Here is a 72089-nt window from a genome sequence, read left to right as displayed (position 1 = left end):
AACATGTCCTAAGCAATAAAGAGATGTTGGAACTGGAAAATGTACCCCACCCGCACAACCCAAAACTAGACGGCTACCAAAACAAGTAGCTAGCTCTACCAAAAAAAAAATAACCCAAATACAACTTCCAGATCTGTGTCATTAACAACAGTTCCGTATAAATACTATAGCAAATAATAACTAGTTTATGCACTAGAAAATATAACAACAGATTAGAACACCTTCTGCAGAAATATAAAACTTAATACAGAGAAAATCGGAAGAAAACCAAAACTAACCTACCCGTGAAAAATTATAGAAGAATAAAGTAAGAGAAAGGGGAAAAAAAGGTAAGAAGGAAAAAAATGAAGAGGAAGAGGAAAATTATAAATTCAAGACGAGTATTTATCAACCATTTACAGAGAAGGGAGAAAGAAATTCAGAAATTAGAAAAAAGGGGTGAAGAAAAGAAAAAGATAAAATAAATAAATATTTAAAACAAAGGAAAAATAAATCAACAGTTGAACTGTGAACCGACAAACAGGGAGGCCTTCACTAAAGACTTCGAACCTCCAAAACAATTTAGAGTTAGTTGTAGAACTCTGTAGGTAAAGTTATACAAAAATAAAAATAGATTACACACACACCAAATCCCGGGAGCGATTGTCAACAGCCCTTAAAGTTTCAATGAATAATGTCTGAGTGATTCAAGTGAATTCCGAGTCCACAGAAAGTAATTTTACTACGAGGAGTACTTATCCACCATTTTAGGAGGTCCGATCAGATTCCGAAGATGACTGGATAGCCGGAAGACTTGCCACAAACGCTTCAGCTTCCTTCGCTGATTTGAACAACTTGTATTTCCCGGTATTAAGCTTGATTCATAGGTCGGCATGGTTGCGAAGGGAAGGTTTGAAACCACGATCAAAAAGCACTTTCATTGCGCCTTTAAACTCAGCGCGCATCTTTAAGGTCTGGGGTGCAACATCTTCCACAAAGCGAATGGTTGTATCCTTGAAAGGAAGCGACCCCTTGCGACGCGCCTCTACGATCAGACTGTGTTTTACCTGGTATTGATGGAAACACAAGATTACTGGTCGCGGGCGGGAGCCCAGAATTCCGGGGGGAACGTAAACTCTGTGTGCCCGTTCGAGCTCGGGCGGCTTCGGAAGCAAATCTTTCCCGAATAACTCACAGAGAAACTCGGCAAAAAACTTCACGGTTGACCCCTTTTCAGTCGCCTCTGGTAATCCCAGAATTCTGATATTGCAGCGTCTGCTGCGATTTTCGAGATCCACCATTTTGGAAAGAAGTTTGTTAGATTTTTCCTCTAAGCTGGAACAGAGAGTCTCCAAGTATCGAACACGACTTTCTAAATCTTCAGAAGTCGAATCGATGCGAGATAAGTGTTCAGCATGTTTGTCCACTTTGTCGTTGATCTGATCCAGTGTGTCTTCTAACTGATTGAAAGCGGTTTTAAATTCCTTTAAGATTTCGGTCTCGGAGCTTTCCAAGCGCAACCATCATCTCGTCCAACGGGGTCATAGCTTCTTTTCTCCCGGCAAGTAAGAGATACCGAAATAATTCCTAACTAAGGTTTAAAAAATGGAGACATTTAGAGCACAGATAGCGACAGTAACGGAACAAAAGTTCGGAGCAGCTAAACAATCGCCATCTTACCGGAAGTCCTGGAGATTCACTCTCTGTACGACCCCGGGAGTGTGTGATAGGACGGTATGGATGGAGATTCACTCTGTGTCTGACCCCGGGAGTGTGTGATGGGACGGTGTGGAGGGAGATTCACTCTGTTTCTGACCCCGGGAGTGTGTGATGGGACGGTGTGGAGGGAGATTCACTCTGTTTCTGACCCCGGGAGTGTGTGATGCGACGGTGTGGAGGGAGATTAACTCTCTGTCTGACCCCGGGGGATTGTGATGGGACAGTGTGGATGGAGACTCACTCTGTGTCTGACCCCGGGAGTGTGTGATGGGACGGTGTGGAGGGAGATTCACTCTGTGTCTGACCCCGGGAGTGTGTGATGCGACGGTGTGGAGGGAGATTCCCTCACTGTCTGACCCCGGGAGTTTGTGATAGGACGGTGTGGATGGAGATTAACTCTGTGTCTGACCCCGGGAGTGTGTGATGCGACGGTGTGGAGGGAGATTCACTCTCTGTCTGACCCCGAGGGAATGTGATGGGACGGTGTGGAGGGAGCTCCACGCAGTGTCTGACACCGGGAGTGTGTGATGGGATGGTGCAGAGGGATATTCTCTCTGTGTCTGACACCGGGAGTGTGTAATGCGACGGTGTGGAGGGAGATTCTGATTTCGCTATTCCTGATTTCCAGATCAACATTGTTCGAATGATTGGGTCAGATATGGAGACCGGTGTTATTTCATCTCCGCGATTGAAGCATCTTACGATGGAGCGAGGCAACAATGTTCAAGTTTTGATTCAAGGCTCCTCGAAATCAATTCAGAGGGTGAAGCGGTATGTGACACACGAGGGGGCGAAATATCCACAGATATGCAGAAATTGTGAAGGTCCCAGTGCACCGATCCATCACAGACCCAGAGTGAAAAACGATACACGCTGTCCCACCATACACTCCACGTGTCAAACAAAGTGTGAAGCTCCCAACACACCGTCCCGTTACGCATTCCCGTGGTTAGACACAGAGTGAATCTCCCGCCACACCGTCCCATCACACACTCCCGGGGTTAGACACAGAGTGAAGCTCACTCCACACCGTCCCATCACACACTCAGTAGTCAGGCACAGAGTGAATCTCCCTCCACACCGTCCCATCACACACTCCGTAGTCAGAGACAGAGTGAATATTCCTCCACAGCGTCCCATCACACACTTGCGGGGTCAGACACAGAATGGATCTCCCTCCGCACTCCCATCACACACTCCCGGGGTCAGACACAGAGTGAATCTTCCTCCACAGCGTCCCATCACACACACTCCCGGGGTCACACACAGAGTGAATCTTCCTCCACACCGTCCCATCACACACTCCCGGGGTCACACACAGAGTAAATCTCACTCCACACGCACTGTCTGAGTCTTACACGGATTGAAGTTCCCTCTGCACCGATTACACACACCCGAAAAAAGGCACAATGCGAAATTCGCTGCACACCGTCCCATCACACACTTCCGGGTTTAGACACAGAGTGAAGCTCGCTCCACACCGTCCCATTACACACCCTAGAATTAGACACAGAATGAAGCTTTCTCCAGACAGTCCGAACACAAACTCCTGTAGTGAGACACAGATTGAAACTCCCTCCACAATGTCACATCACACACTCGCAGTGTGAGGCACAGAGTGATGCTCCCTGCGCACAATTCCGGAAGGAGATAAAGAGTGAACCTTCCTCCACACACTCGCGAGAAGGCCACAGAGCGAAGCTCCCTTCACACCGCCACGTCTTGCACACCCTGTGTCATACACAGATTGAAGTTCCCTCTGCACCGTCCGATTACACACACCCGAAAACAGACACAGGCGAAATTCGCTCCACACCGTCCCATCACACACTTCCGTGTTCAGACACCGAGTGATTCTCCGTCCGGACGGTCGTATCACACTCTGTAGGGGTTAGAGACAGAGTGAAGCTCCCGTCTGCACCGTCCCACCATACACCCCTGTTGTAATAAACTGAGAGAGACTTCGTGAGTAGTCTTAGGTTCTCGACATTAATCAAAGGAATTTAATTTTACAGAGTTTTGTTATCGGCTCTCCTATCTCCCAAAACCTTACATACTGGATTGGAAAATGCGAGAACGGGTGAGATTTGGACCGATCTGTGGGGTGCGAGCTGGGAAATGAAATACCCCTCAGGGGAGAAAATGGGATTAGTTTACGGACTGAATTAGGCTTGTGGGAAGAGGTAGAGGGACCCGGATTTGTTTGAAGACCGACGTTGTCGGGAGAGGATGGTACAATTGGAATATTTTGGAAACCAATATCCGTCTGTCGGGCAGGACTGGCAGAGGGCTGACGGGACGGATCAGTACTCTGGGATTATTTTAGCGACTGACGCAGGGCTGTGGGGAGTGCGCGATGGACTGGAATTAGTTCGGAGTCTGACACGAAACTGTGGGGAGACGGAGGGAGAGTGGCAATAGTTTCGGGACTGTCATTGTTGACAGGGAGATTGTTGTAAGAGTTGTGTAGCGGTATTAGTTTGGGAACTGACAGATATCTGTGGGACAACTCGATTTTTTGGAAAGCGATATAGGTTCGAGGGCATAGAGTGGGTCAGCGAATACGCTTGCGGACTGAAGCAGGGCTGTGGGAGAGGATGTGTCAGGGGTGTGTTCGGCGGCGGACCCGTGGCTCTGGAGAGAGCGAGGTGCAGTGGGAAGAGTTTGGAGGCTGACACGAAGCTGTGGGATGAGAGATGGCCTGCGGGAATAATTTCGAGAGCAGTGGGATTTGTTTGGTGACTGAAACAGATCTGGCGGGTGGGGAAAGACTGTCAGTTGGATTCGTATGGGACTGATGCAGGACTGTGGAGGGACGGTCGGTCACTGGGATTAGTTTGCCGAAGTACCGGAGGCTATTGGGGAGGGGGTGTTGGCGGTGTAGTGCGATTAGTTTGGAGACTAATACAGTTCTGTGGGGACAGAGTGGGTCAGTGGGATTAGTTTGGACACTAACACAGTTCCATGGGGACAGAGCTGGCCAGTGGGATTAGTTTGGAGACAAACACTGTTCTGTGGGGACAGAGTGGGTCAGTGGGATTAGTTTGGAGACTAACACAGTTCTGTGGGGACAGAGTGGGTCAGTGGGATTAGTTTGGAGACGAACACAGTTCTGTGGGGACAGAGTGGGCCTGTGGGATTAGTTTGGAGACTAACACTGTTCTGTGGGGACAGAATGGATCAGTGGGATTAGTTTGGAGCCTAACACTGTTCTGTGGGGACAGAGTGGGCCAGTGGGATTAGTTTGGAGACTAACACTGCTCTGTGGGGACAGAGTGGGCCGGTGGGATTAGTTTGGAGACTAACACTGTTCTGTGGGGACAGAGTGGGTCTGTGGGATTAGTTTGGAGATTAACACTGTTCTCTGGGGACAGAGTGGGTCAGTGGGATTAGTTTGGAAACTAACACTGTTCTGTGGGGACAGAGTGGGCCGGTGGGATTAGTTTGGAGACAAACACTGTTCTGTGGGGACAGCGTGGGTCAGTGGGATTAGTTTGGAGACTAACACAGTTCTGTGGGGACAGAGTGGGCCGGTGGGATTAGTTTGGAGACAAACACTGTTCTGTGGGGACAGAGTGGGTCAGTGGGATTAGTTTGGAGATTAACACTGTTCTCTGGGGACAGAGTGGGTCAGTGGGATTAGTTTGGAAACTAACACTGTTCTGTGGGGACAGCGTGGGTCAGTGGGATTAGTTTGGAGACTAAAACAGTTCTGTGGGGACAGAGTGGGCCGGTGGGATTAGTTTGGAGACTATCACTGTTCTGTAGGGACAGAGTGGGCCAGTGGGATTAGTTTGGAGACTAACACTGCTCTGTGGGGACAGAGTGGGCCGGTGGGATTAGTTTGGAGACTAACTCTGTTCTGTGGGGACACAGTGGGCCTTTGGGATTAGTTTGGAGACTAACACTGTTCTGTAGGGACAGAGTGGGCCAGTGGGATTAGTTTGGAGACTAACCCTGTTCTGTGTGGACACAGTGGGCCGGTGGGATTAGTTTGGAGACTAACACAGTTCTGTGGGGACGGAGTGGGCCAGTGGGATTAGTTTGGAGTCTAACACAGTTCTGTGGGGACGGAGTGGGCCAGTGGGATTAGTTTGGAGACTAACACTGTTCTGTGGGGACAGAGTGGGCCAGTGGGATTAGTCTGTGGATGGTCTCGCGTCTGTGGATGAACGCTGTTTAATGGGATTAGTTTTACCACGGTCTCCTGTTGTCTGCTGAAGCTGTTCTGTCTGTAGAAATTGTTTACCCATCTTTGACAGAGGAGTGGGCTCTGAACTCCTGTACAAGCTGCTGTCTGGAACGACCGCCTGCAGACAGTGCGACCCGCAAGGAGGGAGCTTCCCTTGCGATCGTGATCACCTTTTCATCTGCGAGAAGTCGGCACCTTCGTTCCCGGATGTTCCTGAAAAGATCCAGCATCTCTGTCGACAGCCAGTCACTTGAATCAGGTTATTAACCCCTCATTTACCCCATTCTGTCGCGTTCGCTATCACTCCTCCATCCTCTCAAACACCCTCCTCACACACTCTGCCGCCCCCTCATACTCCATTTTCTTCCTCTTGTCGCAACTGGGGCTCTACTCTTTGGAGAGAAGGACGATGCGAGAAGACATAATAGAGGTATACAAGATATTAAGAGGAATAGATAAAATGGGCAGCCAGCGCCTCTTTCCAGGCCACTTCTGTTCAATACAAGAGTACTAGGCTTTAAGGTAAGGGGTGGGAAGTTCAAAGGGGATATTAGAGGAAGGTTTTTTCACTCAGAGAGCGGTTGGTGCGTGGAATGCACTGCCTGAGTCAGTGGTGTAGGCAGATACACTCGTGAAATTTAAGAGACTACTAGACAGCTATATCGATGAATTTACGGTGGCGGGGTTATATGGTTTAAGGTTCATGGCTCGGCGAAACATTGTGGCTGACGGGCCTGTACTGTTCTGTATTGTTCTATGTTCTATCTACTAACCCTAATCTCCGAACTGCACACCGACAAACTTCTCTCTCCATTCATCGTCTTGTTTCTCTCCATTTCAACCCACTCTCACCTCAATCCTGTGCCGTCTGGTTCTCGATAACCCATTTCCACCCCGTACCGCCCTACTCCACTCAATCTACCTCTCTCTCCACCAACTTTCCTCCCCATAATGCCTCGGGATTTCTCTGCCCGCTCTTTCTTCTCTTCCTCTGTCTACCTCTTTCCCCTCTCTTCCACTTTCTCCCCCAACACCTCTCTCTTCCTTCACTGAGAAACCTCTCTCTCCCTGATCTCTCTCTCTCTTACACATTTCCACCCACCTTCACCTCAATCCTGTGGCGTCTGGTTCTCGGTAACACAACCCTGGGTAAAAGTTTGTGCGTATTCTCCCTGTCTGTGCCCCTCTCGGGTTTTTGGAACTCTATAAGGTTATAACTACGCTCCAGGGAATAAAGTCCGAACCTTCCCTCCCTCACTCCTTAACTCAGTCCCTCGAGTTCCGGCAGTTTCCCCGTAGAACTGCCTGTACAATATATCCAGTCCACTGGCATTTGTTTTTCCTGAAGCAGGGCGGCCTCACCGACGTCTTGTACCACGGCAACGGGATCTCCCGACTCCTGTACTCAGTGTGACTGGTGAAGACCAGCGGGCCAAGTGTCCTGACCACCCTATCGGATGCTTTCCTCGAACGTTCTCCGCCCTCTCTTTCTCTTCTCCCTCTGCACCCCTCTTTCACCTCTCTCCCCTTCGCTCCCCCAGGCACACTCTCTCTCCACTCCCCGTTCTCTCTAAACCCTTCGTCTCCCTGATCTCTCTCTCTCTTTCTTCTTTCCACTCACTCTCCCTCAATCCTGTGTCGTCTGGTTCTCGACAACCCAACCCTGGGTGAAAGTCTGTGCGCATTCCCTCTGTCTGTGCCCCTCTCGGGTTTATGGAACTCTGTAAGGTTATAACTACGCTCCAGGGAATAAAGTCCCAACCTTCCCTCCCTCCCACCATAACTCAGTCCTCCGAGTTCCGGCAATATCCCCGTGGAACTCCCTGTACAATATATCCATTTCACTGACATTTTTCCTAAAGCAGGGCGGACTCACCGACGTCTTGTACCACTGCAACGTGACCTCCCGACCCCTGTACTCGGTGCCCTGATTGGTGAAGACCAGCGGGCCAAGTGTCCTGTCCACCCTATCGGACGTTTTCCTCAGGAATCGCTATTTGATTTATTGTCTGGATTTTGTTCTTGTGCAGCATCGATTCGGCGCAAACCAGTAGAATCAATGTAAATTACAAAAAAAAAGATAATAAAAATCTCAGAAATGTGGAGGTTGTGCACATGCGTTCGAAAACGTCGCGCTGCAGTGGTGGAAGGAGTTTGCGAATCGTTGAGATTTCAGGCTGCTGTACCTCTTCCCCGATGGTGGTATTGAGCAGGGAGCTTGTCCCGGGGTGAGGGGCCTCGCTGATGGATGCCCCCTTCTCGAGGCATCGCATCTTGAAGATGTCCTCGATGCTGGGGAAGGTGGTGCCTTTGACGCTGGTTGAGTCTACATCCATCTGCAGCCTCTGGTGACCCTGTCCCTTGCGGCGTCCACACCAGGCGGCGATGCTCCAAGTCAGAATGCTCCCAACGTCCATCGGTAGCCATTTTCTAGTCTTCAGCGAAAGGAATAATCTTTTCAGACTCCTGAGATAATAACCATATAACCATATAACAATTACAGCACGGAAACAGGCCATCTGGGCCATTGTACTCCGTGCCGAACGCTTACTCTCACCGAGTCCCACTGACCCACACTCAGCCCATAAGCCTCCATTCCTTTCCTGTCCATATACCTATCCAATTTTACTTTAAATGACAATAGCGAACCTGCCTCTACCACTTCTACTGGAAGCTCGGAAAACACAACTACCACTCTCTGAGTAAAGAAGTTCCCCCTCGTGTTTCCCCTAAACATCTGCGCTAAATAAGTTCCTTGTGATCCAGAAACTTGAATCCCTGCCCCCTGCTCCAATCCTTCAGCCACGCATTTATCCTCCACTTCATTCCATTTCTACTCTCACTGTCGCGTGGCACAGGCAGTAATCCCGAGATTACTACCTATGTGGTCATTCTTCTCAACTCCCTTCCTAACTCTCCATATTCCCATTTCAGGACCACTTCCTTTTTACTACCTATGTGATTGGTACCGATATGTACCGCTCCTCACCCTCCCACTTCAGGATATCCTGGACGCGATCAGAAACATCCCGGACCCTGGCACGAGGGAGGCAAACTAACATCCGGGTCTCCTGACTGCGTCCACAGAATCTCCTTGCTGAGCCCCTAACTATCGAGTCCCCTATTACTACTGTCTTCCTCTTCCTTTCCAACCCTTCTGAGTTACAATGCCGGATTCTGTACCGGTGGCACGGCCACTGCCGTTTCCCCCGGGTAGGTTGTCCCCACCCCCCCCCAACAGTACTCAAACAGGAATACCTATTGTCAAGGGGGTACAGCCACTGAGTTACTCTCTAGTACCTGACTCTTCCCCTTCCATCTCCTAACCGTGACCCACCTGTCTGCCTCCCGTGGCCCTGGTGTGACCACCGGCCGGTAACTCATCTCTATCATCACCTCACTCTCCCTGACCAGACGAACGTCATCGAACGACAGCTCCGCTTCTCTAACACGGTCCCTTAGGAGCTGCAGCTCAGCGCACCTGGCGCAGATATGGACGTCCGGGAGGCAAGGAGACTCTAGGAACTCCCATATCCGACACCGAGAACAACAATCTGCCCTCACACTCATAATCCCCCTTTCCTCAAATTACAGGAAAAATTAAAAACTAAATCTGCCTTGTCTCGCCCATTTCTGCCTGTGCCCGTTGAGCCAAAGCCCTTAAGCCTTCACTCTGCTCCCGGCTCACACCGCTGCCCGCAAAACGACGCTGCCTGCTGTATAAAGCTGTGTTACTTTAGAATTTTCCCCGCTTCACTGCCCAACGTCACAGCCTGCGCAGTCCCTCCTCTCTGTACTCCGATGAGATGTAGAAAAAATCAAAATGGCTCCCGCCGCACACCCGTTCTGATACTTAGACTTCCTTCTCCAAATGTGGGAACTGACTTGGGCTGTGGGAAGAGAGTGCGAAGTGGGAGTCTTTTGGTGGTTGACACAGGCCTTTAAGGAAAGGCTAGGCATTGGGAATATTTTTGGGACTCGCACGGGACATTGGGGTGAGAGTGGGAAGTGCAAGTATTTTGGGGACTAGCACGGGGCCGTGGGAAGAGAGTGGAGCTATGGAGCTCTTTTGGGATCTGACTCAGGTTGTGGGAGAGAGTGAGGCAGTGGGAGCTCTTTGGGGCCTGGCACATGTCTGTGGGGAGAGAATGAGGGAGGGGTGTACTTTGGGGACATACAAAGATCTGTGGGGAGAGAATGGTTCAGTGGGAGTATTCTGGGGACTGGGACACGTCCGTGGGGAGAGCATGGGAAGCGGGAGATGTTTTGGTGATTGACACAGGTCTCTAAGAAGAGGGTTGTGCAGTGGGATGATTTCGGGGACCAGCACGGGGCTCTGGGGAGAGAGTCAGGCAGTGGGTGTAGTTTGGACGGACGCTGATCTATGGGCTGGGAGTGGTGAGTGTGAGTACTTAGGCAGAAAGCACAGGCCTGTGGGGAGACAGTAAAGAAGTGGGAGCATTTTGAGGACTGACATGAGCCTTGGGAGACACCGGCGTTGTGGGAATGTTTTGGGAATTGACACGGGCCTGTGAGGAGAAGGTTGGGTACTGTTATTATTCTGTTCTCTGACACTGATCTGTGGGCAGAGAGTGGGGCAAGGGATTACTTTTGTGACTGACACAGGGCTGCAGGGAGAGAGTGGGTCAGTGGGAGTATTCTGGAGACTGACACAGGGCTCTGCTGGGAAAGTAGGATTGTAGGAGATGTTGGGGTGCTAAAGGTCAACGGCGAGGGAGCGTATCAGTGGGTTTTGGGACTGACTGCTGGATGTGCGTAGAAATTGTTTACCCCTCTTTGATAGGGAAGTGGCTTCGAATGTCTTGTGCCGGATTAACGGTGGAGACATCGAATGCGGTGAGAGTCGTACGCGCCTCGTCTGTGAGAAATCTGCACCTTAGTGCCCAGATAGTTCTGAAAAGATCCAGGATCTCTGTCAACCAGTGGGACCGACTTGAATATAATGATAAAATCCTCTTCCTCCCGCATTTCTCTTAGCCACTCACACTACCCCTTCCGCACCCCTGCCCCTCACCCTTATCCGATTCGCCCCTTTCCTTCTATTGCAATCTTACTCACCATCTTGCCCTCTCTGTATCCTTGTCCCGCTGAAGTCTCTATCTCAACCCTCTCCACTCCTGTCTCCTCTGTTTCTTCCCCATTTTCCTCACCATGCTTTCTTGCCTCCCTCTCCCCCAATTCCCCCTTCTGTTCCGGGTCTCTTCCTCGCTTCTCTACTCCGTCTCTACCCACTCTCCCCATCCGAATGGCTCCCTTTTATCTAACACAACTCGCTCCCCGCTTCTGTCTTTAGCTACTCTCTCCTCAATCATGTCCCGGCAGCAACCTCGGAAATCTCCCTCTGCAATCTTTCCAGTTCGTTGAGATTTTTCTTAGAGCAAGGCAAGCAGAACTGAACTCCATACTCCAAGTGCGGCCTGACCGACGTCATCTGCAACTGCAACGTGACCTCCGACCCCCGTACTCAGTGTCCTGACTGATGAAGGCCAGCGTGTCAAATGTCCTGTCCCCCTGTATCGCATCTTTTCTACCGGATTCACGGTCTGTTTTATTATCTGTGACTTAGACCACCTGAGATTTGTTCTTTTGAAGAATCTGTAGGACACAAATATGTAAAATTAACGTCAAATCCAAAAAGCTAATAAATGCCGCAAAAATGTGGAGGTGGTGCTGATGCTTTGAAGAATATACTGGCGGAGGGGAAGAAGGTATTCCTGGTGCATTGAGTTGTCAGTCTCCTGTTCGTCGTCAACCCTGCTTCCCAGCCGACCATCCTCGTCACCGCCGTTCACGACATCCCCAACAACCCTCCCCGTTTCCGCCACCGCCATCTTGTTCCACACCCTGTCTCCATGACCGCTCCGTCCCCTACATTCCGTGCTGTCTCCGTTATCTCCTCCTTCCCCAATTCGGCTCTCCTTCTCCCTGACCCACTCCATCCCCTGCAGATCCTCCACGATTCCATTAACCCTCTCCCTCCTCCACACGCCTCCCTCTCTCTCTGTTTATGTGGAATTATGGGGAGGAGGGGTGAGGTGACGTCTGTTGTTACACCACCCAGCCCCCTTCCACCGGCTATCTATCTCTTGTTTCTGAGACTCTGCCCTGTTCTATGTGAACAGGCCGATCGTTTGGTTCGACAACAGTTCATCCCAGTGACTGACATCTCACCTCGCGTCCGTGTTCCCACCAAAACCAACCCCTCGTCCAATTCTCTCCTGTACCCGGCAGTCCCTCTGAACACAAACACACGCACATTCTCCGAGACGAACTCACAATTCAAGACTACAGGAACGGCGGATTTCTGGGGATTGGTGAGAGGGAAGGAGCTTCTGAACATGGGAGTTTCTGAAGGGACTCGGGGGTGTAAGATTCAGCTTGTGTCTGAACCCGGGTGTGTGCGATAGGACGGTCCGGAGAAAGCGTCACCCAGTGTCTAACTTCAGGACTGTGTGATAGGACGGTGTGGAGGGAGCTTCAGTCTGTGTCTCAACTTGGGTGTGTTGGATTAGACGGTGTGGATTTTCACACTGTGTTTGAATGTGTGTGTGTGTGTGTGTGTGTGTGTGTGTGTGTGTGTGTGTGTGTGTGTGTGTGTGTGTGTGTGTGTGTGTGTGTAATGACCCGGCCTGGAGGGAAAGGTTGGCAGGAATTGGATTTGATTTTTCAAGCAGGAGACTTTTGGGTGAGAGAGGGCACAGAACTGTTGGTTGATTTGTTTCAGTTTAATTATTGTTTCTTTCTTCATAATCGCAAAGTCAGAGCTGTAGCAATGTCTGTCAGGAGAGTTGAATACTCCTCCTGCGAGATGTGGGAAGGCAGGGAGACCTCAAGAGTTCCTGACAACTTCACCTGTAATACGGTCATCCAACTGCAACTTCAACACTCCCTGCCCTGCACGCGTCCTGTCCCCCCTTTTCTCCTACCGTCCTGGCTCCCTTACCTCCCGAATCCCCGAAAACTATCCCCACCTACGTCGTCCCTCCACTCTCCTCTCTCTCTGTGTTCACAGGCAATTGTGGGAGTATGAGGGAGAGGTGACGTCTGGTGTTACACCACCACATCCCCACACCCTACACCCCATATCGATCTCCCCTACATTCGTGTTCATCACGCCGTCTTCATTTACATACCCAGTCTCCATCAACCCTTCTTCCACTACAATGCTTGCTATCTCCGTTATCTCCTCCTTCTCCATCTCCTCTTTCCGTCTCCCTGACCCGCTCCGTCCCCTACACGCTCCACTGTTCCATCAACCCTCTCGCGCCTTTATACCCCTCTGTTCATCTGGAATATGAACAGACAAACTCTGTTCATCTGGAATTCTAGGGAGAAAAGGGGAGACGTGACGGCTGGTATTACAACACCCAACCCCCTCCTCCGGATGTTGATCTCTCGGTTCTGATCCTGTTCACTGCTCTGTGTGGACAGGCCGGTATTGTGGTTCCACACCATTTTCTCCCAGTGACCACTATCTCAACACCACGTCCCTACTCCCTCCCCCTCAACCTCTCCCAGTTCTCCACTCTTCACTGCTCACCATCTGAACAGAAACACACGCACTGTCTCCGGGACAGACACACAATGAAGGACTACTGGAACGACGGAGTGCTGGGGGTGGGGAGAGGAAAGCAGCTTCTGAACCCGGAGTGTGTGAAGGGACCGGGGGGAGGGAGTTTCAATCTGTGCCTGACCCCGGGTCTGGGTGCTGAGATGGTGTGGGGTGAATTTCATTCATTGTTTGAATCTGTATCCGTGTGATGAACCGGAACAGAGGAGGCATACCGCGGAGTAAAGAGGTGGGCAATCGCAGCAGCCATTGTTAGAGTAAACAGTATTTGAGTGAAAGATGGAGGGCTTATCAATTTTATGCTATAAGGAGGAGAGTCTCGCGAGAGAGAAGGCACAAAACTGTTGGCAAATGTGTTTTTCAATTTATTTATTGTTTCGCTTATAACTGCAGTTAGAAAGAGCAGTAAGCATGCCTGACAGGAGAGTTGACTGCTTTCCTTGCGGGTTGTGGGAGGGCATGGAGACCTCCAGAGTCCCTGACAACTTCACCTGTAAGAAGGTCATCCAGCTGCACCTTCAAACACTCTGCGTTCCAGAGTGAAACTGGAACTGGATGTACTCGGGATCATTCGGGAAGCTGAGCGGGTAACAGGGAGGATATATAGAGATGCATTTAGAGCCAAGGTGTAGGATACTGGAAACTGGGTGACAGAGAGGAAGGTAAAGGGGTTAAACAGCCAGAGCCAGTGCAGAGACCCCTTGTGGCCAACCTGCTCAATAACAGGTAGACCACTTTGGATACTTCTGGATGGGAGGAGAGAGGTACAAATGACCAAGCAGGGGAAAGTCTCACCGGTCAGGTCCCTGGCACTGACTATGGTTCTGTGACTCAGAAAGGAATGGGGTGCGATGTGGTGAGCTGTATCGATATAGTGTTCATTGTTTGGGGAACAGAATAGAGGTACTGTGGACGAGAACGAGATTCCTCGGTGGTATGTGGTCCCCAGATTTACAACGATGTGGCCTGTATTGGGGAGCATGCCTTATGAGTTTGAGTGAACTCGACCTTTTCTCCTTGGAGAGACGGAGGATGAGTGGTGAGCTGATAGAGGTGTACAAGATAATGAAAGGCATTGCTCGTGTGGATAGACAGAGGCTTTTCCAAAGGCTGAAATGACGAGCAGAAAAGGACATTGTTTTATGGTGCTTGGAAGTAGGTACAGAGGAGGTGTCAGGGTCATTTTTTTATGCAGAGAGTGGCGAGTGCGTGGAAAGGACTGCCGGAGGCGGTGGTGGAGGCGGAAACGATAGGGTCTTTTGTGATACTCCTGGATAGGTACAAAGAGTTTGCATAATAGAGGTCTATGGGTAAAGCCCAGGTAGATCGAAGTTAAGGACATGTTCGGCACAGCTTTGTGGGCCGAAAGGCCTGTGTTGTGCTGTAGGTTTTCTATCTTTCTATGTTTCTGTGTTATGGGCACCGGTATATAGGAAAGAAGAGGGATCTGGTTCTGCAAACTTATGTATGTGCAGGCGTAACCAAAATTATAACGAACATTCAGTTGAACATGTGGCTAAAGAGTTAGGGTTGGAAAGAGGTCTTCATTTGTCTGAATCACTGTGCTGTCTTCCACGGAAGGTGCGACCTCTACCGACGAGGCGGTTTCATTTCAGTTCGTTTCAACTCAATTTGTTTTATTATAATTCTATCACACAGAAATGCCCATGAATACAGCCAGGATCAAGCAGCTAAGTACAATAGAAACAGTCACACACGGCACAAAGCACACAGTTGAAGTCAGAGGTTTACGTACACCTTAGCCAAATGCATTTTTACTCAGTTTTTCCCAATTCCTGACATTTAACCCTGGGAAACATCCCCTGTCTTAGTTCAGTTTGAATCACTACTTTAATTTAAGAATGCAGAATGTCAGAATAATGGTAGAGAGAGTGATTTATTTCAGCTTTTATTTCTTTCATCACATTCCCAGTGGGTTACAAGCTTATATACACTTCGGGTGAAGTCATTAAACCTTATTGTTTCAATACTCCACAGATTTCATATTCGCATACTACAGTTTAGGCAAGACGTTGAGATCATTTAATTTTTTGCATATAAACACATAAGAATTACAGCGCAAAAAAAAACAGAGAAGTTAACCATATAACAATTACAGCAAGGAAACAGGCCATCTCGGCCCTTCTAGTCTGTGCTGAACACTTACTCTCCCTTAGTCCCACTGGCCCGCACTCACCACATAACACTCCATTCTTTTCCGGTCCATATACCTATCCAATTTTACTTTAAATGACAATACCGAACCTGACTCTACCACTTCTACTTGCTCGTTCCACACAGCTACCACTCTCTGATTAAAGTAATTCCCCCTCGTGTTACCCTTAAACTTTTGCGCCCTAACGATCAACACATGTCCTCTTGGTTGAATCTCCCCTGCTTTCAATGGAAAAAGCCTATCCATGTGAATTCTATCTCTCCCCTTCATTAGTTTAAATAGCTCTATCAAGTTCCCCCTCAACCTCCAACGCTCCAAAAAAAAAAAAGACCCAACTTGTTCAATCCTTCCCTGTAACGTAGGTGCTGAAACCCAGGTAACATTCTAGTAAATCTCCTCTGTACTCTCTCTATTTTATTGACATCTTTCCTATAATTCAGTGACCAGAAATGTATGTAATACTCCACATTCGGTTTTACAAATGCCTTGTAAAATTTTAACATTACATCCCAACTCCTATACTCAATGCTCTGATTTATAAAGGCCAGCATACCAAAAGCCTTCTTCACCAGCCTACCCACATGAGATTCCACCTTCAGGAAATTATGCACCATTATTCCTAGATCACTGTTCTACTGCATTCTTCAATGCCCTACCATTTAACATGTATGTCCTATTTGGATTATTCCTACCAAAGTGAACTACCTCACTCTTATCAGCATTAAACTCCATCTGCCATCGTTCAGCCCACTCTTCTAACTGGCCTAAACCTGTCTGCAAGATTTTTAAAACTACTTCATTATCAACAACGCCACCTATCTTGGTATCATCTGCATACTTACTAATCCAATTTGCCACCCCACCATCCAGATCATTAATGTATATGACAAACAACATTGGACCCAGTACGGGTCCCGGAGGCACACCACCAGTCAACGGCCTGCAACCTGGCAAACAGTTATCCACCACTACTCTCTGGCATCTTCCTTCTATCCACTGTGGAATCCATTTTACTACTTCAATATTAATACCGAAAGATTGAACCTTCCTAACTAACCTTCCGTGCGGAACCTTGTCTAAGGCCTTACTGAAGTCTATATAGAAAACATCCACTGCTTTACCCTCGTCAACTTTCCTCGGAACCTCTTCAAATAATCCAATAAGATTTGTCTAACATGACCTTCCACGCACAAATCCATGCTGACTGTTCCAAATCAGACTCCGTCTATCCAGATAATTATATATACCATCTCTAAGAATACTTTCCATAAATTTACCCACCACTGATGTCAAAACGACAGGCCCATAATTGCCAGGTTTACTCGTAGAACCCTTTTTAAACAATGGAACCACATGAGCAACATGCCAATCCTTCGGCACTATCCCCGTTTCTGATGACATTTGAAATATTTCTGTCAGACCCGGATAATTATCCGCTTTTATATTCCTTAAAAGTGCCAGTACTTCCTCCTCTTTAATTGTCATAGTTTCCATAACTTCCCTACCTGTTTCCCTTGCATTACACAATCCAATATCCTTCTCCTTAGTGAATACCGATGAAAATATATTGTTCAGAATCTCCCCCCTCGCTTTCGGCTCCACAAATAACAGCCCACTGTAATTCTCTAAGGGACAAATTTATCCCTCACTATCCTTTTGTTGTTAATATAACTTTAGAAACCCTTCGGATTTATTTTCACCTTACTTGCCCATGCAACCTCGTATCTTCTGTTAGCTTTTCTAATTTCTTTCTTAAGATTCTTTGTTATATTCTTAATATTCCTCGAACACCTCATTTACTCCATCCTACCTATATTTATTGTAGCTCTCTCTCTTCTTCCGAACCAAGATTCTAATAGCCCTTGAAAAACATGCCGCTCTCAAACTTTTGACCTTTCCTTACAACCTGACAGGATCATAAAGGTTCTGTACGCTAGAAGTGTCTCCTTTAAGTGACCTCCATTTCTCTATAACATCCTTCCCATAAGACAAATTGTCCCATTCCACTCCTTCTAAATCCTTTCGCATCTCCTCAACGTTAGCCTTTCTCCGATCAAAAATCTCAATCCTGTCCCCAGTCCTGTGCTACTCCAAAATTTTATTGAAACTAATGGTATTGTGATCACTGAACCCGAAGTGTCCCCAGATCATACCTCCGTCACCTGACCTATCTCATTCCCTGACAGGAGATCCAACACTGTCCCTTCTCTAGTTGGCACCTCGATGTATTGCTGCAGAAAAACTATCCTGCACACATTTTACACGCTCCAAACCATCCAGCCCTTTTACAGAATGTGCCTTCCAGTCTACGTGTGGAAAATTAAAATTTCCCACAATAACAACCTTGTCCTTAGTACAAATATCTGCTATGTCCTGAAAAATGTGCTCCTCCCGTTCTCGGTCCCCATTAGGTGGTCTATAATACACCTCTATAAGTGTTAATATACCTTTTCCATTCTTTAATTCCACCCAAATAGGCTCCCTGCACGAGCCCTCTAATCTATCCTGCCAAAGCACCGCTGTAATATTTTTTCTGCGGAGCAACACCTCTCCCTCTTGCGCCCTAGATTCTATCACACATGAAGCAACGAAATCCAGGAATATTTAGTTGCCAATCACACCCCTCCTGCAACCATGTTTCACTAATAGCCACATCATATTTCCAGGTATCAATCCATGCTCTAAGCTCATCTACCTTTCTAACAAAGCTCCTTGCATTAAAATAGATGTATTTAAGAATCTCTTCACCTCTTGCTCTCTGTTTATCCCTAACGGTGCAAACAACTATATTATCTTTTTTCTTCCTTCTCCCCTAGATCTTCGGTCTGAGCACTCCACTTCTCCACTCCACTTCACCTGCCTATCCTCCCTCACATTCTGTCTACTAGCTTTCTCTATTTGTGAGCTAACCTCCTCTCTCCTAGTCTCTTCAATTTGATTCCCACCCCCCAACCATTCTAGTTTAAAGTCTCCTCAGTTTTTAAGAACTGGAGCATGTTTTTAAGAACTGAGGAAATGACTGTGCTGAACGCTGAGCTATGACCAATAAACCGCAGCGTGACGTAACTATTGCTGTTGTGCAATGGTCCAGGGCCCGGTGGAGAGAAAAGGAGATTGCACCCGTGGTGGACCTATCGTGGAGAGACACAATGTGCAGCTGGTCAACATTCTCGGCTCTCTATAGATCCTCTGAGATGTTAACATCCGGGATATTGAAATAATTCGACGGCTTGCCGGGTGACAGACAGGACTTATAGAGAGGCGGGTACACCCAAGGTGGAGGACACAGGAAACTGGGTGACAGCGTTGCAGAGGAAGGCGGTTAATGAGCCAGTGCAGAATACCCCTGTTGTCATCATCATTAGTAGAATGTAGAACAGTTTAGATACAGTCGCGCAAACGAGCTAACAGAGAGAGCCTGAAGAGCGGGTATGGGGTGTGGGCGAAGCCTCATTGAAACCTACCGAATGCTGAAAGGACAAGACAGGGTGGATACGGCAGGTCGATTCCTTTGGTGGGGTGTGCAGAACTACTGTAAACACCCTCAGAATTGAGGGGCACCCTCTCAGAACAGAGGTAGGGAGGAATTATTTCTTTAGCCAGGGAATCGTGATTCTGTGGAATGTTCTGCCACAGACCGGAGGAGGCCAAATTTCAGGGATTATTAAAGCCAGTTTTTGATCGTTGCTTTATCTTCTCCTAATCTGGAATTGAATGTGACGTTGTATTTGCCTTCCTCACCACCTACTCCACCTGTAACTTAATTTTGAGGGAATCCTACACGAGGACACCCAAATCCCTTTTCTGCGTAGACTGCTGAATTTTCTCTACATTTAGAAAATAGACTACACCTTTATTTCTGCTACCAAATTGCATGACAATGCCCCTCCAGACACGGTATCCCATCAGCCACTAGATTGACCATTTTCCTAATATGTATAAACCCCTCTGTAGCCTGTCTGCTATTTCAACACTGTTTGTTGATCGGAAATCTTATGGCCGATTTACACTGAGTGTGGTTTCCCGATGAGGAAGTAAAACATTCTGTTGCAGAGGGAGATGTACAACCCGGGATGTGGAGCTTGTTGATAAGAACTGAGGAAATGACTGTGCTGAACGCTGAGCTGTTCCCAGTAAACCGCAGCCTGACGTAGGTATTGCAATTGTCCAGATGGTCCAAGGCCTAGTGGGGAGACTGTCTGACCGTGTTCCAATTAGCTGCCAATGGCATGGGTAGGGTAAGTGAGGAGGGGATACAGGGAGTTAGGTTAAAGGGCAGGATCTCCAATATTGCTACCGTGCCACGTGCTAGTCAGGCAAGTACCAGGAGGATTATACAGTTTACACTCATGGGTTTCAGAAAGTTACAGAGAGATGGGAGACAGAGATCCAGAACAGTTATTGGAGAGGCTGTGGAGACGGATGGTGATAAGAACTCACACAAAGGTGGCAATCAGATGGTTGAGATCAGTGCAGATATTGTCCTGGTCTGCATACATTTCAATGCAGAAGGATCTGCATTGGTTGAAAATAGTGCTGAAGATGAGGTAACTTGTTTACAAACAGAGGTAATGTGTACTGAGGAGAGGCTGTTGAGGGGCAACATTGCAGTCAATTGGCTGAGTTGCAGCGTAAAATGTAGACCCCATCGAAGCGGATGAATAGAGGAGTGAAGGTGATGAATTTTAATGTGCGGAGTATAATGGACAAAGCGGTGTTTCAGTGACAGGAGGCAAAGAGTGGGAATGAACGGAGACTTTTTGTTTGGCTGCCGGTGGCTCATCACATTCCACAGGGGTCTGTGTTGGGACCAAAACGTTTTACCTTGTATGTCAATCATTTGGATGATCGAACTGATCGCGTTGTTGCGAAGTTCGCAGAGTATTTGAAGATAGGTGGAGGGGCAGGCTTTTTTCAGTAAACCGATAGCATAGGGCCTCTTCTTTAGATAGAGAGAAAATTCGGGAAAAAAATCTATGGCTGAATGGGATTCCATAAACGTCAATTTGTAGTTTAAAGAAGGTAAATGGAACATCAGAATTCATTTCAAGAGGGCTAGAATATAAAAGCAAGGATGTAATATTAAGACTTCACAAAGCATTGGTGAGAACTCACGTGGAGTATTGTGAACGGTTGTTGGCGCTTTATTTAGTAAAGGATGTGCTGAAGCTGAAGAGGGTTCTAAGTAGAGCAAGAGATTGATTCCATAAAAATCGTTTGATGACTCTGGGCCTACACCGGGATTAAGAAAATGCGTTGTGACTTCATCGAAAACTCTCGAGTGGTGAAAGGCTTTGCTCGAGAGGATGTGGAGAGGATTTTCCCGCTGGTGGGAGAGTGAAAGAACAGAGGATACATCTCAGAATAGGGAGGCACCCTCAAGGCATCCCTTATTCTCTGATTTCCAGTCCACACAGGCCCGGAGACGTGAGAGGTTCCCCGTATAACAGGTCTTTCAATTACCGAATGATTATTGTGCACCTCCAGTGAACCCTCTCCAATGTAAGCACATCCTTTCCTCGATCAGAGGCCCGAAAATGCTCACAGCACTTAAACTGGGCCTCACCTGTGCATCATCCAGTCTTAAAATTACGTCCTTGCTTATATAGTCCCGTCCTCCGAAGTACAACTAACATCACATTTTCCTTCCTCAGTGCCGACTGAACCTGCAAATAAATCCTAACGGAATCCTGCACGAGGTCCCTTTGCACCGTAGATATTTCTCCATTCAGAAAATAGTCAACTCTTATATTTTTTGCTATCAAAGTGCATGACCATACACTCTCCAACACAGTAATCTATCTGCTGTACATTTGTCCATTTTCCTAATGTGTCCTTCTGTAGACTCTCTGCTACTTCAAAATTGGTGATGTTATTACTGGTCTACACTGACTGTGGTTCCCCGATGAGAACGTCAAACATACTGTGGCAGACGGAGGTAACCCCTTAACCGTCCGTTGGTTTAGACGGGAAAAGTATCTATAGTGTGTCCAGGACGAATTCCTGTCACAGTATCTTCCCAGGCCGAAAAGCGGGAATGCCATGCTAGATTTTAGAATTAGGTAACGGACCAGGTCAGACCACAGATCTCTCAGTGGGTTAGCATCTGGGAGACAGTGACCACCTCTCTCTGGCATTTAGCATTATCATGGAAAAGGATAGAATCAGAGAGGACAGGATTTTTTTTTTAATTGGAGAAGGGCAAATTATGAGGCTATAAGGCTAGAACTTGGAGGTGTGAATTAGGGTGATGTTATTGCAGGGAAATATACAATGGACATGTGGTTGATGTTTAGGAATCAGGATAGTAGGGATAAATTCGTCCCGGTGAGGAAGATAAAGAATGATAAGGTGAAGGAACCACGGGTGACAAGTGAGGTGGAAAGTCTAGTCAGGTAGAACAAGGCTGTATAATGAGGTTTATTAAGCAAGGATCATATTGGGCTATTGAGGAATATAGGATAACAAGCAAAGAGCTTAAGAAGGGGCTGAGGAGAGTAGGAAATGGCTATGAGAAAGCCTTGCCGAGAAGGGTAAAGGAAAAATCCCAATCCATCCTTCAATTATGTAAAGAGCAAAAGTATGATAGGAGTGAAAGTAGGACCGATTTGAGAAAGTGCGAAGGTGTACTTGGAGGTTGTGGAAGTCAGCGAGATACTCAATAAATACTTCTCATCGGTATTTACCAATGAGAGATAACTTGATGACGGAGAGGAAAATATGAGTGAGGTTAATGTTCTGGAGCATGTTGGTTCTGGATCCCTACTTTTCGTGATTTTTATTAACCTCCTGGATATGGCGCTAGAAGGGTGGGTTGGCAAGTTAGCAGACGACGCAGAAGTTTGTGGTGCTGTGGATAGTGTGGAGGATTGTCGAAGATTGCAGAGAGACATTGATAGGATGCAGAAGTGGGCTGAGAGGTGGCAGATGGAGTTCAACCCGGAGAAGAGTGAAGTGGTACACTTTGGAAGGACAAACTCCAAAGCAGAGTACAAAGTAAATGGCAGGATACTTGGTAGTGTGGAGGAGCAGAGGGATCTGGGGGTACATATCCCCAGATCCCAGAAAGTTGCCTTAAAGGTAGATAGGGTCCTTAAGAAAGTTTATGGTGTGTTAGCTTTCATAAGCCGAGGGATAGAATTTAAGGTTTGCGAGGTAATGATGGAGCTCTATAAATCTCTGGTTAGGCCACACTTGGAGTACTGTGTCCAGTTCTGGTCGCCTCACTATAGGAAGGATGTGGAAGCATTTGAGATGGTAGAGAGGAGACTTGCAAGGATGCTGCCTGGTTTAGAGAATATGCATTATGATCAGAGAGTAAAGGAGATAGGGCTTTACTCTTTGGAGAGAAGGAGGATGAGAGGAGACATGATAGAGCTATACAAGATATAAAAGGAATAGATAGAGTGGACAGTCAGCACCTCTACCCCAGGGCACAACTGCTCAATACATGAGGACATGGCTTTAAGGTAATGGCAGCGAAGTTCAAGGGGGATATTGGAGGAAGGATTTTTTACTCAGAGCGTGGTTGGTGCGCGGAATGCACTGCCTGAGTCAGTGGTGGAGGCAGATACACTAGTGAAATTTAGGAGACTACGAGACAGGAATTTAATGTGGGGGTTGGTTATATGGAAAGCAGTGTTTAAGGGCCTGTACTGTGTATTCTATGTTCAATGTTATTTATACGGGCCCAATTTACACTGTGAATTTTGGGCAATAGCCAAAAGCCAAATATACACAGTGAGATATTTCAAGAATCACTTGTTAAATATCAGACAGTCTACGAATGCTTCCGGTCGGTGCACAAAATTAGAACAGCACGTCTGCAATCAGTTCCTCTTTTACCAAGACAGTGCCGGACAACGTTTACCAATACCTCATTCTCGGTATGAAATGCTGCTAGCTTTTGTTAGCTCCCACAAGCAAGGCAGTGTCTGCATCTTATCCTGTGACCTTCGTTAACTCAATCTTCAGCTAGTCAAGCTTGGCAACAACGTTTAGCTTTTCCACAATAAAACAAAGCAACTTATCATTAAAAACAGAATATTTAGGAGCAGAATTAGACCGTTTGGCCCATTGAATCTGCTCCAACATTTCATAACATAAGAACATAAGAGATTGGAGCAGGAGTAGGCCCATCGGCCCCTCAAGCCTGCTCCGCCATTCAACAAGATCATGGCTGATCCAATCTTAACTCTAGTTTTCACCGAATCCCACAAGGCAACAGTGCCAACCAACAGGGCACCATGCCGCCCATTTTATTTTATTATTCATCACGCCCAAACCCATGTGATCACCCGGGGGAAAAAAACTGAGTTGCCAATTGAGGAGAAAAAATCTGGAAAATTCCTCTCCGACCCATCCAGGCTATCGAAAACTGGTCCAGGAGATCACATGGCTGATCTAAACCTAGTCTCATGTCCACTTATCTGCTCGCTCACCATATCCTCTAATGCCATTTTTATCCAGGAAAATATCTATCTCCGTTTTGAATTTATTGAGTGTAGTAGCTTCCACTGCTCTCTGGGGTAGTAAATTCCACAGCCCCACTACCCTCTGAGTGAAGAAATTTCTCCGCATCTCAGTCCTGGAACGGCATCCCCTTATTTTAAGATTATGCCCCCTTGTCCTAGTTTCACCCATCGTGGCTGATCTAATCTACTTTTCAACTTCAATCCCCTGCCTTCTTCCTATATTCATTCAATCACTCACCAATCAAGAACCTCTGCCATAAATGTACGGGAAATTTAAATAAATAAATAAATAAATAAATAAATAAATAAATAAATAGATAAATAAATAAATAAATAAATAAATAAATAAATAAATAAATAAATAGATAGATAGATAGATAAATAAATAAATAGATAGATAGATAAATAAATAAATAAATAGATAGGTAGATAGGTAGATAGATAAACCCTGGCCTCCATGGCCGCCTCTAGCAATGATATCCACAGATTCACCACTCTCTGGCTAAAGAGAATTTTCCTCCTCTCCGTTCTAAAAAGACACTCTGCTCCTCTAAGTCCTTGTCCTTTGGTCTCCGACTCCCCAACCACAGAAACTTCCTCTGTATCCACTGGATCAAGTCTTTTGATTATTCGATAGATTTCAATGCGGTCGCCCCGTTGCTTCTAAATTCCAGTGAGTACTGGCCTGGAGATACCGAGAACTTCTCATGTGACACTTTTCAATCATGGACTAATTTTTGTGAAACTTCTTTGAACCCTCTCCAGTTTGAGCACAACCTTCCTAATATAACACATACAAACAAGCTGGATGAACTCAGCAGGTCGGGCAGCATCCGGTGAAATGAGCAGTCAACGTTTCGGGCCGAAACCCTTCGTCAGGACGAAAGAAGGAAGGGGTAGGGGCCACATAAAGAAGGTGGGGGGAGGGTGGAAAACCAATCAGAGGAATGATGAAGGTTTGGGGGAGGGGAAGCAGGGAGGGGATAGGCAGGACAGGTGAAGAAGAAATCTAAGGGGAAAGCACTATGTCTAGTAGAAGAAGGCAGAATCATAACAGAGGTGATAGGCAGCTTGAAGAGGAGACATAGTGAATGTGAGATGGGGGAAGGGAGAGGGAGAGAATATGGATATGTCCATGCCGATATGCCTATACATGGCCTCCTCTACTGCCATGATGAGGCCAAACTCAGGTTGGAGGAGCAACACCTCATATACCGACTGGGAAATCTCCAGCCCCTTGGTATGAACATCGAATTATCCAACTTTCGCTAATTCCCTTCTTCTCCCTTCCCCCCTTCCCACGTTCACTCTGTCTCCTCTTCTACCTGCCTATCACCTCTCTCACGATTCTGCCTTCTTCTACTACCTATAGTGCTTTCCCCTTAGATTTCCTCTTCACCTCTCCAGCCTATCCCCTCCCAGCTTCCCCTCCCCCACCCCTTGATCTTTCCTTTGATTGGTGTTCCACCCTCTCCGCACCTTCTCTATGGTGTCCCTGCCCCCTCCTCCTTCAGTTCTGACGAAGGGTCTCGGCCCGAAACGTTGACTGCTCATTTCAACGGATGCTGCCCGACCTACTGAGTTCATCCAGCTTGTCTTTTTGTGTTGATTTGACCACAGCATCTGCAGCATACGTTGTGTTTACTTTCTAATATAAGACGACCAAAACTGTTCACAATACTCCAGGTGAGGCTGAAGAGGGTTCTAAGGAGAGTCAAGAGATTGAATCCATAAAAATCGTTTGATAACTCTGGGCCTACACCTGATTAAGTAAATGAGTTGTGACTTCATCGAAACCTCGCTGAAAGTGATAGGCTTTGTTCGGGTGGATGTGGAGAGAATTTCCCCGCTGGTGGGAGAGTGAGAGAGGATACATCTCAGAATAGAAAACCGTCCCTTATGAACGCCCTGTTCTCTGAATTCCAGTGAGTGCAGGCCCAGAGCCGTGAAAGGTTCTCCGCGTGTCAGAACTTTCAATCGCCAAATAATTATTGTGCAACTTCTGTGAACCGTCTCCAATGTAAGGGCATCTGTTCCTCGATCAGGGGCACGAAAATGCTCACAGCACTGAAACGGAGCCTCACCTGTGCCTTATAACGTCTGAAAATTGCATCCTTGCTAATATATTCTAGTCCTCCGAAATGAAAACTAACATCACGTTTGCTTTCCTCACGGCCGACTGAACCTGAAAATTAACCCTCAAGGAGTCATGCTCGAGGTCCCTTTGCACGTAGGTATTTTTCCATTTAGAAAATAATCGACACTTATAGTTTTCTACCAACGTGTATATCCATACACTCTCCAACGCTGTAATCTATCTGCTGCACATTTGCACATTTCGCTGTTCTTTCTAAGTCCTTCTGTAGCCTCTTTGCTACTTCAAAACTGCCTCTAGATCGGTAATGTTATTACTGGTCTACACTGACTGTGGTTCCCCGATGAGAAAGTCAAACATACTGTTGCAGACGGAAGTAACCCCTTAACCGTCCGTTGGTTTAGACGGGGCAGAGTTTCTTTGCTGTTCCCAGGACGGATTCATGTCACAGTATGTTGACAGGCCGAGGAGGGGGAATGTTATTCTAGATCTAGTATTAGGTAACGGACCGGATCAGATGAGATCACAGATCTGTCAGTGGGTGAGGGTCTGGAGGACAGTAATCACCGCTCCCTGGCCTTTAGCATTAACATGGAAATGGATAGAATCAGAGAGGACAGGATTTTTTTTTTTAATTTGGGAAGGTCAAATTATGAGGCAATAAGGCTAGAACTTGCAGATGTGAATTGGAGTGATGTTATTACAGGGAAATATACTTTGGACATGTGGTCGATGTTTCAGGATATTAGGGATAAATTTGTCCCGGTGAGGAAGATAAAGAATGGTATGGTGAAGGAACCATGGGTGACAATTGAGGTGGAAAATCTAGTCAGGTAGAAGAAGGAGCATTCATGAGGTTTAGGACGCAAGGATCAGATGGGTCTATTGAGGAATATAGGGGAGCAAGCAAGGATATTAATAAGGGGCTGAGGAGAGCAGGAAGGGGGCATGAGATAACGGTGGGAAGATCTGCCTGTTTACTCTCACCTAGTCCCATCTACCTGCACTCAGCCCATAACCCTTCATCCTTTTCCTGTCCATATAACTGTCTATTTTTTTTAAAGAAAAAATCGAATCTGCCTCTACCACTTCTACTGGAAGCTCGTTCCACGCAGCTACTACTTTCTGAGTTTACCCTTGTGTTACAACTAAACATTTGCCCCTAAACTCTCAACTCATGTCCCCTTGAATGAATCTCCAGCACTATCAACAGAAAAAGCCTATGCACGTCAACTTTATCTGTCCCTCTCATAATTTTAAACATTTCTATCTAGTCCCCTCTCAACCTTCTACGCTCCAAAGAATAAAGACCTAACTTGTTCAACCATTCTCTTTAACTATGGTGCTGAAAAGCAGGTGGCATTTAGTAAATCTCCTCTGTGCTCTCTCTATTTTGTTGACATCTACCCTATAATTCGGTGACTAGAAATATACACAAAAGTCCAGATGTGGCCTCACAAATACTTTGTACAATTTCAACATTACATCCCTACTCCTATACCCAATGTTCTGATTTATAAAGGTCAGCATACCAAAAGCGTTCTTCACCACCCTATCCACATGAGATTCCACCCTCAGGGAACTATACACTATTATTCCTAGATCACTCTATTCTACTGCATTCCTCAATGCCCTACCATTTAGCATGTATGTCTTATTTTGATTAGTCCTACCAAAATGTAGCACCTCACACTTAACAGCATTAAATTCCATCTGCCACCTTTCAGCCCACTCTTCTAAATGGCCTAAATCTCTCTGCAAGCTTCCAAAACCTACTTCATTATTTACAACGCCACCTGTCTTAGTATCATCTGCATACTTACTAATCCAATTTAAAACCCCATCATCAAAATCATTAATGAATATCAGAAACAATATTCGATCCAGTACAGAGCTCAGAGGCCTCCAACTTGACAAACAGTTATCCACCAATCCATGGCTTCTCCCATCCAGCCACTGTTGAATCCATTTAACTACTTCAATATTAATACCTAATGATTGAACCTTCCTAACTATCCTTCCGTGTGGAATCTTGTCAAAGGCATTACTGAAGTCCATATAGACAACATCCACTGTTTTAATCTCGTCAACTTTCCTAGTAACCTCTTCAAAAAATTCACTATGATTTGTCAAACATGACCTTCCACACACAAATCCATCTTGACTGTTCTTATTCAGACCCTGTCTATCCAGATAATTATAGATACCATCTCTAAGAATTCTTTCCATTAATTTACCCACCACTGACGTCAAACTGACAGGCCGATAATTGCCAGGTTTACGCTCAGAAACCTTTTTAAACAATGGAACCGCATGCGCAATACGCCAATCCTCTGGAACCATCTCCGTTTCTCATGACATTTGAAATATTTCTGTCAGAGCCCCTGTTATTTCTACACTAACTTCCCTCAAGGTCCTAGAGAATATCCTGCAGGACCCGGAGACTTATCCACTTTTAATATCCTTAAAAGCGCCAGTACTTACTCCTCTTTACTCATCATAGTTTCCATAACTACCTTACTTTTTTTTCCCTTACCTTACACAATTCAATATATTTCTCCTTAGTGAATACCGAAGAAAAGGAAATTTTCAAAATCTCCCCCAACTCTTTTGGCTCCAGACATAGCAGTCCACTCTGATTCTCTAAGGGCCCAATTTTATCCCTCACTATCCTTTCACTATTAATTTAACTGCAGAGACACTTTGGATTTATTTTCACCTGACTTGCCAAAGCAAACCCATATCTTCTTTTAGGTTTTCTAAATTATTTCTTAAGATTCTTTTTACATTCTTTATATTTCTCCAGCACCTCATTTACTCAATGCTGCCTATATTTATTGTAGATATCTCTCTTTGTCTAACCAAGTTTCCAATATCCCTTGAAAACCATGATTCTCTCAACCTTTTAACCATTCTTTTGAACCCAACAGGAACATAAAGATTCTGTACCCTCAAAATTACACCTTTAAATGATCTCCACTTCTCTATTACATCCTTCCCATAAAACAAATTGTCCCACTGCACTGCTCCTCAATCCTTTCGCATCTCCTCAACGTTACCCTTTCTCCAATAAAATATCTCAGCCCTTGGGTCCAGTCCTATCCTTCTCCTTAATTATATTGAAACTAATGGCATTGTGATCACTGGACCCGAAGCGCTCCGCAACACGTATATCCTTCACCAGACCGATCTCATTCCCTAACAGGAGATCCAACACTGCCCCTTCTCTAGTTGGTACCTCTATGTATTGCTGCAGAAAAAAAAAACTATCCTGCACACATTTTACAAACTCTAAACCATCCAGCCCTTTTACAGAATGGGCTTCCCACTCTATTTGTGGAAAATTAAAATCTCCCTCAATCACAACCTTGTGCTTAGTACAGATTTCTGGTATGTCCTTCTAAATTTGTTCCTCCAATTCTCTCTCTCCAAGAGGTGGTCTATAATAAACCTCTATAAGTGTTACTAGATCCTTCCCATTCATCAATTCCACCCAAATAGCCGCTCTAGACGAGCCTTCTAATCTATCTTGCCAAAGCATCGCTGTAATATTTTCTCTGACAAGCAATGCAACCCTCCCCCCTCTTGCCCCTCCGATTCTAGCAAACCTGAAACAACAAAATCCAGGAATATTTAGTGGCCATTCACACCCCTCCTGCACACATGTTTCACTGTTAGCTAAAACATCATATTTCCAGGTAACAATCCATGCCCTAAGCTCATCCACCTTTGCTGAAATGCTCCTAGCATTAAAATAGATGTATTTAAGACACTCTCCACCTCTTACCCTCTGTTTATCCCAAACTGTGAAAACAACTTTATTATATTTTTCTTCCTTCTCCCCTACATTTTCGGTCAGAGCGCTCCCCTTCTCTCTCACCAGCCTATCCTCCCTCACACATTGTCTACTAGCTTTCTCTATTTGTGAACTAACCTCCTCTCTCCTAATCTGTTCAATTTGGTTCCCACCCCCAACCATTCTATTTTAGTCTCCCCAGTTTTTAAGACCTGAGGAAATGATTGTGCTGAACGCTGAGCTATGGACAGTAAACCGCAGCCTGACCTAACAATTGCTGTTGTGCAATGCCCGAAAGCACAGTGGAGAACAAATGAGATTGCACCCGTTGTGGACCTATCGTGGAGAGAGACAAAGTACAGGTCAACGTTCTGGGTCCTCTACAGAACCTTTGAGATGCTAACATATAATTAGAGGATTACACGGTGACAGATAGGACTTATGGAGAGGTAGTTAAAACCAAGGTAGAGGACACAGAAAACGGTGACAGTAAGGCAGGGGAAAACGGTTAATGAGCCAGTGCAGAGTACCCCTGTTGTCATCCTCAGTAGTAGAATATATAGCATTTTAGATATAGTCGCGCATACAGAGAGAGGTCACAGTGGTCGGCTGTTTGGCTGTGAGTCAGCCTCTTGACTCAGAAGGGAAGGGGGAAGAAGAGACACACTGTGGTGATAGGGGATTCGTTAGTTAGGGGAACAGACTGTTGGCTCGATGTGCCACAATCAGATTCCCGGATGGAATGATGACTCCCGCGTGCCAGTGTCCGGGATATCTCAAACCGAATCCTCAGCATTCGTAAGTGCGAGGGTCAAAAACCAGAAGTCTGTTTACTGAAGAGGTATCATTAAATTAATTCTGTAATTTGTGAGGGAGAAGCATAAGTCACATGTATCAGTATCTCAATGGAATAATGGGATTTACAGAGGCATAGGAGTGCATCACTTGTGCAAGACTCCCGAAAGTTTAATTTACAGGTTGCGTCTGGGGTAGGAAGGCAAATGCAATGGAGGCATTTATTTCAAGGGGAAATGATTAAAAAAAAGAACAAGGATATAACGCTGAGGGTTTATAAGGAAACATTAAGGCCGCACTTGCAGTATTGGCAACTGATCTGGCTCCATATCGCGTGAAGGATGTGTTGACATCGGAGAGAGTCCAGACGAGGTTCACGAGGATAATTCTGGAAATGAAGGGGTTAACCTATGGGGAGCGTTCGGCAAATTTAGGCCAGTACGCATTGGAAGTTAGAGGAATGTGTGATGATAGAAACATAGAACATTGCAGCACAGAAACAGGCCCTCTGGCCCTACTTGTCTGTGTCGAAACATTTTTCTGCCTGGTCCCATTGACCTGCACCTGGACCATATCCCTCCAAACCCCTCTCATCCATGTACCGGTCCAAGTTTTTCTTAAAAATTATAAGTGAGCCTGCATTTACCACTTCATCCGACAGCTCATTCCCTATTCCAACCCTACTCTGTGTGAAGAAACCACTCAACCCTCCATGTTTCCTTTAATCTGTCCTCCTTCACCCTTCACCCATGTCCTCTGCTTTTTTTTCTCTACCTTGGCCTCAGTGGAAAAAGCCTGTTTGCATTCACTCTACCTAAACCCATCATAATTTTATACACCTCTTCAAATCTCCCCTCATTCTTCTACGCTCCAGGGAATAAATTCTTAACCCATTCAAGCTTTATCTGTAACTCAGTTTCTCAAGTCCCAGCGACATCCTTGTAAACATTCTCTGCACTATTTCAACCTTATTAATATCCTTCCTGAAATTAGGTGACCAAAACTGCACACAATACTCCAAATTCGGCTTCACCAATGTCTTATATAACCTCACTATAATATTCCAACTCTTGTACTCAATAGTTTTATTTATAAAGGCAAATATACCAAAAGCTCTCTTTACTGCCCTATCTACTTGTGACGCCACTTTTAGGGAATTATGTATCTGTATTCCCAGAACCCGGTGTTCTACTGCACTCCTCAGTGTCCTACCATTTACCCTATATGTTCTACCTTGGTTTGTCCTTCCAAAGTTTAATACCTCACACTTGTCTGTGTTAAACTCCACCTGACATGTTTCAGTCCTTTTTTCTAGCTGATCCAAATCCCTCTCTAAGCTTAGAAAACCTTGCTCACTGAACTACTACATCTCCAATCTTTGTATCATCAGCAAATTCGCAGATCCAATTTACCACTTTATCATCCATATCATTGATATAGATGACAAATAACAATGGACCCAGCAATGATCCCTGTGACACATCACTAGTCACAGGCCTCCTCTCAGGGAAGCAATCCTCCACTTCCTCTCTCTGGCTCCTCCCATTGAGCCAATGTCTAATCCAATTTACTAACTCACCATATATATCTAGTGTCTGTATCTTCCTAACTAACTTCCCATGCGGGACCCGATCAAAGGCCTTACTGAAGTCCACGTAGACAACTTCCACTGACTTACCTTCATCCATTTTCCTGGTATTCTCCTCGAAAAACTCTAAAAGATTGTTTAAACAATATTATTTTACAATCAGTGATCTTGTTGAATCTGCCGAATGTTGAAAGGGCTAGGTACGGTGGGTGTGGAGAGGATGTTTCCTGTGGTGGGGATATACAGAACGTGAGGGCACATACTCAAAATTACGGGGCGGCCTTTTAGAATGGAAGCAAAGAGGAGTGCGTGTTGCCAGAGAGAAGCGAATATGCGGGATGCTCTCCAACAAACCATGCTGGAGGGCAAGACCGTGAGTTGAGTTAGGCGGAACATGACAATTTTTTGATTGGTTAGAGCATCAAAAATACGGCGAGAAGGTCGGTTGAGTGCGATCCGGGATGAGCCATGAATAGAATAGCCAATCAGATCTGATGGGCTGAATAGATTTATGTTTTGCAATGTCTTCTGGTCGTATCAACTGCAATGTCAGCAAATCCATTATTTACTAAGGCGACCAACATTGCGAATAATACAACAAATGTGACCTCTCCAGTGCCTTGTAAAGCCTAGAAAATAAACCTTTACTCTTATACTCTGGTCATCTGGAAATGAATGCTAACATTACATTTGTCTTCCTCACCACCGACTCCACCTGTAAATTAACCTCGAGGGAATCCTGCACCGGGACTCCCTGATCCCTTTGAGCCGTAGTTTGTTGTTTAAGAAAATTTCTTCTAGCAATTTGCATGACCATACACTTCCAGCACTGTATTCCATCAGCCAGTACTTTGTCCATTTTCCCTCTCTGTGTAAGCCCTGCAGCCTCTCTGCTAATTCAACACCACCTGTAGATCAGAAATGTTATAACCGATCTGCACGGACTGTGGGTTTCACGATGAGGAAGTCAAACATTATTTTGCAGAGGGAGATGCAACGGCCCAGGACTTGGAGCTTGTTGATTAGAACTGAGGAAATGACTGCGCTGAACGCTGAGCTGTTGCCAATAAACCGCAGCGTGACGTAAGCATTGCTATTGTCCAGATGGTCCAAGGCCCAGAGCAGCGCCAGTCAAATGGTGATCCTTGTGGGCATCAATGCCATGAATAGGACGTTTGAGGAGGGAGTCCTGGGAGTTAGGTTCTAAGTTAATGGGCAGGATGTTCGGGGTAATGGTCCGGGTTCGGACCAGTTGCGGAGGGATGTGAGCCAGATGGCCAGTACAGTTCATGGAAAATTTTGGGGGGCACGTGGTTGTAAGACCTCCGACGATATTCCGAGTCATATGGTTGAGCTCTGTGCAACTCGTGTTCTGAGCTGTTCAAATTTCAGTGCAAAAAAAATTTAGGAAAGGCCAATAATAGTGCTGACGATGAAGTAATTGGTTTAGAAACAGAGGCAATGTGTACTGAGAAGAGTTGATCACTGGGGGAAATTGCAGTCAATCGCCTAAGCTGCAACTTAGAAGGTGGGACTAAAATTGAAAAGAATAAAAGAAAAAAATAAGAAAAGGCTGAATATATTACTGAATGTGTGGATTTCGACTGTGCGCGGTAACCAAATCACGAAGCTAAACTTGCAGCAAAGTTGCAGATTGGCAGTTCTGAAGTTGCAGGCGTCACTGAATCATGGCTGAAAGATTGTAGTTGGGAACTTAATGCCCAAGGATACACATTCTGTCGAAGCTACAGCCGGGAATGCAGAGAGGGCGTCTAAGCCCTGTTGGTAAAAATGGAATCAAGTCGTAAGAAAGAGATGACATCCAGGCAACAGTCACAAAGTGCTGGAGAACTCAGCAGGCCAGGGAACATCTATGGGAAAGAATACAGACGACGTTTCGAGCAGAGTCCTTTCAGCAGTGACCGAGGGTCGCTAGGCGTTGAATCATTGAGGTTAGGGGTACGGAAATGCTCAGGTAAATACATCTGATCAGAATTGTATACAGACACACAAACAGTGGTGAAGATCTGGCCTGCAAAGTACAACAGGACACGGACAATACATGCCAAAAGGGCAATGTTGCAATCGTCATGGGGGAACTACAATATGCGGGTAGATTGGGAAAATCAGGTTGGTGCTAGAATCCAGGAGGGGTATTTCTATACTGCATGCGATTTGGCTTTTTAGAGCAGCTCGTGGTTGAACCCACAAGGTATTCTTGATTGGATGCTGGTCTGTCAACCATATCTGATCAGAGAGCTTGAGGTAAAAGAACCCTCAGGGTTAAGTGATCATAATATGAAAACGTTCATCCTTCAGTTCGAGAGGAAGAAGCTCAAATCAGATGTATTAGTGGGGAAAAAGAGGAAATTCCAGAGGCATGAGGGTAATGTTGGCCAGTATTGAATGGAGAGGGAGGGGTGACGGCAGAACAGCAATGGCTGGAATTTCTGTAAGCAGTTCGGAAAGAATAGGACATGCACATCCCAAAGTGGATGATCTGTTCTAAAGGAAGGCTGACACAATCTTCTGCCAACATTGAAATGAAAGCGTAGGCAATTTTGTAACTGGTGAGAAAATGGAAAACGCAAACGGAGGCTGACACTGACAGGGAGTTGGGAGAACTTGTGCAGGATTCCCTGAAGGCTGATTTGCATGTTGAGTCTGTGATCAGGAAGTCCAATGCCAGGTGAGCATTTATGTCCAGGGAATGTAAACTCAAGGATATAACGTTCTGAAATGATAAAGCACCGGTGAGGCTTCATGCGGACTATTGTGACCAGTCTTGGGCCGCTTCTCTTACAAAGGTGTGTGGAAACTGCAGATCATCTAAAGGGGGTTCAGGAATATTATTCCGGGATTAAAGTTCTTGTCATTTGAAGAGTATATGACTGGCTCTGGGCGGGTGATCAATAAACTTCTGAAGGATGAGGGGTGACCTCTCGAATGGTGAAAGGTCTTGCCAGAGTGGATGTTTAGTGGATTTGCCGTGTGCTGGTAGAGTGAAAGACCAGAGGGTACAGCCTCAGAATAGAGGGACGTCCTTTATTCACGTCTTATTCCTGTCAATTACAGAGTGTACAGGCCCACAGCCATGAAATGTTCCCCATATGAAAAGCCATTCAGTCCCGGAATCATTCTTGTGAACCGCCTCTGAACCATCTCCAATGTAAGCTCGTCCTTTACTCGATAAGGGGCCAGAAACTGCCCGCAACGCTCCGAATGAGGCCCCTCCAGTGCCTTGTATAGTCTCAACATTTCACCCTTATGTATATAATCTGGACCACCCGGAATGCTATCATCATATTTGCCTTCTTCGCCACTAATTCAACCTAAAAGTTACCCTGAAAGGAATCCTCCCCGAGTCTCCCAAATCCTTTTGTGTGAAAGACATTTTGGATTTATCTGCATTTCGATCCAGTGTGTTGGTGGGCACAGGTCTCTACCAGCTCATCATAGGGGACTGACACCTTGAGAGAGTTCACCCACTTGAAGGATGTTCTGACGTTGTTCCTGAAACATAGATGACAGAAGACGAGGGGTCTAGTCACTCCCCCCCTCCCTTTCAACACTGACCATCTCTAGGAGTTCTGCCGTCTCCGGCCCACCCTCCCACCCCTATAGTCCTGCCAATTCAGTCACCTCTTTGCTCCACTGGACACTTCTCCTTCATTTGCAACCTCCCAGACGCTTCTCTGCGTGTACCGCTCCATCACCAACAACCCTCCACATCTCCGGCCCAACCCAACCCCTCCTCTACAAATCTCCTTCTCTCTCTTCACGGGAATTCTGAAGAGGTTGGGAGAGAGTTTGCGCCTGGTTTTACTCCCTTTATCTACCGGATATCGGTCCCTCGGTTCCGAACCTCTCCACAGTGTTGTGTGGATAGGCCTGTCATGTGACTCCTGTCGTATGTGCAATGTCACCACCTCATACCCGCCCATTCCTCGGCTCCCCTTCCTTCCTCTTCCTTCTGCAGCACAACGGTTCTCAGACACACACACACACACACAGACGCGCAGTCTCTGAGGCAGACGCTGAAGTCAAGACTTCGGGAACGGCCAGAGGTAGGGAGGTGGTGCGGAAGGGGAGAATAATGAGAAGGAAAGAAGGAGCGGCCGAGGAATGAATGTGGGAGTGATGCAGACGGAGGTAGTGGGGTTGGGGCAGAGGGCAGGGAGGGGCAGGTAGGGGAGACGAAAAGAGGAAAGGTGTGGGGGAGGGAAGGGGAAGCGAATGAGGGTGTGAAGGGGCAGAAAAATGGAGAAGGAAGACGGAGTGAACGATGGAGAGGGTGGGGAATCGGGATGGGAGAATCGCCGAGTGTTACGAGCCAAAAAGCACCTAAACCCAACCCCACCTTCGAAAATTCGGAAAGGGAAATTGTCGTGGGAGATGTGGAAGTAGAGCGAGTGGGAATGGGAGAGAGTCGGGGAAGGAGGGAGAGAGAGGGAAGACGGAAAGGAGAGAGAGATAAGAGATAAGTGGAGAAAGGTGGGAGCGTAAGAACGAGAACGAGATGGTGTGCGTGTGTGTGTGTGTGTGAGAGAGAGAGAGAGAGAGAGAGAGAGAGAGAGAGAGAGAGAGAGAGAGAGAGAGAGAGAGAGAGAGAGAGAGAGAGAGAGAGAGAGAGAGAGAGTGCTGTGCGATAAGGAAGGGAAGATAGAGGACGAAGAAGGCGAGTGTATGTTGGGGGTGTGTCCTGTGGCCAGTCACTCCCCAAATCTCTCTCCTCCCTCTATTTCTCACCACCCCGCCCGGCAATTCTCATCTCTCCAACCATCCCCTCAAACGCACTCAATCTCTCTCCTCACCGCAATTCCTCCCCCATCTCTCGGTCCCTCTCTTTATCGGCTGTTCATCAGGTGTTCGTGAGCGACGGTCTCCCACTGCGGGTTTCCTCTACCGACTGTCCCTTCCCTTTCAGGAGCTCAGAGACCCGACATGATGGATGAGAGCGAGACCTACGCGAACATCAGGCTCACAGGAACGGACCCACAAGCTCCTTCGAGAGGTGAGTGGTGCGGAGAGAGGGAGAGAGCTTACCGCTGTGTCGGACCCGGGGAGTATGAAGTAGGACAGCGTGGACATGGCTGCGGACAGGACAGGCTACTGTCCATGGCTGCGGCGGGGGAGGTGAGGTGGGGTGGTCGGCCGGTGCTGAGGGCGATTTACTCGGTTTTTGACCACAGTAGCTTATGCGAGTCGCTGTGAAGTGAGCTTTACTTAGTGACTAATTCGGGAATCTGTGAAGGGACAGTGGCGAAAGCTTCACTGTGTTTCTGTCCAGGAAATGTGTGATAGGACAGTGCGGAGGGAGATTCACTCTGTTTCTGACCCCGGGAGTGTGTGATGGGACGGTGTGAAGGGAGATTCACTCTGTGTCTGACCCCGGGAGTGTGTGATGGGACGGTGTGCAGGGAGATTCACTCTGTGTCTGACCCCGGGAGTGTGTGATGGGACGGTGTGCAGGGAGATTCACTCTGTGCCTGACCCCGGGAGTGTGTGATGTGGCGGTGTGGAGGGAGTTTCGCGGTGCGGAGGGAGTTTCACTCTGTGTCTGACCCCGGGAGTGTGTGATGTGGCGGTGTGGAGGGAGTTTCGCGGTGCGGAGGGAGTTTCACTCTGTGTCTGAGCCCAGGACTGTGTAATGGGACGGTGTGGAGGGAGTTTCGCTCTGTGTCTGACTCCGGAAATGTGCGTGGTGACGTCGTGGAGGGAGATTCACTGTGTCTGATACGGGAGTCCGTGACGTGTCGGTGCGGAACTAGCCCCACCCTGATTGTCACCTTCTTTGTTCTGTTTCCAGCTGAACCGGATGTATCGTACGTGGAACTGAATGTCACGGCCCTCTCGGCACCCCGGGTCCGGAGATATGGAGGTCAGTTTCATCTTTGCTGGTTTGACTCTGTTTAGGAGACGTGTCCATTCCTGTCGAGAGATCTCAGAGCAACAGTACAGATAACGCTACTGATTATTTGCTGTAGAGTAAGTCAGAGGGAACCCATGGTATAGGCCCTGATGAGGGAGATCTGTGGGAGAATCGGTGTGGAGCGTGCGCTCTGTGATGGGATGTGTGGACGGAGCGCTGTGGGATGTGATGACGAAGCGGTGCTGTGGGAGGGTCGGTGTGGAGGGTGCGCTCTGTGAGGGGATGTGTGGACGGAGCGCTGTGGGATGTGATGACGAGGCGGTGCTGTGGGAGGGTCGGTGTGGAGGGGGGGGCTCTGTGATGGGATCTCTGGACGGAGCGCTGTGGGATGTGATGACGAGGCGGTGCTGTGGGAGGGTCGGTGTGGAGGGGGCGCTCTGTGAGGGGATCTCTGGACGGAGCGCTGTGGGATGTGATGACGAGGCGGTGCTGTGGGAGGGTCGGTGTGGAGGGGGCGCTCTGTGAGGGGTTCTCTGGACGGAGCGCTGTGGGATGTGATGACGAGGCGGTGCTGTGGGAGGGTCGGTGTGGAGGGGGCGCTCTGTGATGGGATCTCTGGACGGAGCGCTGTGGGATGTGATGACGAGGCGGTGATGTGGGAGGGTCGGTGTGGAGGGTGCGCTCAGTGATGGGATGTGTGGACGGAGCGCTGTGGGATGTGATGACGAGGCGGTGCTGTGGGAGGGTCGGTGTGGAGGGGGCGCTCTGTGAGGGGTTCTCTGGACGGAGCGCTGTGGGATGTGATGACGAGGCGGTGCTGTGGGAGGGTCGGTGTGGAGGGGGCTCTCTGTGATGGGATCTCTGGACGGAGCGCTGTGGGATGTGATCTCGAGGCGGTGCTGTGGGAGGGTCGGTGTGGAGGGTGCGCTCTGTGATGGGATGTGTGGACGGAGCGCTGTGGGATGTGATGACGAGGCGGTGCTGTGGGAGGGTCGGTGTGGAGGGTGCGTTCTGTGATGGGATCTCTGGACGGAGCGCTGTGGGATGTGATGACGAGGCGGTGCTGTGGGAGGGTCGGTGTGGATGGGGCGCTCTGTGATGGGATCTCTGGACGGAGCGCTGTGGGATGTGATGACGAGGCGGTGCTGTGGGAGGGTCGGTGTGGATGGGGCGCTCTGTGATGGGATCTCTGGACGGAGCGCTGTGGGATGTGATGACGAGGCGGTGCTGTGGGAGGGTCGGTGTGGATGGGGCGCTCTGTGATGGGATCTCTGGACGGAGCGCTGTGGGATGTGATGACGAGGCGGTGCTGTGGGAGGGTCGGTGTGGAGGGTGCGCTCTGTGATGGGATCTCAGGACGGAGCGCTGTGGGATGTGATGACGAGGCGGTGCTGTGGGAGGGTCGGTGTGGATGGGGCGCTCTGTGATGGGATCTCTGGACGGAGCGCTGTGGGATGTGATGACGAGGCGGTGCTGTGGGAGGGTCGGTGTGGAGGGTGCGCTCTGTGATGGGATCTCAGGACGGAGCGCTGTGGGATGTGATGACGAGGCGGTGCTGTGGGAGGGTCGGTGAGGAGGGTGCGCTCTGTGATGGGATCTCAGGACGGAGCGCTGTGGGATGTGATGACGAGGCGGTGCTGTGGGAGGGTCGGTGTGGATGGGGCGCTCTGTGATGGGATCTCTGGACGGAGCGCTGTGGGATGTGATGACGAGGCGGTGCTGTGGGAGAGTCGATGTGGAGGGGGCGCTCTGGGACGTACGGTGAGGATTCAGCACCTTGAAGCGGGGAACAGTGTTTGGTGTGGATTCTGCCTTCGTGAAGGGAAGTGTGGACGGAGGGCTGTGGGAGGGGGCGTTGAGGTGGGGGTGCTCTGGGAGGCGTGCAGTGGTGGGCGTGCCGTGGAATTGGGTGAGGAGGGACTGCTTGGGAGAGTCTCTGAGGAAAAAAGCGACATTGAGGAGGAAGCACTGTGGGGAACACGGAGCGGAGGAAACGCCGTGGGGGCTGTCGGAGCGGTGGAACCTCTGTGGGAGGGTCGGTAAGAAAGGAACACCAATGGAGCCGTGGTGACGAGGAAGGCCATAGATGAGGCGAAAAGCAGACACCGCTGTAGATAACTTGAAAGGCACTCGAACCACTTCTCTCTCTCTTCTGTTCTCGCTGTCTCCCTCTCTCTCCTCCTCCTCTCCCCGCTCTACCTCCCTTCATCCCCTGCCCTCTCCACTGCTGTGCCTTACCACACTCTGCCTCACAAACTGCCCTTTGAACCTCTCCATGTTATCCACCACTTTCTCCCACTCCCCTTCCCCCTCTCTCTGCCCACTCTCTCTAAACTCACTCGCCTATCAACATCCCTCTATATCTCCCCCGCCCTCCCTCCCCTCTGCCCTTTCCCCTCTCCTCACTCTCCCCACTCCCAAGCACACCCATTTTACTCAATCTCAACTACACTCCCCTTCCCTCACTTGCTCTACTCTCCAAACGCTCCTCTATCACACTCCCCCTTTCTCCCTTCCTCACACTCGCTCTTTCCTTCGCACTCTTTCCCTCATTCTTTGCTCATTCTCTCACCTCCCGCTATCTCCGCGCCCCCTCTCTCCCTGTTCTCTCACCTTCGCCCCATTTTACGCTTACCTCCCGGTCCGCAACCTCTCCTCGCTATCGGTACCTTCCATTCCCCCCCCCACCCCGCTCAGGCTTTCCCCTCTCCCTTACTGTCTCTCACAATCTCTCTCTCTCTCTTCCTCTGTCTCTTGCTCCCTCGGTCCCCCTCATTTCTCCGACCCTCACTCTCCTATCTCGGTCCGCTCTCTTTGCTCTCTCTCGTCCCTTTCCCTATCCCCTCACTCTTACCTTCTTTCTTCCTCTGCCACTCTCCGTCTCCCCTAATCATTCCCCATTCTCTCTCTCCCATTTACCCGCTCATTGCCTCTATCGCTCACTGCTATCTCCTCTTTTCCAGCCATCTCTCATCCTCTCCCCCTGTCTTCCGCCGTTCCCTAACCTTCTTTCTCTCTGCCTCTCATCCTTTCTCCTCTTTACTTAACCCATACTTTCACTGCTCGCTATCTCTGCTCCCTCTCTCTGCCCTCACTCCTCTTTCTATTACCTTCTCTCTATTCCTCCCTCGCTCTGCGTCCCAGGCGGTCTGAACTCCACCTACGCAGAGGTGAACGTTCCGAATGACGAGCCCGTCATCGATGAGGATGAGGCTCCTCCCATTGCCGCAGGACCCCGTGAGCTGCCAAACAATGCCCAAACAGGTCAGAGTTCATAATTATGACGCCATTGCGGACATGGCACGTGTTATATGCAGAAGTGTGTGTATTTTTAAGTACTTCAAATTTCTCTCCTTCAGCCACTTTTCTGGCATCTCGTTCCACAAACCGACCACCATTTGGGTACAAAAACTAGTCACTAGGGTACCCAATGAAATTTCTTCTCTCTCTCACCTTCGTCGTGTGCACTCTCGTCCGTGACTGTAGCTGATGTGACCCACATGGTTTTGTACACCTCTGTAAGGTCACCCGTACACTCCAACGAACAAAGCCCCTCTGTAAGGTCACTCCTAGGCTCCAAGGAATCAAGTCCTGAACTGCCCGACATCACTTCATAACTCAATCCCTCGATCTCGGGCAAAAACATGGTTAATCTCCCGCTGCACTCTTATCCAGCTGTGTGGCATCTCTCCTGCAGCAGGGCGACAAAAACTGAACCGAAATCCGAGTCCCTCCTCGCCGACGTCTTGTACAACTGGGACGTGACCTCCCGACTCCCGTTCTCAGTGTCCCGACTGATGAAGGCCAACGTGTCGAACACCTTCTTCACCAGCCTGTCGACCTGTGACTCCCGTCCTCCTACAGACTCCTTCATTCCTCAAAGCTCCCTGTCCTCCAGCAATCTTCATGTCGTCTGCAAACTGCAACCGGTGTATTAATTCATTCATCCAAGTCTTTGACAGAATATAAAATGAATCGGTCACAACAAGAACCCTGTGGAAAAACACGGGTCACCGCCAGCCAACAAAAAAACATAGAAACATGTAAACCTACAGCACAACACAGGCCCTTCGGCCCACAACGTTGTACCGAACATGTCCCTACCTTAGAAATTACTAGATTTCCTCTTAGCCCTCTATTTTTCAAAGTTCCATGTACCTGTCCAGAAGTCTCTTAAAAGACCCTATTTCTGTGTGGGGTATCTATCCATGTTTCTATAAAAGACACGAGGGTATCTTACCCTAAATGAGATACAACGTTGGAAAAAGGTATGCGTACACACATTGGTGGAATAAATAAACGGGCGGACTGTTATTTAGATGGACAGAAAATTCAAAATGCGGAAGTGCAAAGGGACTTGGATACCCTGAAGGTCAGTCTCCAGTTTGAGTCGGGGGTGAAGAAGGTGAGTGCAATGTTGGCATTGATTTCTAGAGGTGCAGAATACAAGAACAGGGATGTGATGTTGAGGCACTCGGAGACCACACTTGGAGTATTCTCTGCTGTTTGGGGCTACTTACGGATGTGCTGACATTGGAGAGGGTTCAGAGAAGATTCACCAGACAGTTTCCAGGAATGAAAGGGTTACTGAATGAGGAACATCTGGAGCTTTGGGCTGTATTCCCTGGAGTTCAGGAGAATGGCGGGCGGGGGGTGGGGGGGGGGTGAATTTCATAGAAAATTTCCGAATGTTAAAAGGCCTGAATATATTAAATCTGGTGTTATTTCCCGTGATAGGGGAGTATAGGACCAGAGGTCACGACTTCAGGATTGAAGATGGTCCATTTAGAACAGAGATGCAGCTAAATTACGTGTTAGTCAGAGACTGGTAAAGCTGTGGAATTTGTTGCCACAAGCGGCTGTGGAGGCCAAATCATTTGGTGCATTTAAGGCAGAGATCGATAGTTTCTTGATTAGCCGGGATATCGAAGGGTATTTGCAGTATGCAGGGGAGTGGAGAATGACGGAAGAATTGGTTCAGCCAATTATTGAATGGCGGGGCAGAATTGAATAACCGAATGGCCTACTTCTGCTACTATACCTTATGGTCTCATGGTCTTGTGGTCTCTCTACAGCTACGCATGAACAGCAGCCGGAAGTGAAGATCGGAAATAGACCGTACCGTCTGAGCTGCCTACTCTGCCTAGTTACGTCCGCCCTCATTGTGACAGTGGCCGGTCTGTCAATCCATGGTGAGTGGAACGGTCTCCCGGTGGAGTCACACCGTAAATAAAGAGAGTGGAATATATTGTTATTGTAAAAAATCACAGTGACACCGACACATCCCTTACCGTAACACCGACTAAAACCCATCACCATGACACGGACACACCCCTAACCGTGATAAAAATACGGCCTTTACCGTAAAACAATCAAGACCTGACTGACACCGACACGCCATTCACCATCAACAATGTTGTTACCGTAGCACGGTCACGACCTTCAACGAGACGCAGATACACTCCTGACACACACATGGCAGTCACACTGACCGCAACTAACTCCTCACTGTAATACCGACATGCCCCTGACCGTGTCACTGATAAACACCTCAAGCGACACCGACACGGTCTTCACCGTGACCCTGAGGTACCGCACACCGTGACGCCCTCACGCTCCACAACGTGATCCACTCCGCTGCGCATCGTGACAAAGACTCAGAAGTCCCTGTAACACTCCTTACCGAGACAGTATCCCCTTTCAACATAACGCCGATGCACCGTTCACTGAGGCAATTACCCACACCTCACCCTGACACAGTCAAAACTCTTAACGTGATACCGACACCTAAATTCACAATGACACCGACATAGTACTCTCCGTGACACCGTCACACAGCTCCGCGTGACACTCTCCCGCACACCGTGGCCATGACATGTCTCTCACCGTGACACAGTCATACGTTAGAACACCATGACACAGATACTCCACCCACGGTGACACCACACGGCCCCTCACCCTGATATTTTCTTCGCCTTGACATCGAGATACACTTCATTGTGACCCGGTACACCTCTCTCCGGGGCAGAGAAACTCCTATCACAGTGACACCGACATGTCCCTCACAGCAACTCGGACACGCCCCGCACGACACTGACTCAAACCCCCATGGTATCAACAACAACACAATCAACGGGAGATTGAGAACCCCTCAACGTGACACAGAAACGCCCTTCAAGCTGGCGCCGACGCCTCCCATTGTGCCACCATCACATCTTCACTGTGACACCTTTCACCGTGACACTGACACAATACTCACTGTGACCCGTTCGGTAGCGTGACGCTGATTCACGTGTCACTGTAAACGTAAAACATCCTTCACCATCTCTCTCAGTATCACAGATTCGTCAGTCTCAGATCACCTCCGACCGAAACTACCATGAGTTAAACTCATCCCTTCAATCCAAGCTTTCTGCACTCAACTCTAATCTGTCTTTTCTTAAAGGTATGCACAGCGATCTCCGTCACCAGTTCACTGAGATTGAAATGAAGTACAAATCTGACAACGAAACCAAAGCTCAAATCTGTGAATTGTTGACCAGCAGAAGAGGTGAGGCATCATCCCCCTCTTTCACCCGCTCCCCATCACAGGACAGGCATAGAGAGAGGAAGCGTCACTCTGTGATTGACATCGGGAGTGTATGAAGAGACGGTATGGCGGGTGATTCACTCTGTGTTTGACCCGGTGTGTGTGTGATGGGGCTGCGTGGAGGAAGTTTCATTCTATCGCTGAATCTGGGAGAGTGTGATGGAAAGTTGTTTAGGTGGATTCACTCTGTGTCTGACAGCGGGATTTTGTGGGACAGTGCAGAGGGACCTTCATTCTATGTGACACCAGACTATGTGATTGGATATTGTGAACGGAGTCTGACCCTGTGACTGTGCCATGGGACGTTATGGGCGGAACTTCCCTTTGTGTGTGAACACTGTGGGGTGTGCTGGGACGTTTCAGAGAGAGCTTCACTGTGTGACTCGCCAGGAAGTGTGTGATGGGATGTAAGGAGGGAGATTCACACTGTGTTGGACTCGGGAGTGTGTGATGGAACCGTGTGGAGGCAGCTTCCCTCTGTGTCTGACACTTTGCTCTGTGGTGTGTTGAGAATCTGTAGAGGGTCAATCACTCTCCCTCTGACATTTGTCGTGTGTGTTGAGGGAGCTTCTTTCTGTGACTGACCGCTGGAGAGTGTGATGGGGCCGTGGAGAGAGAGATTCGCACTGTGTCTGACCAAGGCTATGTGTGATTGGACGATGCGGAGGGATCTAAATTCGGTTCTCTGACCCAGGGAGAGTGTGAGTGGCGGTGTGGAGGGATCTTCACTCTGTGTCTGACCCTGGGATTGTGTGCTCGGACAGTGCCCCGAGAGATGTAACCAATGTCTGCCCACTGAAATCTGTTATTGCACCGTGGAGAGATAGTTTCACTCTGAATCCGGGAGTGTGTGACGGAACGGTAGAGCGGCGGCTTCACTCTGGGACTCAAACCGGGAGTGTGTGATGAGTCCGTGGAGAAAGAGACTCATTCTGCGTTTGACCGTGTGAGTGTGTGATTGGACGGTGTGCAGGGAGCTGAAATCTGTGTCTCACCACGTGTGTGTATGATCGGATGATGGGACTGTGCGTTTGACACTCTGTACGTGTGATAGGAAGCTGTGTCGGGGGCGGGGGTGGGTGTTGCTGTGCGTGGTGGGGGCGGGGGGGTCCTGTGTGTGTCTGACAGCGGGAACCGTGAGGCGTGACAGGATGGTGTTTCGTTCTGTTTCTGATATCAGAGGTATGGGATAGGACGGTGCGGAGGGAGCTTCTCTCGTTTTCTGACCCCTGTGTTGTGTGATGTCACGGGTAGAAAGAGCATCATACTGTGTCTGACCACGGGAGTATGCAGCTGGATAGTACCGAGAGTGTTTCATTTTCTGTCTGATCACGGGCGGGTGTAATGGGTTAGTGTGGAGCAGGTTCACTGTTTGTTTGTCCGCAGGACTGTGAGATGGGAGAGTGTGCAGGGTGCTTCACTCCATGTTTCAAGCAAGGGGTATGTGTTACTGTGGGTTAGGGTTCGGGTCGTGCGTGATGGGACAGTGTGGAATGAGCATCACTCGGTGTCTGACACCGGGAGTGTGTGATGGGACCTTGAGACAAGAGATTCATTCTTCGTCTGTCCCCGTGAGTCTGTGAAAGGACATTGTGGATGCAAACCAAATTCATGTCTGACCCGTCAGGAAGTGTATGATTGAATCGCCTGCAGGGACCTTCACTCTATAACTGGCTCCGGGTGCCTGTGATGGGACGGTGGCCAGGTAGTTTCATTGCGTGCTGACATCGGGAAAGTATGATGAGACGGTGTGGAGGGAGATTCACTCTGTGTCTGATCACGCGAGTTCTGTGATAAGACGGTGCTGATGATGAGCACTGTTTTTGACCCTGTGGGTGTGTCATTGGAGAGTCAGAAAGAGCATCACTCCATGTCTTTCTCCGGGTGTCAGTAATCACAGGGAGCAGAAGGAGCTACACTGTGTCTGATTCCAAGTGTGCTATTGGACGCTGTGTCAGTAGCTTAACTCCGCTGCTCACTCCAAGAATCTGTGATGGGATGGTGTGGAGCAACAATCAATTTGTGTCTGACTCCGTGAGTGTATCAGAGGAGGGGGTAGAGGTAACCTCAACCTGTGCCTGACTGGAGAGTCTGCGGTCTGCGAAGGATGATGTGGAGGGAACTTCACTCTGTGCCTGTTCCTGTGAATCTGTGACGGGACGTTGTGGAGGGAACTTTATTCTGTGTCTCTCCCCGGCGTGTGCGATGAGTATGAGATTCACATTTGTCCCTGATGACTACACCTGCAAAAGGTGCATCCAGCTGCAGCTCTTGACAAACCGAGTTGGGGAACTGGAGCGGGAGCTGGATGAACTTCGGATCTGTCGGGAGGCAGAGGCATAAATAGACAGGAGTTACAGGGAGATAGTCACTGTTGAGAGTCAGGAGACAGGTAGCTGGGTGATTGTTAGGAGAGGGAAGGGGAATAGACAAAAAGAGCAGAACACCCCTGTGGCCATTCCTATCGACCTACCAGGGACAAGTTGCAAGGTCCGAGACTGGACCCTCAGCTGGGAAGGGAATGAGGGAAAGGAGGCTTGCACTATTGATAGGGGATTCGATAGGTAGGGGGCCAGAAAAGAGGTTCTGTGAGAGAGATCGAGGATCCCGGGTGGTCTGTTGCCTCCCTGGTGCCAGGGTCCGCGATATCTCGGATCGAGTTCTCAGTATTTTCAAGAGGGAGGGTGAGCAGCCAGATGTCGTGGTCCATGTAGGGACAAATGACGTGGATAGGAAGAAGGAGGAGGTCCTGCAAATAGTGTTCAGGGAGTTAGGTGCAAAATTGAAGGACCGGACCTCCAGCGTTGCAATCTCAGGATCGCTACCCGTGCCACGTGCTAGTGAGGCCAAAAATAGGAAGACAATGCAGCTAAATACGTGGCTACAGGAGGGAGGGCTGCATGTTTCTGGACAATTGGGCCTTGATCCAGGAAAGGTGGGACCTGTTCCTCCGGGACGGGTTGCACCTGAACTGGAGGGGGACTCATATCATTGCGGGAAGGTTTGTCAGCACTGTTTCGAGAAGTTTAAACTGGATTTGCAGGGGTAGGGGAACCAGAGTGTTAGAGCAGATGATGAGGTGGAGGAGGATAAAGTTCATGTGAGAACTGCAGGTATAGTGCATGGAGTAAAGCCAGATCTAACATATAAAAAAGGCTTTAAGGAAAGAGAAGCAGAATAAAGTGTGTAAAGATAGTAAGGTAGAAGGGCGTGTACTTCAGTGCAAGATGCATCAGGAGCAAAGCTGATGAACTGACAGTCTTGTATACATACATGGAATTATGATAAAGTGGCCATTACAGAGAGTTGGCTGGCACCAGGGCAGGAATGGATTCTCAATATTCCTGGATTTCATTGCTTTAAAAGGGATAGAGAGTGGGGGGTGGGGAGTGGATACTATTACAGCTATATAAATGGTGGGTAATGTAGCAGGATCCTCTTTTGAGTCAGTATGGGTGGAAGTCAGGAACAGGAAGGGAGCAGTTACTCTACTGGGGGTATTCTATAGACCCACAGGGAGCAGAAGAGATACGAGGAGCAGATTGGGAGGCAGATTTTGGAAAAGGTGCAAAAATAGCAGGGTTGTTATCATGGGTGAGTTCCCTAATATTGATTGGCAACTGATTAGCTCCAAGGGTTTAGATGGGGCAGAGTTTGAAAAGTGTGTCCAGGACGGATTCTTTTCACAGTATGTTGACAGGCCAACTATGGGCAATGCCATACTGGATCGAGTATTAGTTAACGAACCGGGTGAAGTCACAGATCTGTCAGTGTGTAAGCATCTGGGGGACAGTGAGAATCGCTCCCTGGCATTTAACATTATGATGGAAAAGGATAGAATCAGAGAGGACGGGAAATTTTTTAATTGGGGAAGGGCAAATTATGAGGCTATAAACCTGAAACATGCTGGTGTGAATTGGGATGATGTTTTTGCAGGGAAATGTACTATGGACATGTGGTCGAGGTTTAGGGATCTCTTGCAGGATGTTCGGGATAAATTTGTCCGGGTGAGCAAGATAAAGAATGGTAGGGTGAAGGAACCATGGGTGACAAGTGAGTTGGAAAATCTAGTCTGGTGGAAGAAGGCAGCATACATGAGGTTTGGAAATCAAGGATCAGATTGGGCTATTGAGAAATATAGGGTAGCATGAAAGGAGATTAAGAAGGGGTAGAGAACAAGAAGGGCGCATGACAAGGCTTTGCCGTGTAGGGTAAAGGAAAACAGCAAGGAATTCTTCAATTATGTGAAGAACAAAAGGATGACAGGAGTGAAGGTGGAACCGATTAGAGATAAAGGTACGAAGATGTGCCTGGAGGCGGTGTAAGTGAGCGAGGCCCTTCATGAATACTTCTCTTCGGTATTCACCAATGTGAGGGAATTTGATGACGTTGAGGACAATATGAGTGATGCTGATGTTCTGGAGCATGTTGATATTAAGGGAGAGGAGACGTTGGACTTGTTAAAATACATTAGGACGGATAACTCCTCGAGACTGACGGAATATTCCCCAGGCTTTCCACAAGGCGAGGGAAGATATTTCTGAGCCTCTGGCTAGGATCTTTATGTCCTTTTTGTCCACAGAATGGTACCGGTGGATTGTGGGGAGGCGAATGTTGCCCTCTTGTTCAAAGAAAGTCGTACGGATAGTCCGGGTGATTATAGACCAGTCAGCCTTACGTCTGTGTTGGGAAAGCTGTTGGAAAAGATTCAGATAGGATCTCTGGGCATTTACTGTATCATGGTCCGTTCAGGAACAGTCGACATGGCTTTGTGAAGGGCAGATCGTGTCTAACAAGTCTGTTCTTTGAGGAGGTGACCAGGTATACAGATGAGGTTTGTGCAGTGGAAGTCATCTAGGTGGATTTTATAAGCCATTTGTTATGGTTCCACACAGTAGGCTTATTCAGAAAGTCAGAGGCCATGGATCCAGTGATGTTTGGCCAGGTGGATTCAGAATTGGCTTGCCTGCAGAAAGCAGACAGCCGTGGTGGAGGGAGTACGTTCGGATTGGAGGGATCCTGTTTTTCCTGATTTTTATTAACGACCTAGATGTTGGGATAGAGGGATGGGTTAGCAAATTTGCAGACGACACAAAGGTTGATGGTGTTGTGGATCGTGTAGAGGATTGTTAAAGATAGCAGTGAGGCATTGATAGGATGCAGGAGTGGGCTGAGAATTGGTAGATGGAGTTCAACACACAAATCCCTGAAAGTTGCCTCACAGGTAGATAGGGTAGTTAAGAAAGCCTGTGAGGTGTTAGCTTTCATAAGTCGAGGGACAGAGTTTAAGAGTCGAGAGGTAATGATGCAGCTCTATAAAACTCTGGTTAGGCCACACTTGGAGTACTGTGTCCAGTTCCGTTCGCCTCACTATAGAAAGGATGTGGAAGCATTGCAAAGGGGACAGAGGTGATTTACCAGGATGCTGCCTGTTTTAGAGAGTATTGATTATGATCAGAAATTAAGGGGGCTAGGGCTTTACTCTTTGGAGCGAAGCAGGATGAGAGGAAACATGATAGATGTATGCAGGATATTAAGAGGAATAGACCGAGTGGACAGCCAGCGCCTCTTCCCCAGGGCACCACTACTCAATACAAGAGGACATGACTTTAAGATAAGGTGAGGGAAGTTCAAGGGGGATATTTGAGGAAGGTTGGTTTCTCAGAGAGTGGTTGGTGCGTGGAATGCTCTGCCTGAGTCTGTCGAGCAGGCAGATATACTAACTTTGTTTTAATTGATTTGTATGCATTTCTTCAATTGGTACAGCAAAAGACCAACAAAAAATAAAGATTAATAGAGCGGAAGATAAACAGACAATAACAAAATTCAAAACAATGATGAAAAAGCACCCAAAATAGAATCATGTAAAGTTAGTGTTCTCACCCCTTCCCTGCAGAAAAAAATAATCTCCAGACCAACCATTGCAAGATGCACAACAGATTAATCGGAGCGTTGAATCCCCCAAAGCTGTAAATGAAAATAAAGACAAAGAATTATAATTCCTACTAACAAAGAAAGGAAAAATACTGAAAGTCAGAGATTGAAAAAAATAGACTTAATCTAAATAGGAATTATGAAAATATTCCCAAAAATGTCCCCACACCTTTTGAAAATTTATGTCCGAATTGAGAAGTAGGTAGTGATTTTTTTCAAGGTCTAAACAGGACATGGTATCATTAAGCCATTGAGCATGGGTGGGTGGGGCAACATCTCTCTACCTAACAAGAATTAAGCGTCTAGCGAAAAGAGAAACAACAGATAATGTTCGACGTTTAGTTGGTCTCAACTGTATATTCGCCTCATCCAAGGTACCAAAAAGAGTAAACTGAGGATTAGGTTCAAAGCGGCAATTAAGAATGTGGGATAACGTTAAGAAAACCTTTCTCGAAAAATTCTCTAGACTAGGACAGGCCCAGTACATATAGATAAGAGAAGCCTCGCCTCCTTTACACTTATCACAAACACGACCAATGTTAGGGTAAAATCGGGACAATTTAGATTTGAACATGTTAAATTGTAAATGACAGTGGCGAACACAAAGCGAGGTCGAATTAACTGACTTGTGAATTGAGTCCAAGACCGCATCAGATAAAAAGAACATTTAAGTCATGCTCCCAATCCATTCTAATTTTATCAAAGGGGGCACATCGTAGGCTCACTAATTTATCACGAATAAAAGGTTTTAAGCCTTGACTCAATGGATTAATAGAAAGAGACAGGTCCACAACGTTTTTCTCAGGCATTTCAGGAAAATTGGATAATAAAGGATTAATGAAATGTCTAATTTGAAGGTATCTAAAGAAATGGGCATTAGGTAGATTGAACTTTGCAGAAAGTTGTTGGAAAGTTTCCAAAAGATTATCTATGAAAAGTTCTTCAAAATGCCTAATGCCAATTCTTTACAAATCATGAAATATTAAATCTTGCATAGAAGGAAAGAAAAGATGATTATGCAAGATAGGACTAGAAAGGGAGACAGCATGAAGACCATTAAATTTTCTAAACTAGGCCCATATTCTCAGAGTATGTCTAATAAGAGGATTAACAATTAGTCTAGGCAAACGACAAGGGAGTGCAGATCCAAGAAGTCCAGAAATAGAGAGATCCTCCGTGGAGTTCAAATCCATTGCCACACATTTAGGACAATCGGACTGGCTATGAAAAAAGGACCAGAAAGTAAGACAGCCAACATTAGCTGCCCAGTAGTATAAACGGAAGTTAGATAGAGCCAGAACACCTTTTCTGGATTTTTGGAGGTAAGCTTTATTAAGTCCAGAACGTTTACCCTTCCATAGATAGGACAAAATAATAGTATCTAATGAGTAAAAAAAAAGCTTTAGAAAAAAAAAATTGGAATAGATTGAAATAAGCATAAAAAATTAGAAAGGGTATATATTTAAATAACATTAACACTACCAACCAGAGACCTCGATAAGGGTGACCATTGTGACAAACTCTGTTTTGTAGAGTTTAAAAGATTAGAAAATTTTCACGAAAAAGTTCATTGAAATTCCTTGTAACTGCAATACCAAGGAAAATAAATTGATTATTAACTACTTTAAAAGGGAGGTCACGAAATATTAATGTTTGTGCTTCTTTATTAATTGGAAATAGTTCACTGTTGTGTAGGCTGAGTTTATAGTCAGAAAGCTGGCTGTACTGATCAAGAGGTAAAGACATTTGGAGTAAGGAAGTGCACGGATTTCACACAAGTGAAATTCTAGAGACTACTAGATACGTATATGGAGGAATTTAAGGTGGGGAGATCGTTGGGAGGCAAGGTTTAAGGTTCGGGACAACATTATGGGCCGACGCGCCTGTACTGTGCTGTACTATTCTATGTTCTATGCCTATGTCCATTTGTCACGTGTGCTGAGGACGTTTCTTTCCGTGTCTCAGTGCTGGGGTGTGTGATGGGGCCGTGGAGAGAGGTATTCACATTGTGTCTGACCAAGGCAGTGTGTGATGGGACGGTGTGGATGGAGCAAGAAAATACTTAAGAAAGAAATCAGGAGGGCTAAAAGAAGACATGAGGTTGCTTTGGCAGTCAAGTTGAAGGATATTACTTTCAACTACTTGGGGTAAAAGAGGCACGACTGATGAGCGCGGAACATCGTCATATCCAGCGGGCAGCGTGGGAGCAGGACGCGGAGTGGGGGGGGGGGTGCAGAGTGATAGGGTTTTGGCTCAACGGGCTTAGGCAGAAACGGGAAAAGGCTTCCTGCGATCGTTGTACTCTCTCCGGTCCTGTTCACCCTGTACACATCAGACTTCCAATATAACTCGGAGTCCTGCCATGTGCAGAAGTTCGCTGATGACACGGCCATAGTGGGGTGTGTCAGGAATGGACAGGAGGAGGAGTATAGGAAACTGATACAGGACTTTGTGATATGGTGCAACTCAAACTACCTGCGTCTCAATATCACCAAGACCAATGAGATGGTGGTGGACTTTAGGAGATCTAGGCCTCATATGGAGCCAGTGATCATTAATGGAGAATGTGTGGAGCAGGTTAAGACCTACAAGTATCTGGGAGCACAGTTAGACGAGAAGCTAGACTGGACTGCCAACACAGATGCCTTGTGCAGGAAGGCACAGAGTCGACTGTACTTCCTAAGAAGGTTGGCGTCATTCAATGTCTGTAGTGAGATGCTGAAGATGTTCTATAGGTCAGTTGTGGAGAGCGCCCTCTTCTTTGTGGTGGCGTGTTGGGGAGGAAGCATTAAGAAGAGGGACGCCTCACGTCTTAATAAGCTGGTAAGGAAGGCGGGCTCTGTCGTGGGCAAAGTACTGGAGGGTTTAACATCGGTAGCTGAGCGAAGGGCGCTGAGTAGGCTACGGTCAATTATGGATAACTCTGAACATCCTCTACATAGCACCATCCAGAGACAGAGAAGCAGTTTCAGCGACAGGTTACTATCGATGCAATGCTCCTCAGACAGAATGAAGAGGTCAATACTCCCCAATGCCATTAGGCTTTACAATTCTACCGCCAGGACTTAAGAACTTTTTAAAAGCTATTATTAATGCTTTTTGAGATAGTGATTTAGATGCATATCATATTTTTTACTGAGTTAAGTATTGTATGTAATTAGTTTTGCTACAACAAGTGTATGGGACATTGGAAAAAAAGTTGAATTTCCCCATGGGGATGAATAAAGTATCTATCTATCTATCTATCTTGTTATTACTAAATTATTTATTTAGTAATAACAGTAGCATTAGAGGTATGCATCAAGGATTAGTGTTGTGCTTGGAGTGCCAGATGTGGGGACCCCCGGGACTCCCACACTCTGCAAAGATTACATCTGCACCAGGTGCATTCAGGTGATGCAGCTTAAGGACCGTGTTAGGGATCTGGAGCTGCAACTTGATGGCCTTCAGCTAATTAGGGAAAGTGAGGAGGTGATTGATAATACCTACAGAGAGATAGTGGACGGCACCTCTGTGACAGCTCCCTCCCTCTCAGAAATCGATATATCGTTTTATATACTGTTGGAGTGGTTGACCTAACAGAGGAAGATCAACGCGAACCGGACTCTGGCACTCTGCCCAGTGCAGTGATTAGAGAGCAAGGAGTAATTCAGAAGTTATAGGGGATTCCACAGTGTGGGGAACAGACAAGAGATTCTGCGAGCCGGACATGGATACCCGGATGGTGTGTTGTCTCCCTGGTGCCAGGGTACGGGATGTCTCAGATCGTGTCCAGAGTACTCAGAGGAGAGAGGGCGAGCAGCCAGGAGTCTTGGTACATGTTGGTACCAAGGACATAGACAGAAAAAGAGAGCAGGTCCTGAAGGAAGATTACTGGGAGCTGGTATGAAAATTGAAAAGCCGGACCTCCAGTGTAATAATCTCAGGATGACTGCCTAATGAAAGTAAGAATAGCAGAATTAAGCAGATGAAATTGTGGCTAAGTTACTGGTGCAGGGGGCAGGGCTTCAAATTATTGGATCATTGGGATCTGTTTTGCGGGAGGTATGACTTATACAAAAACGATGGGTTACACCTGAACTCCGAGGGTACTAATATCCTGGCGGGATTGTTTCATATAGCTGTTAGGGAGGGTTTAAACTAATTTGGCCAGGGGAAGAAAACCAGCGTGATAGGGTCGAGGAAGACGAATATAGAAATAAGTAAATGATACTGTGCAGCAAAGATGGGAAGAAGGACAGACAGGTGAATAGACAGGAGAGTTTGCTGTGCGATAGAAATATAGCAAAGTCGGTAACAGATACTGTTCTAAATGTACTGTACTTAAATGCAGGCAGCATTGGAAATAAAGTGAACGACCTTGTTGTACAGCTACCGGTTAAAAGATAAGACATTGTGACCATCGCCGAGTCATGTCTAAGTGATGGATGTGATTGGGAGCTAAATATCCAAGGATACACAGTGTATAGGGAACATAGGAAGGTAGGTAAAGGGGGTGGCGTGGCCCTGATGGTAAGCAATGGTATCAAATCCCTAGAAAGAAGGACTATAGGATCAGAAGGGGGTAGAATACTTATGCGTCGTGATAAGAAAAGGCAAGGGTAAAAAGACACGAATAGCCGTTATATACAGGCCTCCAAACAGCAGCCGGAATGTGGAGTAGAAGTTACAGCCGGAAATTGAAAAAAAGTGTCAGAAGATAAATATCCAGATAATCATGGGGGATTTTAATATGAAAGTGGATTGGGAAAGTCAGGAAGGTACTGGATCTCAAGAGAGGGATTTTGTAAAATTCTTATGGGATGGCTTTTTGGAGCAGCTTGTCCATAAGCTCACCAGAGGATCGGCTGTTTTGGGTCGAGTGCTGTGCAATGAGCCTGAGGTGATTAGGAAACTAGAGGTAATGGGACCCCTTGGAAGTAGTGATCATAATCTGACTGAGTGAAGTTTCAAATTTGCGCAGGAGAAGCTGGTATCAGGTGTATCGATATTACAATGGAACAAAGGAAATTACAGTGGCATGAGAGAGGAACTGGCTCAAGTTGTTTGGAAAAGTAATCTAGATAGAGGCTCGGTAGAGCAGAATTAGATGAAATTATTGCAAGAAAAAAATGAAAGTTGAAAGGGTTGGACAGAGTAGATGTGGAAAGGTTGTTTCCCTTGGTGGTTGAGGCCAAGACAAGAGGCCACTGTCTTAGGAATAGAGGGTACCTAACTAAAACAGATTTGAGGAGAATTTCCTTTAGCCAGAGGGTCGTGGATTTGTGGAATTCGTTGCCACATACAGCTGTGGATGCCCAATCATTTAAGGTGTTTATCGAGGAAATTGATAGGTATCTAATTAGTCCGTGTATCAAGTGATATGGGGAAAAAGCGGGAAAATTTATCTAGACGGGAGAATGGTTTAGCTCATGGTGGAGTGGCAGAGCACACTCAGTGGGCCGAATGTCCTATTTCTGCTCTTTTGTCCTGTGATCTTGTGATTCCATCATCTAAATCATTGCTCTACAGCATAAACAGAACCGGTGGCAGCACCGTCTCCTGCGGAACACCACCAGTCACTGGCAGCCGACCAGAAAAGGATCCTGTTATTCCCACTCACACCCCTCAACGTGACACCGACACACCGCTCACTGCGGCACCAACACACGAGTCACCGTGACGCCGACACCCCTTTCACCATCTCTCTCAGAGTTATCGATCGGTCAGTGTCTGATCCCCTCCAATCAAAAAGTACCAGAGTATTTTGGAAAAATATCAGGATATGAACAGGATCCAGCATCAACGTCAACTGAAACTCCACGAGCTGAACTCAAACCTTAAAACCAGGAAATCCGAGATTCCCGACTGGATCCAATGACCTGTCTCAGGAATGTTTCGGCCCTCAACAACAACGTCTCCATCCTCATAAGCAAATTGTTTGTCCTCGAAAGCAAACGCTCCATCCTTGAAAACAATTTGCTCGTCCTGGAAAACATCCTCTCCGTGCTGAGCTCTGATCACTCTGATCAGCATCAAACGCAAACTGATCTCCGAGGCAAATTCAATGACCTCGAAATGAAGTGCAAAATCTCAACCAAACCAAGACTGAAATCTGACAACTGCTGAGCAGCAGAAATGGTGAGGTAATATCACCAATTTCGCCGCACCTAATCAGAAGGCAGAGAGGGAGGGGAGGGTGTAGTCTCTGGCTGCTCTCGGGAATCTGCGCTGAGACGTGCGGGGAGCGCGCCACCTAGTGTCCAAATGCTGGCAGTGCGTCAAGGAATGGTGTGGCGGGAGAGACACCTACTGTCTGAACCCGGGAATGCGTTATTGCGGCGCCACAGGGGGAGCTACACTCTGCGTTCACAGGAAGAGCGAAGAAGCTGTAATCACCAAAATGAGTGACCTAACAGTGTGGAGGGAGCTTCACGCTGTGTCTGACCCCGGCGGTGTGTGATGGGACGGTGTGGAGGGAGCTTCTCTGTGTCTGACCCGGGAGTGTGTGATCGGACCGTGTGTAGGGAAATTCACACTTGTGTCTGAGCCCGTGAGTGTGTGATGGGACGGTGTCGATGGAGATTCACTCTGTATCTGACCCTGGGAGTGTGTGATGGGACGGTGTGGAGGGAAGTTCATTCTCCGTCTGACCCCAGGAGTTTGTGTTGAGAATGTATGGAATGAGCTTGAATCTATGTCTGAAACCTAGAGTGTGCGATGTCCTGGTGTATGGAGCTTCACAACGTATTTTACAGCTGGTGTGTGTGATGGTGCAGTACACAGGGATCGCTAATTTAAGTCTGACTTCCGGCGGATATAATGGACTAATGCGGGAAGATTCATTGTTCTTTATTCCTGATTTCCAGAGCAAGCGTGTTCAAAGGACTGGATCAGAAATGAAGACAGGTGTTATTTCATATCCAAGTTTAAAAGATCTTACGATGAGGCGATGCAATATTGTTCTAACTCTGATTCAAAGCTTCTTGAAATAAATTCAAGAGAGAAAGAGGTATGTGTCAGATAGACAGAAGATAAATCCATTCCAGAGTGAATCTCCCCCGCACCGTCCCATCACACATTCATGGGGTCAGAAACACAGTGAAGCTCCATCCCCACCGTCACACCACACACTCCCGGGGTCAGACAGAATATGAAGCTCCCTCCACACCGACAAACCGCACACTCCCGGGGTCAGAGAGAAAGTGAAGCTCCCTCCACACCGTCCCATCACACACTCCCGGGGTCAGACACAGAGTGAAGCTCCCTCCACACCGTCCCATCACATTCTCATTGGGTCAAACACAGAGAGTGTCTCCCTCCACACCGTCCCATCTCGCACTCCCGGAGTCAGACAAAGAGTTAATCTCCCTCCACACCGTCCCATCACACACTCCCGGTGTCAGACAAAGAGTGAATCTCCCTCCACACCGTCCCATCACACACTCCCGGTGTCAGACACAGAGTGAATCTCCCTCCCCAAAGTCACGTTACTCACTCCGTGGTCAGACACAGAGTGAATCTCCCTCCATACCGTCCCCGAACACACTCCGGAGATCAGACACAGTGTGAATCTCCCTCCACGCCGTCCCATCACACAACACCGGGGTCAGACACAGGGTGAAGCTCCCTCCACACAGTCCCATCACATTCTTCACTGGGTCAAACACAAAGAGTGTCTCCCTCCACACCGTCCCATCTCGCACTCCCGGAGTCAGACAGAGAATGAATCTCCCTCCACACAGTCCCATCACACAACCCCGGGGTCAGACACAGACTGAAGCTCCCTCCACACCGTCCCATCACACACTCCCGGGCTCAGACACAGAGTGAATCTCCCTCCACAACGTCCCATTACTCACTCCGTGGTCAGACACAGAGTGAATCTCCCTCCACACCGTCCCCGAAAACATTCCGGAGATCAGACACAGTGTGAATCTCCCTCCACACCGTCCCATCACACACTCCCGGGGTCAGACACAGAGAGTGTCTCCCTCCACCCAGTCCCATCTCGCACTCCCGGGGTCAGACACAGAGTGAATCTCCCTCCACACCGTCCCATCTCGCACTCGCGGAGTCAGGCACAGAGTTAATCTCCATCCACACCGTCCCATCACACAATCCCGGGTTCAGACACAGAGTGAATCTCCCTCCACACTGTCCCATCACACACTCCCGGTGTCAGACACAGAGTGAATCTCACTCCACACCGTCCCCGAACTCACTCCGGAGATCAGACACAGTGTGAATCTCCTTCCACGCCGTCCCATCACACAACACCGGTGTCAGACACAGAGTGAAGCTCCCTCCACAGCGTCCCATCACATTCTCACTGGGTCAAACACAGAGAGTGTCTCCGTCCGCATCGTCCCATCTCGCACTCCCGGAGTCAGACACAGAGTGAATCACCCTCCACACCGTCCCATCACACACTCCCGGGCTCAGACACAGTGTGTAGCTCCCTCCACACCGTCCCATCACACACTCCCGGGATCAGACAATGAATGAATCTACCTCCACACAGTCCCATCACACAACCCCGGGGTCAGACACAGAGTGAAGCTCCCTCCACACTGTCCCACTACTCACTCCCGGGCTCAGACACAGAGTGAATCTCCCACCACAACGTCCCATTACTCACTCCGTGGTGAGACACAGAGTGAATCTCCCTCCACTCCGTCCCCGAAAACACTCCGGAGATCAGACACAGTGTGAAGCTCCCTCCACACCGTCCCATCTCGCACTCCCGGGGTCAGACACAGAGTGAATCTTCCTCCACACCGTCCCATCTCGCTCTTCCGGAGTCAGACACAGAGTTAATCTCCCTCCACACCGTCCCATCACACACTCCCGGGTTCAGAAACAGAGTGAATCTCCCTCCACACTGTCCCATCACACACTCCTGCTGTCAGACACAGAGTGAATCTCCCTCCACACTGTCCCATCACACACTCCTGGTGTCAGACACAGAGTGAATCTCCCTCCACAACGTCCCATTACACACTCCGGGGTTCAGACACAGAGTGAATCTCCCTCCACATTGTCCCATCACACACTCCCGGTGTCAGACACAGAGTGAATCTCCCTCCACATTGTCCCATTACACACTCCCGGGTTCAGACACAGAGTGAATCTCCCTCCACACTGTCCCATCACACACTCCCGGTGTCAGACACAGAGTGAATCTCCCTCCACACGGTCCGATCACACACTCCCGGGGTCAGACAAAGAGTGAAGCTCCCTCCACGCCGTCCCATCACACACTTCTGGAGTCAGACACAGAGTGAATCTCCCTCCACACCGTCACATCACACTCTCCCGGGATCAGACACAGAGTGACGCTCGTTGAACTGTGCTCGATTTCAATAATTAATGATAGCAATTTAATTGCACAGATTTTTGCTAACAGCGCTGCCCGCCATGAAGACATTCCATACTGGATTGCAGCATGCATATCGAGGTGAGGCTAGGGGTCATGCAGGTTTTTGAAGAGAGATTGGGCAGTTGGGGTAATTTTGTGGACAGACACATGTCTGTGTTGGGAGTCGTGTAGGGGGAGCTGTAGGGGTCTTCCACAATTCAGCGGTGAGAAGTGGGTCACTGGGGATATTTTGGGGACTAAAACGGGTCAGAGGGGAGGGAGTAAGGTAGTATTTTGGGGCATGATACATCCTGTAGGAAGAGACTGGGCCGTGCGATTAAGTTGATAACTGGCCCAGACTGTGTGAAGAATTTGGGGGAGTATTCTGGCGACAGACACAGGTCTGTGGGGAGAACATCTATCTCTGGGACAATTTGGAGACGGTCACTGTTGGGAGGGAAGAGGGAACTGCGATTAATTTGGGACTGACACAGGTCTGTCGGATTAGACTGGGCAATGTGATTAGTTTCGGGACCGAGGCGGGCTGTTGGTAGAGAGACGGCAGTCGGATTAATTTGTAGACTGACATGAACTGACAGAGAGTTGGAAGTGAGAATGTTTTTGTGACTGACACAGGGCTGTCGGGAGCTGGATCGTTAGTGGGATCACTTCGGGACTGGCATGGGGCTGATGGGGGAGAGTAGGAGGTATTTTAGGGACAGACACGTGGCTTTGAGAGAGATAGAGAGTGTGTCAGTGTGGGTATTTCGGGGAATGAGACAGGGCTGTGGGAAGAGCGGAGCAGCAGGAATACTTTGGGGACTGAGATGGTTTCATGGGGAGGGAGAGGGCCAGGTGGAGTATCTTAGGGTCTGCTCTGGGGCCGTGGGGAGCGGCTGGGGGTCTGGGAGTAATTTGCGGAGTGACACGGGCCTGTGGGGAGAATGGGTGATCGTGAGATTATTTTGGGAACAGACACAGCTCTGTGGGTAGAGCCTTGGGAAAGGGATTATTCGGGGACTGACACAGGGTTGTGGAGAATAGGTCAGTGAGGGTATTATGAGAACTGGAGCAGGTACGTGGGGTGAGAGAGGGTCAGTGGGAGTATTATGGTCGGTGAGGAGAGATTGAGTCAGTGGGAATATATTGGAGAATGACACAGGTCTGTCTGTTGGAGCTGTGTTGTTCCCATTGAAATTGTTTCTGCTTCCTTGACAGGAAAGTGGCCTCTGACGTCGCGTACAAGATGAACGCTGGAAAGTCCGAATGCAGTGAATGTAAACCAAGTTGGATCAGCAGTTGTAAAAATGATCAGCACCGTTTCATCTGTGAGAAGCCTGCATCTTTGTGCCCAACTATTCCTGAAAAGTTCCGGGATCTCTGTCAAAAGCCCGTGGAGCCGACTTAAATCTAACGACATTAACTCAATTGCAGCTCTCTCCCAGACTCTGACAAACACAACCGCTCTGCCTGTCACCTCTACACTATTCTCCTCTCTCTTCCTCTGGCACTCGTACTCGGAATCTCGCTCTCTGTTTACCCTAGTCGCTCCAATTCGCTCTCTCATTCCTCCTCCCCCTCAGCTTCCCCATTTCATCTCCATTTCCCATCATCAAACGTTTGTTTCCCATGTTCAACAGCTCAACTATTACACACACACACACACACACACACACACACACACACGCACGCACGCACGCACGCACACACACACACGCACGCACGCACGCACGCACACACACACACACACATACACACACACACACACACACACACCTCCCCCCCGAAAACCACTCCACTCCCTTTGCAATTTTTCCTCATTTCTTTCTCAATTCCTGCTGAAGTTTGTTCACATTTACAGTTACATTTACATCATTTATTATTATTAATTTGCAATTTGCCTTTTACTGTGCCTATTGTCTTGTTTATTCATTTTTGTACTGTCTTGCACTGTTCTGTGCACTTTATGTAGTCCCGTGTAGATCTGAAGTGTAACGTTGTTTTGTGTTGTGTCAGGTAGTCTAGTGGAGTGTTGGGTTGTCTCACGTTCTCTAGTGCAGTCTTGTGTTGTTTCATGTAGCACCAGGGTCCTGGAGGAACGTTGTTTCGTTTTTATTGTGTACTGTACCAGCAGTTATGGTTGAAATGACAGTAAAAGCTTTTTGACTTGACTTGACTTGATCTGTGACTTATCCGGCCTGAGCTTTGTGTTGTTGCACGATCGGAAAGTTGCAAAGATGTAAAATTAATGTAAGATGCAATAAAAGTTAATAAATATCGCAGAAATGTGGTGGTAGCGCTCATAAATTCAAAAATATGACGCCGGAGCGGAAGAAGGTGTTCCTGAATCGTTGAGGCTCTTGTGCCTCTTCCCCGATGGTAGACATGAACGGGAATCTAGTCCCGGGGTGAGGACACTTACTGATGGATGCCGTGTTTTCGAAGATGCCCATGATGCTCGGGACTATTGCGTCTGTGATGGAGCTGGTGAAGTCCGCACCACCTTCCCACCTCTGGCCACCTCCGGCGCTGCAGCCTCCACACCAGGCGGCGATGCAACAAGTCAGAATGCTCCCAGCGATCATTTGCTGGTCTTCAACTAAAGGCCAAACCTTCTCAAACGGCTGACGTTGTAATTCCTTCTGTAACGAGAGATCTATGGTGGTGATGGGAAGTGTAGAGTATGGTCTGGAATACACTGAAACGCAGTCTCGAAATAAACAAGACGACAGTAAAGACATCTAAAGTTTATATCGCAAAGAATAGCTCTCGAAATGGATTTCCTACGGTTGAGCACTGAGTGCTCAGCACGGGGACGTCAACGACAGACTTTCCATGAAGCAATGCTGACGGGCAATAATTGTCAGTCTGAGCCTTAAAGGGAAAGTGACATTTCATCAAACTCCGGGGAATGGACGTGCCCACACTGAGTTGCCTGGCGCTGTTCAGTCGGGAACATGACACCTTCTCCGTGTTTGCATGAATGTGTTGGTCCCACCAGGACAGATCCACTGAGATGCTGACACCCGGCAACACAGGAACCTAAAATCAGACCATCAGATACGATACAGGAGTAGAATTAGGCCATCAAGTCTGCTGCGCCATTTCATCATGTCTGATCCAGGTCCCCCTCAGCCCCAATCTCCTGCCTTTCCACCGTATTCCTTCATGGTCAGACGAATCAACAATCTGTTCACCTCTGACTTCAATATACGCAATGTCAGCCTCCACATCCGCCTGTGTAACCCATTCCACAGATTTACCATACTCTGGCTAAATAAATTCTTCTCAATCTCCGTTCTGAAAGGACAGATCTCCATTCCGATGTGGGCCCACTGGCCTTATACTCTCCCACTACGGGGAACCTTCTCTCCACGTCTACTTTATCGGGGCCTTTAAACATTCGATCGGTTTCAACAACAGCAACCCTTCCCCGCCCACTTCATTCATCTGAGTTCCAGCCATCAAACGCTCCTGTTTTGATAAGCGTTTCAATCACGGAATAATTCCCGTGAATTTCCTTTCAACCCTTCCCATTGCAAGTACATCCGGCCGGATCAGATAAGGGACCCGGAACCGCTCACAATACTTCATACGGTCTCACCAGTGCTTGATGAAGCCTCAAATTCACATCCTTGTTTTTACATTCTCATCCCCTTGACATGAATGCTCACATTGTACTCGATTTCCTCGCCACCGACTACACCTGTAAATTAAATTTTAGGGCATCGTGCACGAGGTCTCCCACGTCCCTATAATCATATAACTATATAACAATTACGACATGGTCATCTCGGTCCTTCTAGTCCGTGCCGAACGCTTACTTTCGCCTCGTCCCACCGACCTCTGTGCCTCAGTTTTTTTCTGAATTTTCTCTCTATTTGAAAAATAGTCTACGCCTATATTTCTTCGACCATAGTGCATGGCCATACATCTCCCGACACGGCGATCCACCCGCCGCTTCATTGACCATTCGTCCCGTCTCTCTGAACCCTTCTGTAGCCTCAGCACCACCTGTACATCGGTGACGTCACTGCCAGTCTGCGCTGACTGAGGTTTCCTGATGAGGATGTCCATCATCCAGTTACAGAGGGAGGTTCACTGGCCCTGGATCTGGAGCTTGTGGGATGATTATGCTGAACGCCGAGCTGTTGTCAGTCAACAGCAGCCTGCCGTTGGTGTTGTATTGTCCAGGTGGTCCAGGGGAGAGCAAATGAGATAGTATTCGCTGTGGACCTTTTGCGGAGTTCCTCAAATTACAGAGGGTCCACGTCCACGCTGGAGAAGGGGTTGACTTTGGGAATGACCAGGCATTCAAGCACTTAGTCCCAGCAGGTGTGAGTGTCACTGGGCGATTGTTCTTGAGGCAGCTCTCCCTACTCTTCTCGGGCACTGGTGTGATTGTCGTCCTTTTGAAGCAGGGGGGAAATTCCGTCTGCAGCATAGAGAGACAGAAGATGTCCTCGGACACTCCAAACTCCGCTGCAGTTCTCCCGACCTACGTCACCTTAACCCGAACCTACACGACTCCCCGTCTCCTTCAACATCTAAAACAAACACCCTCTCTGTCATCTCCTCCATCCCCGATACCCCTTCCCCGTGACCCACCACAGCCATGCAACCCCCTCGTCTCTGTCACATCCCTCTCTCCACAAACGCCTCCCTCTCTCTGTTCACAGGGATTTGAGGAGAGAATGGGGGAGAGTTGACGTCTGGGGTTAGACTCCCCCCTTCAACTACAAATCAGTCTCTCAGTTCTGAGACTATACAGAATGGTCAGAGAGGACAGTGGGCAGAGAGGGACATTCGCTGTTTCATAATACCTCACTGTGTAATCGGACCGTGCAGAAGGTGCTGCACTCTGTGTCTAATCCCGGGAACGAGTAATTGGAAGGTGTGGAGGGGGATTAACTCCATGTCTGACCCCGTGAGGGTGTAACGGGACGGCGTGGAGGGAGACACACTTTGTGTCTGACCCCGGGAGTGTGTGATGGGACGGTGTGGAGGGAGATTCACTCTGTGTCTGACCCCGGGAGTGTGTGATGGGACGGTGCGGAGGGAGATTCACACTGTGTCTGACCCCGGGAGTGTGTGACGGGACGGTGTGGAGGGAGATTCACTCTGTGTCTGACCCCGGGAGTGTGTGATGGGACGGTGCGGAGGGAGATTCACTCTGTGTCTGACCCCGGGAGTGTGTGATGGGACGGTGTGGAGGGAGATTCACTCTGTGTCTGACCCCGGGAGTGTGTGATGGGACGGTGCGGAGGGAGATTCACACTGTGTCTGACCCCGGGAGTGTGTGACGGGACGGTGTGGAGGGAGATTCACTCTGTGTCTGACCCCGGGAGTGTGTGATGGGACGGTGCGGAGGGAGATTCACTCTGTGTCTGACCCCGGGAGTGTGTGATGGGACGGTGTGGAGGGAGATTCACTCTGTGTCTGACCCCGGGAGTGTGTGATGGGACGGTGCGGAGGGAGATTCACTCTGTGTCTGACCCCGGGAGTGTGTGATGGGACGGTGTGGAGGGAGATTCACTCTGTGTCTGACCCCGGGAGTCTGTGATGGGACTGTGTGGAGGCAGATTCACTCGTTGTCTGACCCCAGGAGTGTGTGATGGGACGGTGTGGAGGGAGATTCACTGTGCGTCTGATCCCGGGAGTCTGTGTGATGTGGCGGTGTGGAGGGAACTTCATTCTGTGTCTGACACCGGGAGTGTGTGATGGGACGGTGTGGATGAAGCTTCACTCTGTATCTAACCCCGGGAGTGTGTGATGGGACGGTGTAGAGGGAGATTCACTCTGTGTCCGACTCCCGGAGTGTGTGTTAGGACGGTGTGGAGGGAGATTCACTCTGTGTCCGACTCCCGGAGTGTGTGATGGGACGGTGTGGAGGGAGCATCATTCTGTGTCTGACCGCGGGAGTGTGTGAAGGGACGGTGTGGATGGAGCTTCACAGTGTTTCTGACCCCGGGAGTGTGTGATGTGACTGTGTGGAGGGAGATTCACTCTGTATCTGACCCCGGGAGTGTGTCATGGGACGGTGTGGAGGGAGATTCACTCTGTGTCTGACCCCAGGAGTGTGTGATGGGACGGTGTGGAGGGAGATTCACTGTGCGTCTGACCCCGGGAGTCTATATGATGGGGCGGTGTGGAGGGAGCTTCATTCTGAGTCTGACCGCAGGAGTGTATGATGGGACGGTGTGGATGATGCTTCACTCTGTATCTAACCCCGGGAGTGTGTGATGTGACGGTGTAGAGGGAGATTCACTGTGTTTCTGACCCCGGGAGAGTGCGATGTGACGGTGTGGAGAGAGATTCACTCTGTGTCTGACCGCGGGAGTGTGTGATGGGACGGTGTGGAGCGAGATTCACTCTGTGTCCGACTCCCGGAGTGTGTGATAGGACGGTGTGGAGGGAGATTCACTCTGTGTCCGACCTCCGGAGTGTGTGATGGGACGGTGTGGAGGGAGCATCATTCTGTGTCTGACCGCGGGAGTGTGTGAAGGGACGGTGTGGATGGAGCTTCACAGTGTTTCTGACCCCGGGAGTGTGTGATGTGACTGTGTGGAGGGAGATTCACTCTGTATCTGACCCCGGGAGTGTGTCATGGGACGGTGTGGAGGGAGATTCACTCTGTGTCCGACTCCCGGAGTGTGTGATAGGACGGTGTGGAGGGAGATTCACTCTGTGTCCGACTCCCGGAGTGTGTGATGGGACGGTGTGGAGGGAGATTCACTCTGTGTCCGACTCCCGGAGTGTGTGATGGGACGGTGTGGAGGGAGCTTCATTCTGAGTCTGACCGCAGGAGTGTATGATGGGACGGTGTGGATGATGCTTCACTCTGTATCTAACCCCGGGAGTGTGTGATGTGACGGTGTAGAGGGAGATTCACTGTGTTTCTGACCCCGGGAGAGTGCGATGTGACGGTGTGGAGAGAGATTCACTCTGTGTCTGACCGCGGGAGTGTGTGATGGGACGGTGTGGAGCGAGATTCACTCTGTTTCTGACCCCGGGAGAGTGCGATGTGACGGTGTGGAGAGAGATTCACTCTGTTTCTGACACCGGGAGTGTGCGATGTGACGGTGTGGAGGGAGATTCACTCTGTGTCTGACCGCGGGAGTGTGTGATGGGACGGTGTGGAGCGAGATTCACTCTGTGTCTGATCCCGGGAGTGTGTGATGAGACGGTGTGGATGGAGCTTCACTCTGTGACTGACCCCGGGTGTGTGTGATGAGACGGTGTGAATGGAGTGTCAGTCTGTGTTTGACCCCGGGAGTGTGTGATGAGACTGTGTGGATGGAGTGTCAGTCTGTGTCTGACCCCGGGAGTGTGTGATGAGACGGTGTGGATGGATTGTCAGTATGTGCCTGACCCCGCGAGTGTGCGATGAGACGGTGTGGATGGAGCTTCACTCTGTGTCTGACCCCGGGAGTGTGTGATGAGACGGTGTGGATGGATTGTCAGTCTGTGTCTGACCCCGCGAGTGTGCGATGAGACGGTGTGGATGGAGCTTCACTCTGTGTCTGACCCCGGGAGTGTGTGATGAGACGGTGTGGATGGAGTGCCAGTCTGTGTCTGACCCCGGGAGTGTGTGATGAGACGGTGTGGATGGACCTTCACTCTGCGTCTGACCCCGGGAGTGTGTGATGGGATGATGTGGATGGAGTGTCAGTCTGTGTCTGACCCCGGGAGTGTGTGATGGGGCGGTGTGGAGGGAGATTCACTCTGTGTCTGACCCCGGGAGTGTAATAACCCCCAACTTGTGTTCTAATTGGAGAGGAGAGTCTAACCGTAGATACCGATCAGCGTGCACTGGTTTCCTGTAAACTTCAATATCGAGACACCCATTTTGTTTGCTAAATACAGCACAGTTTAAACATGGCAATCTTGTTTTCGAGACTTCTGCTGGAGAAAGTTTGTTCTAGATATGACAGAGATAGAGAGAGACTGTGAGTAGTTGTTCATTTCACTCGGAGGGTGGGGGCTTGCTTGCTTCGGTGGGTGTTGGGTGTTTTTCCCCGGGGCCGTTTTTCCCCGCACAAAGTGTCTGAATCCCCGGCGATGAGCAGAGAAGTGGGAGGGTCCGACGGTCATACCAGGAACCAACCGTGGGTGGGTGGGTGGCAAGGGGGTACAATTCCCCCGTACAACAAGGCTCAGCATGGGTGACACATACCCCTCTGTCTTTCACTCTTTATCGACTCATTGTATCCCTCTCGAATCCCCTTCTTCCACTCCTTTCTCCCTCCCTTCTATTTCTATCTCCCTCCATCGTCCCTCTCCTGCATCTCTTCTCCCTCTCTGTAGCACACTCTCCGCTCCCTCCCATACACTTCGCCATCTCCATGTACCTCTCTCTCTTTCTATATCTCATTCCCTCATCAGCTCGCCCTCTGCTTTCTCCCTCTCACACCTAAATTGTCCTCAAATATTCCCCGCCGTTTCCCTCTCTGTATGTCCATACTCTTCTACATCTGACCGTACCCTGTCTTTATCTCCACACTTCCCTCTCTGCTCCCCGTCACCCAGGTCTCCCTCTCTGAACTCCCACATCCTTCCCTCATTCTCCACTTCCCCTCTTTATCCCCCGCTCTCACAACTCCTCCCCCCGCCGCTCTCACCTCTCGAAAACACGCATATTCACAACCTCATTCCCCCACCTGCCCGGCACCTCCTCCCATGCTCTCGGTCTCTCCCTTTATCGGCCCTTGATCTGCTGTTTGTTTGTGTACCTCCAACTCTCCTGTAAACACAGACTTCGTTTAATAACGGCTGCTTCCCCTTTCTGAGCTCAGGGACGCAGGGAATCCTCCACAGAATGGACGACAGCGAGATTTGCATGAATGTGAAGTTCACAAAAACTGACTCAGAGACTCCTTCCCGAGGTAAGGGGGTAGAAGGATGTGCGGAGAGGATCAAGTTGTGTTTGTCCCCGGGAGTTTGTGGTGGGACGGTGTGGAGGGAGGTTCAATCTGTGTCTGATCCCGGGAGTGTGTGATGGGACGGTGTGGAGGGAGATTCACTTTGTGTCTGACCCCGGGAGTGTGTGATGTGACGGTGTGGAGGGAGATTCACTCTGTGTCCGACACCCGGAGTGTGTGTTAGGACGGTGTGGAGGGAGCTTCATTCTGTGTCTGACCGCGGGAGTGAGTGATTGGACGGTGTGGAGCGAGATTCACTCTGTGTCTGACCCCCGGAGTGTGTGATGAGAAGGTGTGGATGCAGCGTCCGTCTGTGACTGACCCCTGGGAGTGTAATAACCCCCAACTTGTGTTCTAATTGGAGAGGAGAGTCTAACCGTTGATACCGATCAGAGTGCGCTGTTTCCTGTAAACTTCAATATCGAGACACCCATTTTGTTTGCTAAATACCGCACAGTCTAAACATGGAAATCTTGTTTTTGCGACTTTGCTGGTGAATTTTTTTTCTAGATATGACAGAGATAGAGAGAGACTGTAAGGAGTTGTTAATTTCACTCGGAGGGTGGGGGATCGCTTGCTTCGGTGTGTATTGGTTGTTTGTCCCTGAGGCTGTTTTTCACCCCTCGCAGAGGGTCTGAAACCCCGGCGATGAGCAGAGAAGTGGGAGGGTCCGACGGTCAAACCAAGATCCAACCGTGGGTGGGTGGGTGGCAAGTGGGTACAAATTCCCCGGACAACAAGGCTCAGCATGAGTGACACATGCCCCTCTGTCTTTCACTCTTTATCGACTCATTGTATCCCTCTCGAATCCCCCTCTTCCACTCCTTTCTCCCTCCCTTCTATTTCTATCTCTCTCCATCGTCCCTCTCCTGCATCTCTCCTCGCTCTCTGTAGCACACTCTCTGCTCTTTCTCATACACTTCGCCATCTCCATGTACCTCTCTCTCTCTTTCTATCTCTCATTCCCTCATCAGCTCGCCCTCTGCTTTCTCCCTCTCACACCTAAACTGTCCTCAAATATTCCCCGCCGTTTCCCTCTCTGTATGTCCATTCTCTTCTACATCTGACCGTACCCTCTCTTAATCTCCACACTTCCCTCTCTGCTCCCTGTCACCCAGGTCACCCTCTCTGAACTCCCCCATCCTTCACTCATTCTCCACTTCCCCTCTTTATCCCCACTCTCACAACTCCTCCCCCCGCCGCTCTCACCTCTCGAAAACACGCATATTCACAACCTCATTCGCCCTCCTGCCCGGCACCTCCTCCCCCTGCTCTCGGACTCTCCCTTTATCGGCCCTTGATCTGCTAATTGTTTGTGTCGGTCCAACTCTCCTGTAAACACAGACTTCCTTTCATAACGGTTGCTTCCCTTTTCTGAGCTCAGAGACGCAGTGAATCCTCCGCAGAATGGACGACAGCGAGACTTGCATGAATGTGAAGTTTACAAAAACGGATTCACGGTCTCCTTCCCGAGGTAAGGGGTAGAAAGATGTGCGGAGAGAGGATCAAGTCGTGTTTGTCCCCGGGATTGTGTGATGGGACGGTGCGGAGAGAGATTCACTCTGTGTCTGACCACGGGAGTGTGTGATAGGACAGTGTGGAGGGAGCTTCACTCTGTGTCTGACCCCGGGAGTGTGTGATGTGACGGTGTGGAGGGAGATTCACTCTGTGTCCGACCCCCGGAGTGTGTGATAGTACGGTGTGGAGGGAGATTCACTCTCTGTCTGTCTCCGGGAGTGTGTGATGAGACGGCGTGGATGGAGGTTCACTCAGTGTCTGAACACGGGAGTGTGTGATGAGACGGAGTGGATGGAGTGTCAGTCTGTGTCTGACCCCGGGAGTGTGTGATGAGACGGTGTGGATGGAGCATCACTCTGTGTCTGACCCCGGGATTTTGTGATGTGACGCTGTGGATGGAGCTTCACTCTGTGTCTGACCCCGGGATTGTGTGATGAGACGGTGTGGATGGAGCTTCACTCTGTGTCTGACCCCGGGAGTGTGTGATGAGACGGCGTGGATGGAGTGTCAGTCTGTGTCTGACCCCGGGAGTGTGTGATGAGACGGTGTGGATGGAGCTTCACTCTGTGTTTGACCCCTGGGAGTGTAATAACCCACAACTTGTGTTCTAATTGGAGAGGAGAGTCTAACCGTAGATACCGATCAGCGTGCGCTGGTTTCCTGTAAACTTCAATATCGAGACACCCATTTTGTTTGCTAAATACCGCACAGTCTAAACATGGCAATCTTGTTTTCGTGACTTCTGCTGGTGAAAATTTTTTCTAGATATGACAGAGATAGAGAGAGGCTGTGAGGAGTTGTTAATTTCACTCGGAGGGTGGGGGATCTCTTGCTTCGGTGTGTATTGGTTGTTTGTCCCTGAGGCCGTTTTTCACCCCTCGCAGAGGGTCTGAAGCCCCGGCGATGAGCAGAGAAGTGCGAGGGTCCGACGATCAAACTAGGAACAAACCGTGGGTTGGTGGGCGGCAAGGGGGTACAATTCCCCCGGACAACAAGGCTCAGCATGAGTGACACCTACCCCTCTGTCTTTCACTCTTTATCGACTCATTGTATCCCTCTCGAATCCCCCTCTTCCACTCCTTTCTCCCTCCCTTCTATTTCTATCTCTCTCCATCGTCCCTTCCCTGCATCTCTCCTCCCTCTCTGTAGCACACTCTCTGCTCCCTCTCATACACTTCGCCATCTCCATGTACCTCTCTCTCTTTCTATCTCTCATTCCCTCATCAGCTCGCCCTCTGCTTTCTCCCTCTCACACCTAAATTGTCCTCAAATATTCCCCGCCGTTTCCCTCTCTGTATGTCCATTCTCTTCTACATCTGACCGTACCCTCTCTTTATCTCCACACTTCCCTCTCTGCTCCCTGTCACCCAGGTCACCCTCTCTGAACTCCCCCATCCTTCACTCATTCTCCACTTCCCCTCTTTATCCCCACTCTCACAACTCCTCCGCCCGCCGCTCTCACCTCTCGAAAACACGCATATTCACAAACTCATTCCCCCTCCTGCCCGGC

General features: G+C 48.5%; 1 protein-coding gene across 1 annotated transcript; it reads left to right on the top strand.

The window, feature by feature from the left end:
• The first annotated feature begins 36414 nt into the window (after window positions 1-36414).
• Window positions 36415-61548, top strand: LOC140720730 (uncharacterized). Its single transcript, XM_073035560.1, has 10 exons — window positions 36415-36472; window positions 37333-37419; window positions 38215-38286; window positions 41422-41541; window positions 41953-42120; window positions 43353-43469; window positions 44723-44827; window positions 57649-57791; window positions 60175-60239; window positions 61359-61548. Exons 2-10 carry the CDS (start codon window positions 37350-37352, stop codon window positions 61546-61548), a joined length of 1050 nt encoding a protein of 349 aa, XP_072891661.1. The 5' UTR covers window positions 36415-36472; window positions 37333-37349.
• Window positions 61549-72089: the final 10541 nt, after the last annotated feature.

The sequence above is a fragment of the Hemitrygon akajei genome, unplaced genomic scaffold, assembly GCF_048418815.1.
Source record: "Hemitrygon akajei unplaced genomic scaffold, sHemAka1.3 Scf000046, whole genome shotgun sequence".
In the NCBI taxonomy this organism is placed as follows: domain Eukaryota; kingdom Metazoa; phylum Chordata; class Chondrichthyes; order Myliobatiformes; family Dasyatidae; genus Hemitrygon; species Hemitrygon akajei.
The sequence above is the reverse complement of the archived record's forward strand: the minus strand, read 5'-3'. Positions and strand labels throughout refer to the sequence as shown.

Excerpts from the sequence above, each read along its gene's own strand:
- LOC140720730 (XM_073035560.1), top strand. The coding sequence starts at position 37,350 with ATGATGGATGAGAGCGAGACCTACGCGAACATCAGGCTCACAGGAACG. Across the intron at positions 38,287-41,421 it reads CCGGGTCCGGAGATATGGAG|GCGGTCTGAACTCCACCTAC; the intron begins GTCAGTTTCATC and ends TCTGCGTCCCAG. Across the intron at positions 60,240-61,358 it reads ATTGCAGCATGCATATCGAG|GAAAGTGGCCTCTGACGTCG; the intron begins GTGAGGCTAGGG and ends CTTCCTTGACAG.